Here is a 60948-nt window from a genome sequence, read left to right on the forward strand (position 1 = left end):
ACTGATCTGATCATATTTCATAACTATTATTGCTACACTCACAGTGTCTCAGGCGTTTTAGAGAATAAATCTATTAAAGAGGTAAAAACATAAAAACTAGAAGCATGAATTGGTTTACATATAACATATATGAAGTCTATTATAAAACTAGCTTCAGTGTCCTTGAATGCAAATCCTTTTCTGAGTATTTGTTAAACATTACACTCTTTTTAAAAAGCATAGTAGACATTAAAATATTTAAGCAGATTCTAGAACATGTTAAAATTAAAGCAGTATAAAATGGTATCCCAAGCTCAATAAGTTTTATGTATTCTAATCTTAATATTTCTCTAGCTGACTGTGTAAGAAGCAATCTATCATCTTGTATGCAATTAGCTCATTGTGTAGATAAAAGGTAAAACCATCCTGAAACAGGAAACCAATATTCTTCCTGTTTAATCAACAAATCTAAAAGTTTATTCATCTATTTACTCTTGCTCTTGTCCACCACAACATACTGCTCACATGTTCAGCAGTTTTATGACAAAGAGAAAATTTTCATGACTTACTTTTGTATCCCCACCCCCTTAAAGAAAAGAGGAGGAAAAATTGTTTCATACAGAAGGTGTTGCATGAATTAAAACTTTACCTAAGTGTGGGCTAATGTAACCAAGAGGGATTTCACCTACATCCAGTCAGTCAGTTTATGGGGGTTTAAAGAAATTCCAAAGAGTCATCAAAAGAGGAAAAATAAAGGTAATGTTTTTTCAGACAGGTAGAGTCTTTGAAAATATGTGTAATATGTAAAACATTTTTACACCCCCATAATATTTTTCCAGAATTAACAGTATAAATTGCTTCTCTGTTCAAGAGCTTCCTATCACTCTCTCTAATCACTACTCACAGTAACCTCAACTTCTGCCACAATGTACAAGATGCTACTCTTGTCTTGCATTGCACTAACTCTAGCCCTTGTCACGAACAGTGCACCTACTTCAAGCTCTACAAAGGAAACACGGCAACAACTGGAGCAATTACTGCTGGATTTACAGATGGCTTTGAATGGAGTTAATGTAAGTATATTGCCTTTCTTACTAAAATTACATTTAATTTTCTAGCTGTGTTTTGTTTTTTAAATAGTAATGTGTTATGTTTTCTCAGAATTACAAGAATCCCAAACTCTCCAGGATGCTTACGTTGAAACTTTACGTGCCCAAGAAGGTAAGTACAATTTTCTATCTTCAATTTATGTTTTAGTAAAATTCAAAGTAATATGAAAATTTGAACACTGATTGGATTAATGGCACCTCATCTGAGGAAAATAATGAGTAACTTTAATATATATATATTTTAAAAACCAAAGTTTGATAATGAGGCTTCTGTTCAAATCGTTTTGTCTATTTTTTTTTATATGTACTTGTATATTAGGAAAGAGGGAGGGGGAAAACACAAGAGTAATATTCTCACTGTATTGCTGGAACATTTTAAAAGAAAATGCTGATTTAAAAAATGTAAAACTCTAGAGACATTTGATATCATTTTAGCACATAAAATATCAAAATTGATTTCATAGGAGGCCACTTAAAAACTCTTCTATTGTTTTAGAAAGAAAGATTCCTAAGAAGCAACGTAGCACAGTAATTAATAGCATAGACTCTGGGGCCGGATTATTTGAAGAGAAATCCCAGCTCCAACATGTCCTAGCTTTTGTGACCTTGGAGAAATTACCTAATCTTTGGGACTCAGTTTCTTGCCTACTGACATGAATAATAATTGTATATATTTAATATAGTTTTATGAGGATTAATGAACAAATGTAAGGCATTCAGAATAGTGTCTGGCATATGGTAAACACCACGTAAACATTAGCTATCATTAGTGATATTAAAGACAAAATTCTCTCTGGGAAATATAAAATTTTGGACTTACATGCCTTCTTACCAATAGAACTAGAGTTATTTTCCAAGATTAAAAGTTTTGTTTGGTTGTTTTGGGATTCAGATAGAGCATAAGCACAGACCATCCAAGGTTCTAGGCTACAACAGGGGTATAAAGTTTCCTAGTAGTTGTGCCAGTCAGCAGAGCATGGGCAAAACTTGGGTGCCAGAATCTGTTTTCTGAAGGAAATAGCTCTAATTTGCTCATGCCTAAAATTTAAGCCCTAAACGTGTAGAACTTGTAGTAAATTGAAAGGGCAGTAGATGGATATATGAGACATGCATTGTCTAGTCCTACCTTTCCCTCTAATGATTGTTAGAAAGATAATATGAGATTATCTGCACAATTTAGGAGTGGTTGAGTTCCTTGAAATCTAAGTTTCTAAATGACAACTCAAACTCTATTTGAAACCAAAAGTAATGTGATAAACTCCATTCATTTGTTCATTTAACCACCATTCTGTTTACAAAAGATTTTTAGAAATTAATAAAAACATGTAATTCAAAGGATGCTGTGCTAATGCTATAATGAAAAAAAATTGAAATTTAATCCTGGCTGTACTTATGTGGCATTGGGGAAAACACAGATTCTGAGATTGTTTCCTTCTTTGTAAAATGGAGATAACGATACTGCACTTCTTTACCTCAAAAAGTGGCTGTGAGACTTAAATGGGCTTATTTAGGAGAAAACACTTTGAAATTATAATGTATCATAAAAATATTATATAGATACACATATATATACATACACACACACATATATATGTTAGTTAGGTCTGTCCAAAATTCCTTCAAATAGGGACTTTTTATATGGTTGGGACAAATAATTTTTTTTTTTTTTTTTGAGACACAGTCTCACTCTGTTGCCCAGCCTAGCTCACGGCAACCTCAAACTCGTGGGCTCAAGCAATCCCTCTGCCTCATCCTCCTGAATAGGTGGGACTATAGGCATGCACCACCATGCCCGGCTAATTTTTTCTATATCTTTTTAGTTTTCCAATAAATTTCTTTCTATTTTTAGTAGAGATGGGGTCTCCCTCTTGCTCAGGCTGGTTTTGAACTCCTGACCTCAAGCAATCCTCCTGCCTCGGCCTCCCAGAGTGCTAGGATTACAGGCGTGAGCCACCGCACCAGGCCAGGGACAAATGATTTTTTAAAAATGCATCTTAATGTAGCTACTGTAAAGAAGTAAACATCTAAGATACAGTTAAATGTGTCTTGTTCCAGGCTATGTTGAGAGTAGTCGTAGCATGATCACAATTACCTAATCTGTAAAATGTTGGGATTGTGATAGATGGCATCCAGCTCCTTCTGTCTTTTAACATTCTGTGATTCTCAACTCTTAGATCATCAAATATTAGAAACATAGTATGTGATTCTTACATTTCCACATTCTAAATGCTTTGGTTCTAATGATTTCTATGCAGACTGGAAAAGTAATCAGTCTGCATCTGTAATTTGCATTTAGATGCAGATATGTTGACTTTTTGCAAAACCAAATTAAGCTGAACCTAATGACTCATTTGCTGTTAATAGTTAATGCTAGCCATAGGTACTTTGGCCCTAGTTTTTTCCAGTTTTATAATGTAAACTATATTGATCCACCTTTACCGCAATACTGAGAAGAGGGAGAACGGTAAAAACTATATACTGCTACTCTTAATAAATTCGAGATTAATTTCTGATTCTGACCTTTACTATGGAGTAAACTGATCTGATAATTATTCTAGGCCACAGAATTGAAACATCTTCAGTGTCTAGAAGAAGAACTCGAAGCTCTGGAGAAAGTGCTAAATTTAGACCAAAGTGAAAACTTTCACTTGAGAGATACCAGGGAATTAATTGGCAACATCAATGTAACAGTTCTGGAACTAAAGGTAAGGCATTACTTTATTTGCTGTCCTGGAAATAAAATAAAAAGAAGGGGGAAAGCACTGTGTTTTAAAGTGGTATAATATTTTTTTGTGTTGTGAAGTACCCATGCATTTAATTAGCCAACATTTTAAGCACACTGCAAACATTAATCATTTCTATTGTTAGATGATACATTGTGGAGTTGGGAAGTATAAGCTAGACCATCCACTCAGGGACAAGGCACTGAACTGAATTTAATAGGAAACAGATTTCATTATGTATCTTTCAATTTCTTCAGATCATTTACTATAATAGCCAATACTGATTATCTGGAGAGCTTTTCAAATGGTGTTTCCCTATCATTTGATAGAGGGATTAACCATAAGAGATTTTTCTCAGCAAATGGCAGCCATTAAAATGGCCAGATGACTAGACAATCAACTCCTTTAAGGCAATAACCACTTTCAGGACCTTAAGTATTTTTAAATGCACAGGAGCATAACATATACAAGGGACTCAGGTGATAACAAAAGAGCTTCACAGCTCTTTTTTCTCATCCCATCTGCCAAAGACAAAATTCATGAGTTAATAGGTATCCTAAATATTAAGCATCATAATTTTAATTACAATAGTAGAACTAAGTTTCTAAAAGTATGTAACTCTAGTTGTTTCCAAATAAGAGTAATTTTATTAGTGGATTGTTTTTATTTTTATTTAAAAAATACATCAAGATCACTGTCATCTAGACATTGATAGATTTAGTTCCTTAACTATGTCAAGAGGTTTGCTCTGAAATCATTAACAGAAAACTCACTATAAATGATACAAATTTCAGAGAAAATTATGTGAAAATTATAAAACGGTGTTTCAAAATCCAGATACTTAAAAAATTTAATCCCAAGAGATTACAACATTTAAGCAATTATGTTTAAGAGGGTATATAATACTACAATAGTTTATTTAAAGGGAATGTTCTATCTCGCTTGTTTTTGTTCCCAGGATAGGAATTACTTCAAATTTGAAAAAGCCCTCCCTTGTATCTCACTATTTATTAAAATATTTCCTTCTTAGCTTGTCAGCTAGAAGCAGAGCTAAAAGAGCTCCTTTAGGAAGAGGTGGCTAATTTCCAAAAAGTCAGTCTGCAAAACTTTCTAATGTTTAGACTTTTAAAGGTTAGCAAACTCACCTGCATTGATACTAGGGTGGAGTAGGGGTAAGTATAAATATTTATGAAGATGTTCTTAACATCAAATTTTCCCCAAACAGAAGCTTGTCCTAACTTACTCTAAGCTGGTTCTATCTTGCTTTGAGGAAAATATGAGATTCATTTAAGTAGAGTAATAAGAGACTCTTAATCAAGACTTAGAAAAGAAGAAAGCATGATGTGCATATATCACTTCATACAGTTAATCTATATATAGATACATACCCAGAGGAAAAGAGGTCAATTTTATTTCAAATAAAATATTTGTCTAGAACTGTTTTTATGTTTATTTGCATCCAATTCAGGGAAAAAATTTGTATTCATTGACAGAATTAACAAATGAGGAATATTTCAGCTTATGTTACTATCACTTGGTATCCTAACAAAATATATAATTTTGGCACATCATCATTTCAAGAAAACATGAATAATGTTTAACAATCTTGAAAATAAAGGCCATAAGCCTATAAGACTTCAATTGAGAATAATTATATGTGGTAAACTACTCTGAACTAAACTTAAAATTTTTCTTTTATAGGGATCTGAAACATTCATGTGTGAAGATGTTGATGAGACAACCATTGTAGAATTTCTGAACAGATGGATTACCTTTTGTCAAAGCATCATCTCAACATTGACTCGATAATTAAGAGCTTTCCATTTAAAACATCTTAGGCTTCCTATTTATTTAATTTAAAAAATTTATTTATTTTTGAATGAATGGTTTGCTACCTTTTATAACTATTATTCTTTGTCTTAAGATTATAAATATGGATCTTTGAAGATTCTTTTTGTAAGCCCTAGGGGCTCTAAAATGGTTTCACTTATTTATCCTAAAGTATTTATTATATTGAATTGTTAAATATAATGTATATGCAGATTGGTTATAAAATTATTTAATAAAGTTTATAAATATAAACAAGCCCATGTATTTTTTTGTGAACAGCACAGAGCACTAAAATATTTCTGAATTACTCAAGTTGAGTTCATATGAACTCCATAATGAACAGAATCGTGGGCATCTCAAAGCCCTTGTTCTCACCATTCAAGAGCTGATTAGATCTTTAGTTCTGGTCTCTTAGCAAATTATACAACTTTTTTCCTCAAATTTAAGGAGATTTAATATTTTCCTTCTCCTTAAGTAAAATGCCAAATATTATTATGCCAGATATTCTTGAAACTCCTCATAGAATTGTTGTGCTTCTCTACCTATTCTCCAACATCTTACACCTTGCTCTCTGCCCTCAGGAACCTTACCTTTATGGGTTATATTCAAATCCTTTCCTCCTTTCTGGCCTTCCATCAGGCTTTGCCACTGGGGAGCCCTTGTAGGAGCTCTGAAGGATAGAAGAGATTCCCCTGACTCTCTCCTTGTGGTGCAGCTACTGGATGGTTGTACCTCTCAACCAAAGAATAGATTCTCCAGCTCTATCCAGGAAAATACAAGAGGTACTATATCACCATTGTTTCTTAAAGCTGAATAGTACTCCATGGTATACATATACCACATTTTATAAGAGCTGGAACCCATTCTACTAAGTGATGTATCTCAAGAATGGAAAAACAAGCACTACATGTACTCACCAGCAAATTGGTATTAATGGATCGACACTTAAGTGGACATACAGGAATAACATTTATCGGGTGTCAGGTGGGTGGGAGGGGGGGTATGGGCAATATAGGTAACCTGAACATTTGTACCCCCATAATATGCTGAAATAAAAAGAATAAAGGAACAAATAATAAAAAAAGAACAGATTCTCAAGGTGGCACTCTGGGTACTTTTTCCTTCTGAGTTCTGGTAATCTTTCCTTCCATTTCTCCCTTCATGCCTAGGGATGACGACATTTCTGCTGCTACCGACTCCAGGGTACTTGTACCGTCCCTTGCAGTTTCCCTATTCCCTCAGGCCAGATTCGACTGTCCAGGGCTCCAGCTATCCCAGGCCCCACACAGACCTCTCAAAGGGTGAAGGGATTTAACATTACCAATCTCCACTCTTAAGCCATCATTTTTGCCTGTTTTAACTATTGCTCTACTTTTGCTAATAACTGAGTGAGACTGGGGATGAGAGGAAGGGAGCATGACAAAATATAGACCAGGGTTAAATCTCTAAAAACTCAAACTTTGAAAATACCCTGAACACAATCTGCCCCTTACTCAATGAAACTGCTTTACTTCTACTCAATTCTTCTCTTTACTCTTGGTATATTTCCATTTTGGCTTCAGCCATTTCAGTTATGCATCACACCACCTGAGAGTCTCTATAACAACCCAAATGTCCATTCATATGTATGTTTGTGTGTATATATTTGTATATGTACTTAAAAACAAATTAATGAAAAGTAAAAAACTTAATTTTATATACATCTATGTAGATATATGTGTGTAAATACATATATATATATATATGGGGAGAGAGAGAGGGAGAGAGGAGAGTAAGCATGCACAACTCTTAGGATCGAAGAAATAGCGATAAAGGCTAGACTTCTCTGCATATACCAAGCATTAGAGATTTGTCATATTTTTATGTAGCAATTTTAAAACCTCAAAATTTTAAATACTGAAAATCAAATTATATAAACAATCTGAACTGTGTCTTGAGTTGGAGGTGTAACCGCACAGAAAAACACATTATTTTGATTGTATATATCTGGTAGAAGTAGAAAATATCCCAAAGACAAAAACAATTTTCAATTAATTTTAATAATCATATTATTGATGGTACTGAAGGTATCGTTATTCTGAGAATGCTGTGTATGCTGTGGAAAAAAGTAAATGAGAAATTATATTCATATCAATAGGAATTGGGATTTTGGTGTGAGAGATAGGAGACATAGATGTAAGATTGAAAAGGTTAACTAAAAACCTTGTGGACCTGAATTAGAAATGAAAGCATCAATATGAATAAAATATACTAATTTATCTTAATATGCATATTTCTAAGCTCTATTCTCTGAAAGAAAGACCTTAGGACAAAAGAACAAACCCAGTATTGATAGGTACTCTTAGCTTCCAAATTATGTTTTTTAAACACCATTCTCCATGAAAAGGAAGCTCCTTAGACAAATAGGTGACTCCAAGTCTGGGGCAAAAAATGCTTAAAATGAGGCAGAAACATTCTGTTGTAACAGAAATTAAAGAAGTTAAGACTATTTCAGATCATGTTCAAAAGACCTAGACAAAAACACGAGAAGGGTTCCACATAAGGCAAGGACACCACTTACTACCTTCTATTCACATAGTACTGGGAAGCTACAGCCAGTACAAAAAAGAAAAAAAAAATTAAAAATTGGGACAGAAGAAATCTGTCATTCACATATAATTGTGTATGAAGAATATCTAAAAGGCTATTCAAATTGATTTAGCAAGGTCACTGGCTAGAGGACCAACATAAAAAGTCAGCAATAAATAAATATAAAATATTTATAAACTTATATTACTTAAAATAGCATAAGAAACATCAATTATGAGAAAAATACTGAAAGATTTTTACAAAAGGTTCCTACTAACCAAAGGTAGAAGAATTTGAACATCAATATGAATACTGATTGTAACAGACTGAACTGTATTCAAATCCATGAATTCATGATACGGGGGAAAAAGTTTAAAGTATGACAAAGAACCAACTAAATTACTTCAAAATGTACAAAAAGGAAAACACTTTAGCCTTTTGTGTATCAATTATACTCCAAGTAATTAAATAATTTATGAGGGGATATTTCTTCATAGAAGCATTCCAGCTAAAGAGAAAATTTAAGTATTTCCTCCAACCTCTAATAAAATAATTAATGTAGGCAAAGATCATCAATGGCAACTAACATCACAAAAAGACAACCCAGACATTGTGTATTCTGGTGAAAGAATACAATACTGCCTATGAAGTATTCTTGCATAAAAACTGAACCTGAATTTGAAAGCCTTTTAGATTTAACTATTGGTTTCAGGAAATACAGAGAACAGAGGAACCTGTTAAATGACACCATGGTGACAAAAATTGAAATTATGGGAAACTCTAAAGAAGACTTTTTTCATGTAAGTAAATCAAAAGAAAAAAAGAGGACATATATAAATAGACACTTAAATTCCAATATATAGAGATAATTTTGATCCTGATTCCAACAATCTATAACATTTATGAAATGGAGAAGTTACTATTAGTCTTTAAAGTGAACTGAATTGTGATTGTACACAAATATGTGGCTAGGCATGGTGGTGCACACCTGTGATCCCAGCTACATGGGAGGCTGAGGCAGGAGGACTACTTGGGCCTAGGAGAGTTCAGGGCTGTAGCACTGTTTCATGGTGAGTGGGTCTATGCAAACACCATAGGGGTAGGTTTCCTGAGGAAGCTGAGAAGCTGAAGAAAGAGGCTGACAAATCCAGTTTCTCAGAAAAAATACGTTTAATAGGGACTTAGGAACAGAAGCCATGTCTCAGGCGTGACAGGAGATAATGGATCCCTGCACCATTACCCCTGAGACCCAGAGTTTCTATATTATAGGGAAAGAATGAGAAGAACAATTGAAGTTGACCTCCCCTGGGACAGACAAATCTAAGGGCAGGATTTATGGTTACAGTTGTTTTGATCTAAGGGCAGGATTTATAGTAATAGTAAAGTAGCGATCTTAACGGCACTTCTAGAACAGAGGTTAATCAGAAATTAACATGGCAGAGTAGCATACTAGATGGAGTTATTTCACCTTCCACAGTGCAGTATGCTGAATAGGTGTCCACACTAAGTTCACCATTAATATAGTGACTTTCCAGAGCGGGGACCACCAGGTTGCCAAAGGAGGGGTGAACCCGCCCAGGTGGGAAATAGAGGTCACATGTATGTATGTGTGTATGTGTATTAAAGAGTCTTTATCTTTTACAGATACATAAACCAAAGTATTTTTAAATGAAATAACATGTCTGATATTTGCTTTAACATAATTTAACATTTAACATAAAGCAAATATAAGCTTGGGGAGGTATACATGAAATAAGATTACTCACATTTTAATAGTTACTGAAGTTAGGTCGATACCTGGTTACATTTACTATTTCTCTCTACGTTTGTTTGTTCAAGATTTCCATAGTAATAAGTAAACAAAGAAGGTCTTCCAGAATGGTATTTTAATGTATGTCAATTCCCTACAAAATCCTTCAAGGGCTTCCCTCTGTCTACCAAATTGAAAACATGCTAGACTGAACCCTCAGTTTTTCCATCTACTGTCCTATACTTCTACCTCCAACACTATTAATATTTTCTCTCTAGTCTTTATTAGTTTCAACTGGAATGCATTCTCCATTTCAATCTACCAAATTTTACCCATCCTTCAATATTTGCCTCAGATAACAGAACCTGAGAGCTAAAAGAGGACTTAAACTTAGATACAACTAATTTAGCGGTTTTGGATAGTAGGACAAACTTCTACTATTTAGAAGTAGAAGTTTAGAAGTCTTAGTTTGCTTTTCTTTAAGCAAACTATTTTGTAGAACCTCAATACATAAGAGATAAAAAGTACAGCTGCTTTTGGTGAAAGGCAGTCAGGAGCCCTTTCCATCAAGCCTTCATCCCTGAACAAAGAATGAAAACCTTTGTATTAATGTCATCCTTGCAAAAATAAAACTGAGCTAATAGAGATTAAATAATTTAAACAGTCACAATTATAAAGGCCAATGTTAGGCTTCCATTTCCTGACCCTTAATGCCATCTCCTTTATCTTTTATAAAGTCTCTCTTGATACCCTATCTAATCTTTTCTTTTTCTAAACCAAACTACAACATATAATTGAGTGCACACAGTACATAGAGGCATTCAGTGACCACATGTTGAATAAATGTGATACTTACCAGATTCTGTCTGGAAAACAGCTGGGTATATTTGTTTGATCTTTCCCTTAAGACTGTAAATTTCTTGAGAAAGAAATAGTCTTTTACTGATTCTCATGACAGTGCCTAACTCAAGGCCTTCTATTAATTAAGCAGAACTTTCAGAAGAAAATAAAAAGCACTTGGTACTTTACCATATTTTGTAAGGTCAACTAATACCTATGAACGTGAAAAGCCAAGAGAGGGTAGAAGATCTTGTATTTTCAAAGGCAAATTTGATTTTTGCAGGGAGAAGTAAAATAATAGATATAAAGGCTAGAAATTTGCTATCAAAGGAAACAGCCTTGTAAAAGAGTAACAAATATTTAACAAGGAAATACCAGTTGCAGAAATAAGCAATACATATTATGTACTTGATTGAGATGAAACTTACTTGTATTTATGTTGATCCATATGAAACTGCCCATATTTGATCTTTTTTAATCTACAAAAAATGGCAACTTCACATGATTCGATCTAATATTAATAAGGAAAGTTTAGACTACCAAAAGACATGTAAGTATGACTTTTCAGAATGACTTCACTGTTCAACTAAATTTTACCATACTTTCAGAACAGACATACACACACAAAAACACCTTACATCAATCTCATCAGAGACTGTAATAGTTCCTATTATAAGTTTAGTAAAGATCCAAGCTAAGAGGGACAAATTCTGAGAACTAATATTTAACACAACATCTGTGACTAAAAACCAACGAACAGGGTGAAGGAGCTAAAATATGGGACAAACTCACAATTTCACTAAATTTATATATCCTAACTCAAGAGTATCTAAAACTTCCCTTGTCATTTAATCACTGTATAAACAAATATAGACATAAATCTAAAGTCTTTTACTGACCTATAAATTAGAAATCCCTTCTACTCTAAATTATAAGGGATTAAATCACATTTGGTAAAGTAGATGCTTTAAATAAGTTTGCTTGTTAAAAACAGGCAAACTTATTTAAAGCATATATGATAATCCTCTATTAATCAGAATAATCACACACTAATGCAGACTATTCCTTAACATGGCTAATATTTTTCTGCATTAATATGTGCGGTTCGCATTCATGAACTCCTTTGACATGAGATATGATGTTTTAATTACTCTTTTTTTATTATCACCTAGAATGGTGACTGGCAAATATTATGCAATCAAATACCTGTTGAATTAGTCAACGAATAAGAATTATTGTTTTTATTCTTGGCTTACAATTATTAATAAAAAAAATGAGTGAGATACCAGGACACAATGTTGAATATTGTAGCTGTATGGCTAGCTTTAAAGCAAAAACTTAAAATGTAATCTTTTAAACTATATAAAGGGTAATGGTAAAAAACCCTAATGTTTCAATGTAAATTGACAGGAATATTTACAAATTGTCAGCAATCCCTGGATCTTGTTTCAAGACTCTGATTTTGAAAGTTGAAAACAATCAGTATTTTAAAAACATTTTTACTAGTCAAAACACACCAAAAAATAAAAAGTTTTTAATATGACAATGGATTGCCTAATTCACATACAAAATTGCTCTATTGAGGGAGATTTCACAATCCAGGATCCATAGCCGTGCTGCTTTAAGTAGGATTTCAACAAAGTTTTAGCTTCTTGATAGGAGCCAGACATACACTAGAGAGGGAAAAAAATTAATTATAGGAATAAGCAGAATTTGATTTGTGAAAAGCAGCTCTAATATTGTTTTAGTTTGAATTAAGTAAAAATAATTTAATTAAATATTCATGAAAATCTTTTTGAATTCTAATTTTTTCAAAATTATTTTTGAAGCTAAAAATTTCCTTCCCAATACTCCTAAAAAACAATATTTCTTTTTAACATTTTCAATTAAGAGTAATAATTACAGAAAATTTGAAAACAGAAAATATATAGAAGGAAATAAAAATTACCTGTAAGCCCCAAATAACAGATAATTACCATTGCTGTTTTGATATATTTTCATTTTTTATAAGGCAACATATAGATGAACTTTTAAAAAGCCAGCTTTATTGAGGTATAATTTACATACCATAAAACTCATCTACTGTTAAGTATACAGTTTGATGTTTTTTTAGTACATTTATAGAGGTAGGCAAATATCACCATGGTCCAGATGTAAAACAAATCCATTGCCTCTAAAAAGTTCCACAGTGCCCCACCTGCAGTCAGTTTTCTTGGCCCTTGCCCTATCCCCAGGCAACCAAGAGTCTACTTTCTTCTGACTCATAAGAATTTTGCTTTTTCTAAAAATTTCATATAAACTAACACAATAGGTATTCTTGTTGTGTCAGGCTTTCAGTTAACATATTTTCCAGTTCATCCATGTTGTTTCATGTATCAGTAGTTTGCTATTTTTAATTGCTGATTAATAATCCATTGCAGGGACATAACACATATTATGCATTCATCAGGTGATGAACATTTAAATTATTTCCATTTTTTGGCTATTATGAATTATGTGCTATAAACATGCACATATGAGTCTTTATGTGGACATCAGTTTTTTTCTCTCTTCAATAGGTACCAGTGGAATTTCTAGATCACATGGTACCTTAAAAAAACACAAAACTGTTTTCTAAAGTGGTTGTACCATTTTACATTCCTGTCAGTAATGCATGAGGGTTCCATGCATTATCACACGCTCAACAACACCTGGCATGGTCAGTCTTTTGGATTTTAGTGCATGTGCAGTGGTTTGATTTTCATCTTCCTTATGACTAATGAGGTCGAGCACCTTTTATGTATTTATTAGTCACTTTATATATTACTTGCCACTTTTAAAATTTGCATAGGCTGCTGCTCTAAAAAAAAAAAAAAAGAAAAAACAGAAAAAAAAAATGAAAAAAAAAATTTGCATTGTTTGTCCTGTTTTTGAGTTATAAGGATTCTTAACATATTCTGGACCCAAGTCTTTTGTCAAATATGATTTATAAGTCTTTACTCCCAGCTTGTGGTTTATATTTTTATTTTTTTCATAATGAATTTTGAAGTTTTTAATTTTGATTCAAATGATCAATTTTTTTCTTTTATGGGTTATGCTTTTGGGTGTCATATCTACTGAATCTTTCCCTAAGAATGTAAGTATTTTAAAAGTTTTAGCTCTCACAGATCTAAGATCCATTTTGGTTTAATTTTTGTGTACAACTGACAAAGTTCTAAGTTAATAGTTTTACCCATGGATATCACACCATTTATTGAAAAGATTATTCTTTCTCCCATTGAATGACGTTGGCACCTTTGTAGAAAATCAATTGACCATATGTGTGTGGGTTTGTGCTCCATTGATCTATACATCTATATCAATATATTATCTTAATTACTATGTTTTACAGTAAGTTTTTAAATTAAGTAGGCTAAGTTTTCCAACTTTGTTCTTTTTCAGAATTGTTTTGACTCTTCTATGTCCTCTGAATTTCCATATCAATTTCACAATCAGCTTGCCAACTTCTACCCAAAAGCCTGCTGGATTTTAATTTTTCACTGAAACTATAATTTGGAAAGATGTTACATCCTAATAATATTGAATTTTTCAAACTATTAAGATAGTATTTGGATCTCCAATTTCTCTCAGCAATGTTTCATCATTTCCAACATATAGGTATTGTGCTTCTTTTGTTAAATTTGTGAGTGTATGTGAGATAAACACATTTGGTGCCATTGTGCGATGAAAGGGTTTTCTCAATTTAATTTTCGAGTGTTCATTCCTAGTACATAGATATCGAATTGCTTTTTCTATATTGTTCTTACATCTCGTGACCTTGCTAAATTCACATATGATCTAGTTTGGTTTTTGGTAGATCCCAAAGAATACTTTCCCTACAACATTGTATCATTTAGGAATAAAGAGAATTTTCCTTCTTTTTTTCTGATATAAGTACCTTTTACTTCTTTTTCTTGCCTTGCTGCACTGACTAGTGTTGAATACAAATGGTGAGAACATTCTTGCTTTCTTCCCTAATCTGGGGTGAGGGAAGGAGTATTCAGTCTTTCACCACTGAGTATAATGTCAGTGGTAGGTTTTTCATGACACTCTTTATGAAGTTGAGGAAGTTCACTTCTATTCCTTACTTGTTCAGTGTTTTTATTGTGAATGGGCACTGGACTCTGTCAAATGCATTTTATACATCTTTTGAGATAATTATGGTTTTAAATGTGAATTTATTCATATAGTATATTGCATCTAGTTTTCTGATGTCAAATCAACCTTGCATCCCTGGTATAAATCTCTTTGGTCATGAAGTATAATCCTTTTTTTATGTTGCTGGATTTGGCTGTTAGTATCTTGCTAAGAATTTTTACATTTACAAGAGATACTGGTTTGTAGTTTTCATTTTTTATAATTTTTTTGTCCAGTTTTGGTATCAGGGTAACACCGGCTTTGTAAAATGAGTTGGGAAGTGTTTCTCATTTCCATTTCTCAAAAGAACTTTTGTAGGATTTGCATTATATTCTCTTTATATATTTGATAGAATTTACCAATGAAGCCATATATGTACGTGGGAGTTTCTATAGGGAAAAATTATTATTAATTCAATTTCTTACTTAAGAAATATTTTGATATCTTATATCCTATTTTTCAGTCAATTTTTATATCTTTCTAGAGATGTGTCCATTTCATCTAACTTGTCTAATTTGTTGACAAAGGTTGCTCATAATCCCTTATTATTTTAAGCTTCTTGAGGTCTATAGTGATGAGCATTCTTTCATTCCAGATTTTGATAACTTTTGTGTTCTTTTCTTGGTTAGTCTAGCTAAAGGATTATCAAGGTTAATTTTTTAATAAACCAACTTTTATTATAATTTCATTAATTTTTTTGACTGAATTTTTTTTCAATTACATTGATTTCATTCTGATTAATTTCATTTCATTATTTCCTCCCTCATACTTTTGTTCCGATTTGCTTTCCCTTTTCTAGATTCTTGAGGTAAAAGTTCAAATAACAGATTTTAAAGTTCTTTTTAAATATAAGCATTGAAATTATAAATTTCTAAGTATCTTCAGTTTTTAATTTTTAAAAGATTTTTTATAGATATGGGATTTCTGTATGTTGAGGCTGGTCTCAAACTCCTGGCCTCAAATGATCCTCCTTCCTCAGCCTCCCAAAGTGCTGGGATTACAGGTGTGATCTTCCACACACAGACCAAATACTTCTTTATACAGTCATCCCTCAGTAGCCATGGGAAATTGGTTCCAGGACTCCCCACATATACCAAAATCTAGAGATGCTCAAGTCCCTTATTTAAATCATCTCTAGATTACTTATAATACTTAATACAATATAAGTGCTATGTAGTTGCTATACTGTATTATTTATTTGTATTTATTATATTTTTCATTGCTTTTTCCCCCCACATATATTTGATCCATGGATGCAGAACCCACTGATACAAAGGGCCAAATGCATTCCATAAATTTTAATATACTGTATTTCATTTCACTCAGAAAAGATTTTGTTTTGAGAAAAAGTCTCACTTTGTCACCCCAAGTAGAGTACAGTGGCATCATCATAGCTCACTGCAACCCCAAACTCCTGTGCTCAAGCAATCCTCTTGCCTCAGCCTCCCGAGTAGCTTGGACTACAGGTGCACACCACCATGATGCCTGGCTAATTTTTCTATTTTTAGTAGAGATAGGGTCTCGCTCTTACTCATGTTGGTCTCGAACTCCTGAGCTCAAGCAATCCTTCTGTTTCAGCTGCCCAGAGTGCTAGGATTACAGGTGGGAGCCACCACACCTGGCCAAGATATTTCTTAGTTTTCCTAATAATTTATTCTTTAAATGGGTCAAATGGGTTTAATTTGCAAATATAAGTTGATTTTCCAGATTTCATTCTGTTGTTGGTTTCTAATTTAATTGCACAGAATATATTTGGTATGATTTTAATCATTTTAGATTTATTGAGACTTGCTTTATGGCCTATACTGAAGAATGTTCTGTACGTGTGGACAGAATGTATTGTGTAGTGTTTTATCTATGTCAGGTTTGGTTGGTTGGTAGTGTTATTTAAGTCTTTTGTATTCTTACTGATTTTCTATTCAAACTATCTACTACTGACAAAGGAGTATTAAAACCTCCAGCCATAATTGCTAAATTGTCTATTTTACCTTTCAATTGCCAGTTTTTGCTTATGTATTTGGGGGGGGGGTCTATTGTTACACTCACGTACATATAATCTCCTGATGTACTGACCTTTTTATCACTATGTTGGCTCTTTGTCTCTGGTAACATTCCTCATCTTAAAGTATATTTACTTGATATTTATATCAAACAACTCTCTCATTACTATTTCAATATTTTTCTTCATCCTTTACTTTCAATCTACTTTTGTCTTCAAATTAAAATGTGTCTCTTATAGATAGCACACAGTTGGATCATACCTTTTTACCCAATCTGACAGTATGCATTTTGACTGGAGTAGTTTGTCTACTCAAACTGAATATAATCATCAATATGGTGGATTTATGTCTGCCAGTTTAGTATTTTCCATATTTTATTTCTCTGCTTCTTTATTTCCTTTTAGTTTAAAAAATGCTTTATAACACCATTTTAATTCCTGTTAATATTTTATTCATAGTTTTTCATTTATTTTCTTCATGGTTACATTAGGAATTACAATGTATCTCTTTACCTTACATATCCAACTTCTGATTCACACTGACTTAATTCTGGTAAAATATGGCAACTTTGTTCTGATATAGATCCGTTTCTTACACGGTCCCTTTGTCATATATATATTGCATCTATGTATGTTATAAACTCAGAGCATTAAACTGTTTTAGCCAACTTTTTAAAAGAAAATATATAAACTCGCACGTGCTTACCCATATATTCACAGGTATCATGTTTATCTGCATAATTAACATTTTCAGTATTTATTATTCCTTCTTGTGGGTCTGCTGTCTTTTGATATAATTTATTCCAAGTCTCAAGGACTTTGACATTGATTTTAGGGAAGTACTGCTAACTACAACAATAAATTTTTCTTAATTATTAACCTGAGAATATTTTTATTTTGCTTTTATTTCTGAAAGATTATTTGGCTGGATATAGAATCCTAGGTTGCCAGGATTGCTCTTTTAGCACTTTGGACCTGTCATTCCATTGCCTTCTGGCCTCCATTGTTTTTCTTTTATAACAGCTTTGTTAAGATATAATTCACGTATCATAAAATTTACCCTCTTAAAGTGTGTAAATCAGTTTTTGGTATATTCATGAAGTTGTACAACCATCACCCCCAAATGGAACTCTTTATTAGAAGTCACTCCTGATTTTCTCTTCTCCTAGCACCTGAAAACCACTAATCTTTCTTGAATTAGCCTATTATGGACTTTACACTTAAATGAAACCATACAATATGGGGTGTTGTGTGTCTGGCTTCTTTCGCTTTTAATATTCCACTGTATAAACATACCACATTTCATATAAATGAAATCATACAATATTTAGTCTTTTGTGACTAGCTTCTTTCAGTTAGCATATTTTGAAGGTTCATCCATATTGCAGAATACATTACTACTTAAGTCTTTTTATTACCAAATAATATTCCATTGTATGGATGTACATTTTATCTATTCACCACATGACAAACATTGTTTGCATTTTTTGTGTATTATATGCACTGCTGCTCTTAATATTCATGTAGAAGTTTTTGTGTGGACATGTTTTCAAGATGGTAATTATATGTTCAATTTTTTGAGGAACCATCACATTACTTCCCCAAGCAGCTGTACATTTACATTCCCACCAGCAATACAAGAGGATTCCAATTTCATCACATCCTTACTAATGAGGATTCCAATTTCATCATATCCTTACTAACACATCATTGTCAGTCTTTTTGATTATAGCCACCTCCTATATAAGTGATATATCATTGTAGTTTTGATTTGCATTTTTCTAATTAATGATGTTAAGTATCTTTTCACATGTTTATTGGCCATTATATATTTTCTTTGGGGAAATCTCTTTTCACATCCTCGGCCTATTTAAAAAATTGGGTTATTTATCTTTTTATTGAGCTGCAAGAGTTCTTTGCATATTCTGGATAAAAATCTCTTTTATGTAGGATTTGCACATATTTTCCTCCAATTGTAGCTTGTCTTTTTACTTTCTTAATGACTTTTGAAAAGGAAAAGTTTCAGTTTTAATAGCCTAATTATTTTTTTCCTCTTATGGATTGTGCTTTTGGTATCAGATCTAAGAATGCCAAGGTTTACTTCTGTACTCTCAATTATATTCCATTAATCTCTATGTCTGTCCTTATGCCACTACCACATTGTCTTTCTTTTTTTTAATTTCAGGAAATTATGGGGGTACAAACATTTTGGTTACAGTTACTACTGTGCCACATCCCAACCATGATTTGAAATGTGCCCTTTCCCCCTCTACAATCCTCACCGTGTCCATTAGTTGTGAGTTTACCCACCCCCACACCCCCTACCATCAAAGAATATTACTACTGTGTGAGCACCCTAGTGCTGATCAGTCAGCTGGTTTGATGGTGAGTACATGTGGTGCCTATTCTTCCATTCTTGTGACACCTCACTTTGGAGGATGGGCTCAAGCTCTATCCAGGAAAATATCAGAGGTGCTAGATAACCATTTTTTATAATTGAGTAGCATTCCATTGTATACGTATATCATATTTTATTAATCCACTCATGGATTGACAGGCACTTGGTTTGTTTCCACATCTTTGCAATTGTGAATTGTGCTGCCATAAACATTTGAGTGCAGATGTCTTTATTACAAAATGACTTTTGTTCCTTTGGGTAAATGCCTAATAGTGATATTGCTGTATCAAATGGTAGTTCTAACTTGTAGGTCTTTGAGGTATCTCCAAATTCCTTTCCACAATGGTTACACTAATTTGCAGACCCACCAGCAGTGTAAGAGTGTTCCTATCTCTCAACATCCTCGCCAGCATTTGTTGCTTTGGGATTTTTTGATATAGGCCAATCTTACTGGAGTTAGGTGGTATCTCCCTGTGGTTTTGCTTTGCATTTCCCTAATGATTAGAGATATTGAGCATTTTTTAAATATGTTTGCTGGTCATTATTATCTTCTTTTGAAAAGTTTCTGTTCATGTCCTTTGCCCATTTATTCATGGGGTTGATTTTTTTTTGAATTCTAGATAGATTCTTGTCGGGAGGGAGGGGGAGGCAAAACATAATAGATTCTTGTTATCAGCCCTTTATTGGATGTGTGGAGAGCAAATACTTTCTCCCATTCTGTAGGTTGTCTATTCACTTTAATGATAGTTTCCTTGGCTGTACAAAAGCTGTAATTTGATGAGTCCCATTTATTTATTTTGCTAGCTGCTGTGATTGCTTTGGGGGTCTTCATAAATTATTTACCTAGGCCAATGTCTGAAAGAGTCTTCCCTACATTTTCTTCTAGGATTCTTAAGGTTTCATGCCCTAGGTTTAAGTCTGTTATCCATCTAGAATTGATTTTTATAAGAGGTAAGAGGTGGGGATCCAGTTTCAATCTTCTGCATGTAGCTATCCAGTTTTCCCAGCACCATTTATTGAAAAGGGATTCTTTTTTTTTTTTTTTTGAGACAGAGTCTCACTTTGTTGCCCAGGCTAGAGTGAGTGCCGTGGCATCAGCTTGGCTCACAGCAACCTCAATCTCCGGGGCTCAGCGATCCTACTGCCTCAGCCTCCCGAGTAGTTGGGACTACAGGCATGCACCACCATGCCCGGCTAATTTTTTGTATATATATTTTTAGTTGGTCAATTAATTTATTTCTATTTTTGGTAGAGACGGGGTCTCGCTCAGGCTGGTTTTGAACTCCTGACCTTGAGCAATCCGCCCGCCTCAGCCTCCCAAAGTGCTAGGATTACAGGCGTGAGCCACCACGCCCGGCCTGAAAAGGGATTCTTTCCCCCAGTGTATATTTTTGTCTGCTTTGTTAAAGAGTAGATGACATCCACACGAGTAGAGTTTATAAAAAAGAAATAAAAAAGAAAAAAAAAGTAAGAAAGTAAAATTAATATATTAAAAAAAAAAAAGAAAAAAAAGAGTAGATGACAATACGTGGATGGTTTCACCTCTGGATTCTCCATCCTGTTCCAAAGGTCTATGTCTCTATTCTTGTGCCAATATCATGCTGTTTTAAGTTACTATATACCCTTGTAGTACAGCTTGAAGTCTGGTAGACTGATACCTCCCACTTTTTTTTTTTTTGCTTAAGATTGCTTTGGCTATATGAGGTCTTCTCTGGTTCCATACAAAGCACAGAATTATTTTTTCTAAATCTGTAAAGAATGATGCTGGTATTTTGATGGCGATTGCATTAATTCTGTAGATCACACTGTCTTGATTACTGTAGCTTTGCAGTAAGCTTTGAAATTAGGAAGCATTAATTTTTCAACTTAGTTTTTCTGTCTTAGGATTGTTTTGCTTATTTTAGGTTGGCCTCCATTTTTACTAATGAGAAATCATACTTTATATGTATTGTTCTCCTATAGTTGATAAATATTTTTCTCTTGCTGCGTTTAAGATTTTTCTCTGTCTTTGGTCTTAAGCAGTTTGACTATGATGTGGCTAAGTGTGGATCTTTTTTCATTTTTTACTTTCTTGGGGCTCACTAAGCTTTTTGGACCTGTTAATATTTTTCATCAAATTTGGGAATTTTTCAGTCATTTCTTCAAATATTTTTCCTGCCACTTTTTTTCTTTCCTCTCTCACTACAATCCCTATTACACATTACTGAGTTTTCTATTGTTCCACAAATATCAGGCTCTGTTCATTTTTCTTCAATCTATTTTCATTCTGTTGACAGAATTTTCATTCTGTTGACAGAACCAACAAGTTCAGTGACTCTTCTGTCAACTCAAATGTACTGTTGAGCCCACCAGAGAATTTTTTATTTTAGTTATTATATATTATTTCAACCCTAGAATATCTATTTGGTTCTTTTTTGAAGTTTCTATTTCTTCACTGAGATTGCCTATTTATTGAGACAAGGTCATATTTTGATACTTTGAACATATTTAGAATAGTTGCTCTGAATTCTTTGCTATAGTCAACATTTGGACTCATTCAGAATCAGTTTTTATTGATTGCTATTTTTGCTGAGTATGGGTTATAATTTCCTGTTTTTTTCATATCCTATAATTTTTTTGGAAACATGGACTTTTTAGATAATATAGCAACTCTGGATTCTATTTTATTTTTCTAAGGTCTTATTTTTTAACATTAGCTTGCTTAAATTGAGATGTCTTTACTATGGTGTGCAGTTTCCTAGCTTTTCAATTCTTAAGTTTATGTTTCAGTCTGGCTTCTCAGAAGTTATCTTTTATCTGTATAGCTTAGAGATAAGCAAATGACTTCAGCCGAACTTGTGCTCAAGCACAGTGAGCCTATAAGGCTAATACCTTCATTTACTCCCATTTGTGTGTGGAATGGAGTAGACTGAATGTTGTAGCCAGTTCTCATGTATTCCCTGGCCTTCACTTTTTGCTGGGCTGTCTTGGGTATCCCCTGCACATGAGTGTAGTTTTTAGTCAGCTAGGGAAACATGGAGAATTTAGCTCAGCCCTTTCATGGCTCTCTCCTTTTCAAAATCTCCTTGTTAAGTTGATGGTTGGCTTATCACTTGCCTCCAACCAGGACTGCAAACTTGGGCCAGCAAGGTTACCAGTTTTCCCCATTCATTTCCTACCAGGTTTGGCATTTAAGTTGACAAAACTGCAAATTTTCATCCCCTCACCCAAATCAAGTCCACGCCCTCTGACAGCAAAGCTACAGCTTTTGCTGACAGCCTCATGAGGCTAAAATTACAGTTCTTGTCATTCAAACTAGCAGAAAGGAACAGAGAATGAGAACAGCTCTGGGCAAGAAGTTCATAAACTCTCATCATTCTTACTTACCCAAAGTAATAACAGTTTATGAAGAACATACACTTGTCAGTATTTGTTCTGCTTTTTGTCAACTTTCAGAGTTGTGGAAGATTATTTCTGACAATTTTGTTGAGTTTATTTTTATAGAGAAGATCTGTAACCTCTTTATGCCACCAAAACCAGAAATTGTCTAGATAAGCCTTTACACTTAAAAACATGGGACCTATAATTAATATAACTGCTTTACAGGTTATAATTACGTAAGATGAGCATTAAAGTGTTGGTAAAATTAAAGGATTTTTATGTAACACTATATTATTAAAATTCTGTTATCAAAACCAATTTATATATAATATTTAATGGCAACAAGGAAGAGTATTCATGTCATGCTATGCTAAATGAAAAAAGTAGATTAAAAACCTATCTAGTATGATGTTAATATTTTTAAATATTAAATACATAAATATAAAAGAAACTAAAATAACATGCTTATATTAAAAGATCAAGAGCATTAATTTTGCATAGTAGGTGGGATTACAAGTAATATTTTTCCTATTTTAAAAAACTTTCCAAATTTTCTATTTAAACATACATTATATTTACATGAAAAAACAAGTATTTCTAAAGAGAAAAAAAGTCTATCTATATCACCTATTAAAACAAGTCCAAATCAGATGCTGAAATGAAAGCTTTTTCACAACTTGATAGAAAAATTTATATGGATATATTAAATACTGTATTATTTTAGAATACTTAACATTCCATAGTTATCATGATTAGTGCCATATAGAGAAGATATCACTGTTTTGTTTTTCTACATATGACATGCCAGGTTTTGAGCAATACTGTCAAAGCAAGTACTTATCAAACTGAAGTGGCTACCTTAAGTGACAATATTTGTTTACATACCCAGTTTCTAGCATATTCATTTAAAAATTAATTTTACCATTACATGGTAGTATCTTATAATCAAGAACTATTTAATAAACTTTTGCTATGTATAATCACCATAAAATTACATTATTGTCTTAAATTTTATTTCTATGATCAACTTCACTCCTTTAAGGACTTACCTTAGCTGCATGATATGTACTAGCTTCAAGTAAATCTTTTTTAGCTTCTTTGGCAAGCAAGTTAAATCGACTTAACATTGCAGCCTTACAAAGTCGACTTGCCATTGACACACCACTTTTAAATGGGGAACTAAAGTAGAAAGGAATGAAACATATACTAATCATTATTCAATGATTTCCACTGGCAATTGTAAGGATTAAAAACCAACAGAGTCTACAAAATATTTATTGACCCCATTATGTACAACGCATGAAATTATTTTTACATAATTTACATTTTTGATATTTAATCCCTGAAGCCAATTTCTTTAGTTTAAATTATTACAGTAGAATATCAAAAATTAATGCAGAAGATTGATATTTGGAATATTTCTTTTGTTTGAAGAATATTTTATCTGTGGTGACACAAATAAATTAAACAGTGCTTCTACCAGGGATTAACTGGAAGGGGGCATGGAAATACTTTCTGGGATAATGAAATTATCTCACATCTTGACTGGGCTGATGGTTACACAGGTATATATCAAAACTCGTGAGCTTGTTTAGTATGTTTTACTTCAGGTAAATTTTAACTCAATAAAAAGTAACATATAAAAACCTACTTCATGACCCTGATACATGTGGGTATGTATGTGCATGCAGATATGTAATTTATCTGGGTTTCTAATAAAAGTGAGTTCACAGATCACAAATCTTTTCACTATTGTAACTTTTCTCCTTCATTATGTCCTCTCAGTTGTTCTGATAGATTACAAAAATTGCCAAAATCCTTCACTTCTCCTGGTCTCCATGCTCTTTATAATGTGACTTTTCAGATCCTCCATCAACAGGTGTGGTTGGTTTTCCCTTCCCTCGAATTTATACTAGCCTTGAAATTTGTTTTGGTGAACTGAATAGTGAGACAGTTCTGAGTTTAGGCCTTGTGTTCTTACTTTTGTGGGATCCTTTCATCTGCCTGCTTCCACTAGCTGATTAGAGAGTAAGAGAACACATGGGTGAAGATAAGCTAACCTGACCTTTAGTTGACCCACAGCTGATCCCAGATGCATAGGAAAGCCCCAAAATATGCAGAAAACCACTCAGCTTATGTAAGAACTTTTAATAGTAATAATAGTTTTTTTTTTTAAGCCACTAAGTTTTGAGGTAGTTTATATGTAGCAACAATAAACATACGCTCATATGTATAAAATCTACTAAACTCTCTATATTAATTTTCTATGATAATACTATTGTTGCAGTGATTTTTCAGAAAATTTTATTGGGCTTTTCAGTTATAAATGATACCATCTTCAAAGAGTGATAATTTTACCTCCTGTCCAATATTTTACATATCTCTTGTACAAATATATTAATGTCTCCAATAAAATGTTAATAGCAATAACAGTAAATAATAATGTCTTCCTCTGAAAGTAGGAACACCTTTGACATTTCATCATCAATCATATTTTTGGACTAAAATATATATTTTTTTATCCTGTAACAAAAATATCTAACTATTCCTTTTTATTGAATATCTTCATGTAGAATAGTTGTAGAACTATATCATACGCCTTCTTAGAATTTACAAGATAAATATATAGTATTTTCCCCTAGATTAATTTGGCATATTACTAAGAATTTCTAACCTGTTATTTCTATTATGTTACTATCTTAGTATTCCTAGAAAAAAAATCCCAATTGGTATTGTGTAAAATATATTAATGTGCAGCTAGATTCTGCTTCCTAATATTTTATTTAACAATTTGCTTGGATATAAGTGACTTTGGTCTGCGGCTTTTGTGTGTGTCAGAGAGAGGAGCAGTAATGTTTTAAAATCAGGTTTTTTTTAAGTATCACTTGCTACATAAAAGTAATTATTGTCCATCTTTTTAGACAGCATTGGAAGCATCTGTTATTTAAAGGTTTATAAAACACCTCTGAACTACATCAGAATGGGTGCTTTCATTGAAGAAGAGTTAGGTTATCTTCTTGATACCTTTCTCATGAAAATAATGTTCGGATTTTTCCCTCTTCTGCAGCAGTTTTGGAAAAATAATCTTCTCTTAAAAATGTATTCATTTCATTCAGGTTTTAAATGATATTTGAATGAGTACACAAAGTAGCTTATGATTCTTTTAATTTTCTCTATTTCTGAGTAATTTCTTCCTTATCTAATATTTTATATTAGCTAGTGATTTTTCATAGACTCAGCTTTTTGTAAGTTATTCTGCCTTTTCTTTTTTTAAGCTTTTTTTTTACATTCCTAGTTTATTTATTCCCTCATTCAGCTTAGTATATTTTCATTATTTATTGATATAAACATTTAAGGCTCTAACTTTTCTATTCAGCTTTAACTTTATATCCTATAAATTCTGATTCGTAATGTTTTCAATATCACTGTAATCTAAATATTATGAAATTTCAGTTTGTATTTCCCCTCTGAGCTAGGAGTTGGGGAATTTTTTTCCCCAGTAAAAGCAGCTTCTAGTATTGAGCTTATTTATATTTTTATCTCATCATTATTACAGAATATTGTCTACATTGCTTCTAGTTTTTGGAATTTGAAATCTCTTATTTTATTTTATTTTTTTTGAGACAGAGTCTCACTCTGTTGCCCTGGTTAGAGTGCTGTGGTGTCAGCCTTGCTCACAGCAACTTCAAACTCCAGGGCTCAAGGAATCCTTCTGCCTCAGCCTCCTGAGTAGCTAGGACTACAGGCATGCACCACCATGCCTGGATAATTTATATATATATACATATATATATTTTTTTTAGTTGGCCAATTAATTTCTTTCTATTTTTAGTAGAGACAGGGTCTCGCTCTTGCTCAGGCTGGTTTCGAACTCCTGACCTTGAGCGATCCTCCCACCTTGGCCTCCCAGAGTGCAAGGATTACAGGCCTGAGTCACCGTGCCCTGCCTGGAATTTGAAATTTTCTTTGTGGCCCAATATATGGTCAATTTTTTGTCATCATTCAGTAGGTTCTTGAAAAGTAGCTGTATTTTATATTTTTATGGTGCTGAGTTTTAAATAAATTAGTCATATCTACCTTTATTATCTAAAATGGCTAAATCCTCACTTACCGTTTTGTCCACTTGATCTATGAACTGAAAGAGGAAATTATTGTCTCTACTAGTAGTGTCTCTATTTTTCCTCATCTTCTACAATTCCTGATTTATAAATGTTGATACTATGTCACTTGCTGCAAAAGTATTCATAACTGTTCTGTCTTCACTCTTTATAATGCCAAAGTGTCCTCCCTTTGACTTATCGTAAAACTTTTGGGACTGAATTACACTTTGTCTAACACTTAGATTACATCTTCCGCTTTTTGTTTGTAACCACTTGGCAAGTAATTTGGCCATAATAAATGAGTTAAGCTCATTTTACATTAATTTCATATTTGTTATGCCATTATTTTATATGTTTTCAGTGAATAGTTTTTCAATGTCTTTCACAGAAGACCAGTTTTGTTTATATATGTGTAGTTGAGTTAACAATAAACCACTAATTTATACTGATTGAAAGCCTAACTACAATTTGTTCTAGTTAAAATAATCAGTTATGCTTGACTGAGTTCGTAGCAAGAAACAAACATTTGTATGTGGCCTTAATTTAAATCCATCCTTCACAAATAAAGCAATTTTAAGCATTTAAACTTTTACCATTATTCACTGCCTCATTATAAATATATATTAACACTAATAGAAGGGTTTTAGTTTTACTTAATAATCAATGACAGGGATATTACAAAGAAATGTCTAGAAGTCATAGAACATCATGGTTAAGAAGGACTCTGCAAATAAAATGCCTGGATCAGAATCCCAGTTGTGTCACTAACTATTTGGGTAACTTTAGGCAAGATATTTAACCTAGCTTGAATCTCAGTTTTTTTTCTGTTAAAAAGAAAAAAAAAAAAAAAGAATACCACCACCCAACCTACAGTATTATTGTATTATACCATGGTACCATAGTTCTCACACTTCAGTATATAAAGGTACTATTTGAAAGAGCATATAAAAAAATACAGATTCCTGAGTCCCAGATCCAGAAATTCAGATTCAGCAGGAGAAATTGAATTTTTTTTTAAATTATATTATTCTAATGCTAATGGTCATTAAATGACACTTTGACAAACAGGTTAGGGAGCTAGATTCCTTAGGATTTTTTTAAATTAGTAAGATGCCTGCAACGTAGTCATACTCAACCAATGATAATATTGTCCAGAATTCAACAAATGGTATGCAAAAAATAAAAAATTACAAAAATGCAATTAAAAGTGTCTTTTCTGCTTAAGTAATATATGATTTTTAAAGAAATTAATAATTCTAACCTTTCAGTGATCTTCCCACTTAGGCCATCCACAATCTCCAAAGAAATATCCCCTTGTGCCCAATTCAGACTCAGGGATTTATATTCCAAGTTTATTTGAAGTGGACATGCACAGGGTACTAAACTAATATGAGGTCTATTGACCAAGTAAAACATTGGAAGTTTCGAAGTGAGTGCATCATCAACACGTTGTTTTATAGCGATTTCTAAGCCTCTAGTATCACTGCAATTCCCATCACCTAGAAAGCAAAAACAAAATACTCAGAAGTTCAGTATCAAAAGACTATACCAAAATAAAGAAAAAATAAATAACTGAATATAGTGTAAGTCTATTTCTCTATCCTTAATCTTTCAACCTTATTTTTCCTACTTCTCTTTTATTAACAACGTCCATATTCTTTACCAGGAACCAGGAGAAGGTGGTAAGTAAGAATTTCCATTTTAAAAAAAGACTCTTAAACAGAAAATAAGGAAAATCCATTCTACTAAATAAAAGTAAAGACCCAGGGCTGACCCAGAAAGAAATTTGTACTTTTTACAGGGTTCTGCCAGAGAGAATTAGCTCATTCTGTCTGGATCCCTTCTGATTACTGCAAGAAATCAGCACATTATGCAGCAGATAAACCTGGATGAGAAATAGATGGTAAAAGTTATTTTACCACATCTAAGAGCCACAAATTACAAATGTTTCAATAACATGATGGTCAATTTCACAAAGTAATTTAAAGAATGACCATTTCTGGTTAAAACTATGGCCAAAACTAAAAGCTTTAAATTCTTAGTCATAATAATTGAAGAAGAGATCTCAAAAAGATGCATTGTCACTACTATAAAATAGTGAGCTGCATCAAACTTAAAACAGAAGTTAGGAAGCAGTCACTCCAATTTAAAAACTAATTCTAAAGCAGATTTCTTTCCTCTTTAGGAGGTCAGAGGTTCTTACAAACAATAGAATCTTTGTGTACCACTAGACATATTTCATGAATGAAGTTTTGTTTGCTTATCAGTTACTACGACTTCATTATGACTAAGCACTAATAAAATGATCTAAAAAGGACATGAGTTGCTTCTTACATCCTTTTTCTGAATGTAATACTTGAGTATTAAAAATCAACAGTGACAAATGAAGGCTGGTCAAATTAAAAATATATTTGGGCACAGAAAAAAGCCAGAAAAATTAAGGTCTGAAAAATAGTTATTGTACCTATATAATGAATAGTAGATATGGATTCAAATCTAATGTATTTATTACACACTGCAATGGAATGATACTGGTTGTGCCTAAAAAAGCAAGACATATTTGGAAAAAGAAAAAAAGAAACCCTACAAGTCAAACTTCTTATAAGATTCTTAAACATCAAATTATTTCACCTAGCTATTATAATGGGAAGTATAAAAATTAATGTAATAGGAAAATAAGTTTATTATACAGTTTACTCTTCGCCTTTATATATGTATACATTAATGATTTACTGTATGTGAGATATGATTTTGATTATATCTTGAGGGTAAATCTTGTTCTGGAAAAAGATCTCTCTAAAATTCTATCATATAATTGAAAATTTTTATTTGATTCACTCAAAATCATCTGAAATAAATTCCAACATTAAAGTCAAAGGTTAAATCTAATCAAAGAGTGTAGGAGACCTGACCTGACAGCAATTCATACATAAAAGATCTACCATAAGCAGACCATATGGTAGATCTTTCAGCATGAGAAATTATGAAAACTGGGTTTGCGCCCAGGTTCTGCCAATAAGCAAATTGAATTCTTTTGGGCAAGTATTTTATAAACATTATGAACCTCATTCCTGATTTGAAAAAGGAAAAGAGAAAAAAAGGATTGAATAACAGAATCTCTAAGGTTATCAATCGCTTCTTAAAAATCCACGAACTATATTTATAATGGATTCCTTCACTAGGAGGAAATTAGCATTTAGTATTCTCTACACTTCAATTCTACAATTCAGATCAGTATATGAAAAGAACTTCTAGTTGAAAATACCCCTGGACATTTTTGAAGTAGTAATATTTAGACAGATGTACTTATTTTAGTATATATTACCACATTTGCAAAATATAGAGTAAAAAGCTTGAAAATAAATATAAATTTAGCTATCTCTCAATATCCAAGCAAACTGAAATTTTTTTCCAGATTACTCAGGATAATTTTCTATTCAAATAATGGTAAACTACTTTTTAATACAAGCCTAGATCCCATGTTTTAAATTTAAAAAGACGGTAGTACCATAAAATGATAAAAGGAAAATCTATAGAGGATCTCTGATCCTCTTTCCCAAAGCACCAGAAAGGACTCATTCTGTAATTTCCGTATTCACTTGGCTGGTCACTATAACTTAGAACATCTTTACCCACAAGTGAGTAGTTGTTTTCATGCAAAATTGTGGCTCTTTTTAATAGAGTCCATCTGCAATATCATCTTCTGAAATGAGACACAACCATTTAACTGGACTGGCCTATTTTTGCAGGAGACTGGTTTAATGGAATCCTTTGTGATTCAGTTATTAACTTGATTTTTCTCTCCATAGCCAGAAACTCAACTTTCAGTGTACAAAACTTCTAGGGAAGTTTCAGACAGGGAAATGTTGAGGTACAGAAAATGAGCCCCCAAAATATTCTGCTTAAGCATGCTGAGTGTTTTGAAAACAGAAAAGTCTTAGGAGTAAGCTTCAGAACCAAGGTCTCTCCTAATCTTTCCCAAAGCATACAATTTTACAAATTCTCTCTGGAATTGTTTTACTAAGAAAGCTTAAATGCAATTGTCTTGAGATGAGATTCTCCCTAAGAATCTCATCAAATAACCAGCTAAGATCACAGAGTTTTCATCTATTTTTTCTAAGGGCACCTCCCAGAAGGAATTTGGGGATTTTATCTACATAACGGCAACCTTTGTTCTCTGAGCTCACTTTCCCATAATCTCTGTCTCCTGCTTCCTGGGTTCATTCATTCTAATGATTTGTTGTCCCCAAAAGAATTATCTACATTCCCTATCTCCCCTCTCACCTATGAAAAAGAGTATATGAGCTTCTCTACTGTACTGAGCAATTGGGTAATCTCTCTGTGATTCCCCTCCCTACCCTCCATGCACATTAATAAATTTGCATGCTTTTTCTATTAATTTGCCTTTGTCAGCTGATTTTTCAGTGAACCTTCGGTGGACAAAGTAGAAGTTTTCCTTTTGTCCCTACAATACTCTTTTCATTCATAAATGATCTATGAAATTAACACAGGTTTTTTTTTTTTTTTTTTTTTTTTTTTGAGACAGAATCTCACTTTGTTGCCCAGGCTAGAGTGAGTGCCGTGGCGTCAGCCTGGCTCACAGCAACCTCAATCTCCTGGGCTCCGCGATCCTACTGCCTCAGCCTCCCGAGTAGCTGGGACTAGAGGCATGCGCCACCATGCCCGGCTAATTTTTTGTATATATATTTTTAGTTGGTCAATTAATTTCTTTCTATTTTTGGTAGAGACGGGGTCTCGCTCAGGCTGGTTTCGAACTCCTGACCTTGAGCGATCCGCCCGCCTCGGCCTCCCAAAGTGCTAGGATTACAGGCGTGAGCCACCGCGCCCGGCCTTAACACAGGTTTTAAAGAATCAAAATAAAGAATTGTATACGTTTTTATAAGGCTTAGAAGGGGACAAGATCATTATCTTTAAAGAATTAGAGTTAATCTTTATTGTCACTTAGTACAGAATTAAAAGGGAGCAAATTTCAATTCTATATAAGGAAAACTTTTAAAAAGAATTGGAGCTGTTCAATTAACGTAATAGGTTGTCTATAACTTTCACACTTCACATTACCCAATGCTTTTAAATCAGGCTTAGATGATTCTCCACCTAGAATGGCATAAAAAGAATCTCTATATTAAGAAGTTGTACCAGAGGACTATTATTAAGTTCAATTAATTCTTTAGAATTTTTTTTAGCTATCCAAATCATACTCTTAGTGTACAAACACTTTAAACAAGTATTTTTCAGTGTGAGGCATTTAACTATCTATATCAGAGTTACCTGGTAGTGCTCTTTTAAAATGTATATTCCTGGGCCTTGTAACTCCCAATCCCCAAAGAGTAAAGATTTTAAGATGTCCAGAAATCTGTATTTTTCACACACAACTTAAACACACTAAACTTTGTTTAGGTTATACTAGATAGATGACCAACTAATTAGCTTCAGATGTCTCCCACAAAAATGCCAAGAAGAGAGCAGAAGCAATTTTACAAAGTCATTTTGTTTTTATTGCTACCTGGAGTTTCTTTCCCATTGCCAGGTACAAGATGACAATCAAATGATGAGATCTAATTTTTAAGCCCCTGTCCCAAACTACTAACTATGTAAAGGAATATATGCCTATCCTTTTAAGAAACTAAGTATGTATGGAGTTACATGATACAAATGACACATTTTATTTTATTTTATTTTTTTGAGACAGAGTCTCACTTTATTGCCCAGGGTAGAGTGAGTGCCGTGGCGTCAGTCTAGCTCACAGCAACCTCAAACTCCTGGCTCAAGCAATCCTCCTGCCTCAGCCTCCCAAGTAGCTGGGACTACAGGCATGTGCCACCATGCCCGGCTAATTTTTTGTATATATATATTAGTTGGCCAATTAATTTCTTTCTATTTATAGTAGAGATGGGGTCTCGCTCTTGCTCAGGCTGGTTTCGAACTCCTGACCTTGAGCAATCCGCCCGCCTCGGCCTCCCAGAGAGCTAGGATTACAGGTGTGAGCCACCGCGCCCGGCCACAAATGACACATTTTAAAATGTCTTTTTTCACAAGTCAAAGAAAACCTTGCTTACCAAAGTCATGATTATAAAAGGAAGCAGAGACATTTATTAGATACTTCACAGATATTTATGAAGACCAAAAAGAGGTGTTTCTAAAGAAAATTCAGAAAAGTGTGAATCTTCTTTTCTGGGATTCTGGGAGAGTGTCTGAAAGGTCTGGGAGAGTACCTGAACTGACTAAAAGAAAACATGGTAAAGAAGAATTTTAATAACCAAATTAAATCTAAGAAATTGTGTCAAACAGTGGTTCCTACGTATAAGAATATGCATTTGGAAAAAAACAGTGAGGAATAACCACTTTTGTGTGTGTGGGTAAACAAGAACTCTCATCTATTGGTAGTGACAATGTGAGCTGGAGGGTAAATGGCAATATTTTTCAAAATTACAAATACACACAACTTTGACTTCCAATTCTACTTTCAGGAATTCATCTTAAGATATGTTTTTAAATGTGTGAAAAGCAAATGTAAAAACGTCATTCACTATAACATTTTGGTAGCTGCAAAAGATTAGAAACAATGTAAAATTCCATCAACCTGTGCTGGTTAAAAAATATGATCTATTTATACAAAGAAATAACATGCAGCCATGAGGAATGATGAAGAAATTTTTTATGTACTCACATGGAAAACTTTTTGGATACACCGTTAAATAAAAAAAAACCAAAATGTAGAAAAATATGAATTGTATGTTCCCACTGGCATAAAAAGAAAAAGAAAAGAGAATGTACGTATATACTTCTATAAACATTAACTACCTCTGGAAAGAAAAACAAGAAACTATTAATAGCAATGTTTGATTCCACAGAGGTAAAATGGGTGCCTGGATGGAAATTTTTCACTAAATACCACTTTTAATCTTTTAAACTGTGAACCAAATAATGTAGTTCATATACAAATAAAATAAATAACCATTTCTCTTTTTACAATACCTTGTATGCATATGGAACCGAAATAAAAACCACAATAAGAGAAATTCCTAAATAGGTATAAAATATATTAAAAAAACCAAGAAAAAAAATCCAGAATTAGCACCACCTAAAAACAAAAATATTAATGTTATGTGAGGATCTAAAACCTGCACATGCATTCATTTCCAAAAATTAACAATAAGCAAAGAACAGCTAAGTGATAGTAATAAATTGTTTCACAAGGATAATTAAACTTTGAAACAAGACCTTGTGAAAACTGCAGAAATGAGCCCCAAAATTGTTTTGTTAATGAGATATCTGGAAAGCCATTCAAATATAAATCCAGCATTCTTAAATATCTCCTACAAATGAAAGAATTACTAATTGATATTATCTGTGTTCTAGTTACTTTGTACTCATTTGACCAATCAAAGGGGTCTATGTCATAACCAAATATTAAAAAAAAGTATAATGAAAGAGCCAAAATGGGTGTTTAACATTTCTCTTACTTCAGGGAGAAGACGATATAAGGTTTTAGATTTGAGAAGTTTAAGGCATCTTCTCCCCAAATAAAGGGGGGGGGGAATTAAATATTATGCAAACAAAAGCATAAGTTTGAGACAGAATATATCTAATTGGATAATTTGAAATATTAATTCTTGGTCTCCTGATGACAAAAGTCATATTGTATTAAGTGTGATTATAAGTTGCCATGAAACAAACAGCTCAACAAAATAGTGGATCTCTCTTTTGACCTTAAAGTTTCACGTACACAAAAGCTGACTTTATACTGATAAGTAAAATACAGAGATTTTTCTTAAAGAGGCTAGGAAGAACCAAAATTCCACTTACCAACAAGTATACTGCTGATATAAACCGGCTGTATAAAATGACTCAGCAATGCTCCCTGTACTCCAAGCACTTCCCATCTTGTCAATTTGTCACTTGAGGACATACTGCTTACTCTATTAACAACATCTGCAGGACAGTAAACAGTGAGATAAATTTTTCCTTCAACAGCCACGTGGAGACTCAGTTCTTCATTGGCTTCAAATGCAGATATAGAATGTGGATTAAGACGTCTAGAGAAAGAAAAGAAAGTTTCTTCTTAAAAAAAAGTTGACATAGTAAAATCCATACGTACATAAAAATATTTTCTAAAATGTTTAACTTGCAAGCACACACTTAATTTTAGTAACAGAAACAGATGCGAGCACAAAGTGAGGTAGGAATGGAGTGACTTTATTCTATAAGATTAACACAAAATAGATAGTAACCACATTTAGAGATTCCAGCACAGATATTTTTTCATACCATCACCTTCTTGTGTCCCTTAAAAAATCAGAAGAAAAACTAATTTTCATTCCCCTAATAGTGAGTTATTTCTTCCCTCTGTATAAAAATTTTTAAAAACTATGAAATGAGAGAAAGAAAACTGATAATTCTTTAATTTTCATTTCTAATAAAATATAACATTAAAATCTAAAATTATTTTCCCTGAAGTTTCTCTTTAGTGAACATTGATCTTATTTTTAAAAGTGTTACTGGAGGAATTTTTATCAAAATATTACCCATGATTATCTCTAGAAGGTCAGACTTGAGATGAATTTTACTTTTTTCTTTATACTTCTCTCTGTACTATTTAAATTTTATGCTACCTGATGCTATCCATTCAACAAAGCAATGACGTTTTGGCCATAGACTACTGTATTTCTATGTGAATAGCACATTAAGTCCACATGTTCCTAAGTTTATGAAGTTTTAAAAATAGAAAGGAGATGTTAAATGGTATGGAAAAAAAGTGGTGAAATACATAGAATTTTTATGTATGGGTTGGACATCCTTTATCTGAAATGCCTGGGATCGGAAGTGTATCATCAAAATATGATGGATGGATTTTTGTGAAAAATCCATCCTTGTGAAACAATTTATTAACTATCACTTGGATTTTTTTTAGATTGTGGAATATTTGTTTTATACTTACTGGTTGAGTAACCCAAATTCAAAATCCAAAGTGCTCTGATGAGCATTTCCTTTGAGCATCATGTTGGTGCTCAAAAAGTTTTTAATTTTGGAATATTTCTGATTTCAGATTTCTAGATTTGGGATGCTCAACCTGTAGTAGTAATAGATCAGGTTGAGTGGAAGGAAGCAGGAAAGGATTTGTGGCCACAAATGAGCAACTCAATGCTGGAGGGAGAATATGGATAATTAGAATTTATTCATTCTATTTGCTGTAGGGATTCAGAATATATAGCATGATCATCCTACTTGCTTTTAAAAACAACTTCCATAATACTTACAACTGTGACTTAATCTGGGCTGATCCTTTTGGCAGTTGGTTCATATAGAGGTAAATGTTGATATTCTGTTTAAGAGTGAGTAGATCAGAAGCTGGTTCTGTACAAAATATTGATTTTTCCATCATAGCAGGATTTTTACTATAGAAGAGTAGAAGCTGTCTATAAAAGTACCTAAAATAAATGTTATAACGTTAACAAGTAATAAAATTTATAAAAGATGTATCTTGATCATATCCCATCCCATATATGCCATGAGCAATGTCCCTGGATGTCAAAAGTTTTGATAAGAACTACTAAAATAATCTTAGCTTTATTTAACGAAACATTAAGTCCCTTAAGAAGTCCTCAATTGGAGCCTAGTCTGCTCTGTAACCTGCCTTACAACACCATTCCCTGACTACCACTACAATTTCATTTCACAGTTGAGTGTTCAACTATCATATCCTGCAAAAGACCCATTTCTCTACCGATTCCTCCCCTCTTCCTCAGACAATTCTGTTACCAACCTCCCAGGTGAAGAGCCAACCTTTTGCCTTACTTCTATTTTTCCTTCCCTACCCAAAGAAACTATTACTACTACTACAAAACTATAGTTCCTGCTCCCTAATGGTTTTAAAGAAAAAACATAGTAACAATACAGTGAAAACCATATGTCTAAATGGGTTTTAAACTACCACAGCAAAGAAAACACCAACAAAAAGAAAGAATGCAGAGATTAAACAAGAACAGCAGGACACTAATAGCTGTTGAAGCTGAATTTACTGATGGAATTATCCCATTCTCCCTTGTGTATGTTTGCAAATTTCCATAACAAAAAATTTGATAAAAATTAAGTTCAATGCTTAAAAGAACTAAAGCTGGTGGATAGTATGGAAGGTAACACTCATTTCCTACTTTTTGTGTTTTCATATAAAAGGACTTCAAATTCCTGCCTCTTTTCTCCACTTGCTATTCACTCTTCTTAAATAAAGATTAAAGTGACTGATGAATTTGGAAAGAGAAACTAGGCATGCTCACCTCAGCCCCTTCCTCTGAGATCTGCCAGAATATTTAATCTACACTCAGGTATATGGTAAAGTTTGCATGAACCAGTTGGTTTCTGGCGCTGGATAAGTAAGACTAATTTAGGGGTGAAACAAGCTTACTTGGTGTAGATCTAAAGCTATACTTTCCAATAACTTAAGTAAAAAAATGTCATTTTTATCTTTTTAAAAAAAGATTGTAGGGCTCCAAAAGCCTAAGTTCACAGCTTCTTAATAATGAAAGCCTCTAAAATCCACAGACTAGATAGTGGAGTTACTATGATAGGGTTTCCAAAGGTGACATGGAAATAATCAGATAACTTAGATAGGAGAATGTCACATCCTTGGCTCAATGATTAGTAAAATTCCATTTGTAAATAAAGACTTTTTATATGAAATTACTTTGGGCTGAAAGTATTAATATTTGATGACATTGAATATATGTTACCTTACCTAAGGAGAGACCTTCTTGCTGTAACAACAGCATGAGTGTCATGCAACACTCTTCCATTTGGCTTAATGCACTGGCTATAATTATATTCACCTGTGCCTATAGCTACAACTTCATGATGTCCAGCTGAAAGAAAAAGGTGAATAGTAGAAGGTTAATTTAACCTTTCTTCCCTGTGTTCATACCTTACCTCTATCCTATCATTTTTTTTTATTCGGCATATTATGGGGGTACAGATTTTAAGGTTTCAATAAATGCCCTCTCCCCCCTCCCCCAACAAGTCTGAGTTTCCAGCATGACCATCCCCCAGATGGTACACATCTTACTCATTATGTATGTATATACCTGCCCCCTCCCCCCTCCCACCTGCCCAATACCCTATTACTGTAGTACCTATGTGTCCACTTAGGTGCTGCTCAGTTAATACTAGTTTGCTGGTGAGTATATGTTATCCCATCATTTTTAATTAAATAGAATATATTGACTAAAACATGGAAAAATAATTGTACAATTTCAAATTAAGAGTCTTAGAGTCTTATAAGAAGCAAAATTTAAGAAGTAGTATCCCTCACACCTATAATCCTAGCACTCTGGGAGGCCAAGGCAGGAGCATGACTTGAGGTAAGGCGTTCAGGACCAGCGTGAGCAAAAGCAAGACCCCTATCTCTACTAAAAATAGAAAAAATTAGCCGGGCATGGTGGTGCATGCCTATAGTCCTAGCTACTCAGGAGGCTGAGGCAGGAGAATCGCTTGAGCCCCGGAGTTTGAGGTTGCAGTGAGCTAGGATGATGCCATTGCACTCTATCTGGGGTGACAGAGAGAGACTCTGTCTCAAAAAAAAAAAAAAAAAAAAAAAAAAAAGGAATATTCCAATTAAAAAGGCAGCAGTCTTATGATACATAATTTAAACTTTTAGCATAATCAACAGAATAACCAAATATCCTTGACTTTCAAATATGCATCCATTTCTTCTACATCTAGATTTATCTTTCTGAAAGACTTCACTTGCCATTCTACTTGTCTTAAACTGTCTATGTATAATACCTCTAATTTTTCTTAATCCACTCACTCTCTATAAACCAAATTATTTTTCTCTGTTCTACTGACATTGTTTCTTGAAGAAAACAAGAGCCTTATGCTTTTTCTGGTAGCTTTACTCCATTTACATTTTGCTACGTTCCACTTGAATCTCCTTGAAATTCTGGGCTCCAAAAATACACAATTCAAATTGGTGGTCTTTTCCCCTCTCATATCCTAATGATGAGGACTTTTTATTGCCTAGTGACTAGGTCCCTTTTTAAAAATATTCCCCTCTGAATATCATCCTCATTCTACCTTTTACTTCTATGTTGATGAGATCAGAAAATCTCAAGTCTAGCCCTTCAAACAAAATTCAGTTTTATATCTGCAACTACCTAAAGGAATTTCACTAATTCTATGAGAATTGTTGAGGTTCTACTGAGTACCAGGCACCTGAGTAGACGCCACGAATAAAATGTTGAGCAAGACATGCCCTCACGAAGCTTCTAGTAGGGGAGACAAAAAAGACTAAACAAGCAGAGCATGGTGGCATGCTACTGTAGTCTCAGCTATTCAAGAGGCTGAGGTGGGAGGATCACTTGAGCCCAGGAGTTTGAGAAAAAGACTAAACAAACCTCAAATTGTGATAAGTGCTTTGAAAGAAACAAACACGGGGCTGATGTGAAGAATAATGAGAGCAAAGATCACCTAATGCAGACTAGCTCCAGAATCCCCTCCCCAAGAAGCTGAAATTTCTCAGCATTAGTGAAAGGGTATTCTAGTCAAAAGAAATAATATGTACATACCACCCTGGGCAGAGAGAGAAGATCAGTGTAGCTGCTCCAGCAAGTAGGGTGAAGGAAATGGTATAAAATGAAGTTAGAGAAAAACACATTATTTACCTTGCTAAAGAGTTTGTGGATTTTACCTAAGAGATATGGGGAAGCTGCTAAAGCAAAAACCATCCAAATTACAACTCAAGATCACTACTTTATGCATAGCAAAGGAAACAACAAAATGAAAAGGCAACCTACAAAATGGAAGAAAATATTTGCAAACCATATATCCAGTGGGGTTAATATCTAAAATATGTAACTCCCCAACAGTTAAAAAAAATTTGATTAAAAAATGAGCGAAGGAACTGAACCTTAATAGACATATTTTCCAAGGAAGACTCACAAACAGGTGCTCAACATTACTAATTGTCAGAAAAATGCAAATCAAAACCACAATGAGATATTGTTAGGATGGCTCCTATCAAAAAGTCAGAATGCTTACCTGCTGATTTTCTTCAGGAAAAAAAAAAAAAAAAAAAAAAAAAAAAAAGTCAGAATGCAGTAAATTTTGGTGAGAATGTAGATAAAAAGGTATTTTGTGTTGTTGGTAGGAATGTAAATTTGTACAGACACTATGGAAAATAATATGAAGACTTCTTTAAAAATAAAAATATAACTGCCACATGATCTAGCAATCCCACTTCTGGGTATACATCCAAAGGAAATGAAATTAAGATCAAAAGAGATATCTGAACTCCCATGTTCACTGCAGCATTATTCACAATAGCCAAGGTATGGAAACCACCCTAAGTGTCTCAACAGATAAATGGATAAATAAAAGTATGTAACAAAATTCACTGGATTCTGCAACATGCAGTCAGTGGGTAGCCTTGACAAGAACTTTTCCAAGAAGCTGTAGAGGAAAAAAGCTAAATTGGAGTGAAGAGTAGACATAGTGGCTATAAACAGGTTCTTGATGAAGTAAGGTCAAGTAAATAATGACTTTGGATTTAAGGAGTAAGGTGCAATGAGTTTAAAAGGAGGTTTGTTTTTTTTTTTTAATTTATTTTTAGGATGGAGGTTTGGGAAGCCAGGCTTTCCAGGACACTGAAGAGATGAAAGCAAAGATATATTAATCAGGGACACCTGAGCATGGACTCTATTTTCATTCCTAGGGTACAGATGTGATCCCGTTAATGCTAAATTGACTCAATAACCAGGTCTGTGAACCTTCCTTTGAATAGAATTATATACTGTAAGTTCTGGAATGGTGATGAAGCTCTGAGTTACAAAGAGCACCAGCACAGCCAAGAACTCAGCTTCTTTCTGGACTCTATATCTTGACTTGCAATGCTGCAGGGAGATATTTGTTTGATAATGCAAGAAAAAAGAGGAGATAACCAAAAGATGTGAACAGGAATGGAATCAGAACTTAAGTGAAAGAATTAGCCTGTAAGAGGTGGCTCATTCTTCCTCTACTGTCACAATGGAGAAGATATGGCAGGAGAGAAAAGGACTTTTGGATTTGACAGCTTCTTAAAGACCCACTGAAAAATAATGACAAAAGGTTTCTAATACATTTTAAGTATGTATTGACTGTGTGAGTTAGTCCAGGAATGTTCAATATTTCACTATAATTTCTCATCCCGTATTCATACTCATAATTTCTAAAATTACATTATTTTCATCTATGCTTTTCTCCACCAAACTTCACACCAGCTTCTAGATTCCTTGTGTATATGGAAACACTACTCTGTGTAAATGTGAAACGATGCTCTTATTTTTTATTCATCTCATTTCACTTATTTATTGTCAACTGCATCTTATATCAATTTTTTCCCTTCCTGTTCATGTCCACCTTGACTCTAATTTAGGTATTCCATCTCAATAACTTATATTGTCATTCCATAATTCAGGTTCAACCCCTATAATATCTTAGAAAAATTTTTGTCAATTATTGCTTCATTTATCTTAATCATCACAAATGAAATTTATTAAGTTAAATGCCAAGTACCATGCTAAATACTTTATTTACATTATCATATCTAATCCTAACAACTCGATTAAGTAGGGATTGTTATTTCTATTATCTCTATTAACAAATAAAATGAAAATTAAGGCATAGAGATGTCAAGGACATAACTTGCCGAAAGTAATTTAAGGAGCAGGGCTGAGTCTGATGTTAATTCTCCTAACAACTACAGCACAATGTTTAACCCTGTTTAAAAATCTTTCACAGATTATCGGTCTTATTGTTATGTAAATCTAACCTTTGACTTTAACCTTTTAAGCCACTTCATAATCTGGCACTATTTTATCAATCTAACTATATTTTGCATTACTCTTGTACACAGACTACTCTGTATGAGCAATAAATTTACCTCATTGTCCCATAAATAGTTTTCCCACTGCTGCTCTCGTCCATCATGCCTTTCTCTCCCCCAAAATGTCTTCCTTTCCTCTATTTATACAAACTTTAGCAAGCCTTAAAGTTTCAGTTTAAGTCTCACTTTTTCCTAAACATTTTAACCCTATCATTTCTCTCCTATCTATGAATTCTCACACATTTTTGCATTATACAAAACAATTTTTAATTTTTATCTTATACTTTCAACCAGTGTATCTTTTCTTCCCATCTAGATCACAATAACTCCTTAAAGACAAGAATCAAATCTCAAATTGTTTTGTATCATATACAATATGTAATTCAGAGATGAATACAAGGCTCAAACATTTAACTAAGGATCAAACCCAGAACATTAAAGAGTACACAAAAGGGCCAGGCATGGTGGCTCACGCCTGTAATCCTAGCACTCTGGGAGGCCGAGGCGGGAGTCTCGTTTGAGCTCAGGAGTTCAAGACCAGCCTGAGCAAGAGCAAGACCCCATCTCTACCAAAAATAGAAAAAAATAGCCGGGCATGGTAGTGCATGCCTGTAGTTCCAGATACTCGGGAAGGTGAGGCAGAAGGATTGCTTGAGCCCAGGAGTTTGAGGTTGCTATGAGCTAGGGCTGACGCCATGGCACTCTAGGCCAAGGCAACAGAGTGACATTCTGTCTCAAAAAAAAAAGTTCACAAAAGGTAAAAATGTAGTTAGAATCATTATAATGTCTACAAGAATATGATTTTCCATATTTTAATATATTCTTACTTAAAAATGAAGAAAAGATACTAATTTTTACACCCCCCCTCTCAATGTTTGTTATAATGAGGATTAGATTTCAGGAGGATAGTAGTATTACCACGGTTAAGGTTTAAAATGTTAGGCCTTTTACCATTCTGCAAGTTCTCTATTGGTTTCTGCTCAGTGTACCTTTGAAAACCTTTGTGTTTAATGACCCACGCCTACTAGAAAAGGCCACTTCAAATCAATGAAAGATCACTGTGAATAGAGCAAAGATAGTTAACTAAAATATTAATATAGTATAATTCAGACCATTAGTATATTAGTTTTTCTACAAAATAACACATTCCAAATATTGGGACTTACCTCTTTCAATTATAAAAGCAGCCAATGAATTGCTACATTTCAGATATTCTGAATGATTAGAAATTAGTTGATTAAATGTTTCTTTTACAATCTGTGAAATCTTTGCATACTGAATATGTCTCCCTTCTAGAAAAAAAATCAAAATATTAATTTGAAGAACACTGTGCTTTCTCCCAGAGGTATCTTATTCTTATTACAAACTTATAATCAAATTAGTTAATAATTTATAGTCATATGTAAACAAATTTATATTTTATGTCATGATCGAGTTTTTGTTAAAGTATTCAATTCTAAAAGAACACACAAGTTATTGAGCCTTTTTGGATAACTTCTTATAAATAGATGTGCCAGTATTACATACTAGAGGGCTACTGATTTGTATTTGTAAAGTTTAATCTGATAAGATATTCAAAAGTCATATAGGACACAAGAAAATTCTTTGTTCCATAATAGGTTTGTCCCACACATTGCAAGATGATCAACATCCTACGGAATGCCAGTAATCCTCCTCAATCATTGTGACAATCAAAATGCACTCCCTTATTACTTGCCCCACAGAACCACTACAAACCACTAAGCATTTAGACTCTTCATATAGTATCTTGGTCCCACTAAAAAAAGTTCCAAATTTTGAAAGAGAATGAAGATCATTCTAAGTAACTGGGATAACCATAGAACAGTTTATTACCAAGAATATACATCAAAAGTTATAATGGATTCTTTTTCTTTACGACAGAGCTTGAGATTCTAAAGTAGGGCCCTGGCAATCTGTTGCTTTGTTTATAAACGATTATGTATCCCTCATGAAGAATCACTGTTCTGGAAAATGAGGTTAATACACTTAAATATAGTGTTTCTCAAAGTTTGGTTGAAAACCACTGATGGTTCCTGATCTTTCATGGTGATTGCTGGTAGTCTATCAAGAGGTTTGCGATCCATTTAATATTTTCAGAGGGAAAAAAAAAATGAAACAATTTTGCTCTCATAGTGTACATTTTAAATGTATAACTAATTATAATTTTTACAGAAATTCTTTTTATCTGCTTAATAATTACTTTCTAAAAGGTACATAAATGCTAAAAGTATGACATTAGTCTCAGCCAACATACAACTCATTTCAGCTCATTTACATGTTCTTGTAACCCCATTAAACTTGTACTTTTCTGTAATTACAAAATGAAGCTCTCAGAGAAAGTAGAATGAACTACTGGCTTTGTTTATCATCAAAAACTCATGGATACAGGAGAAAAATTTTCTACTTAATGATTTCTTTATATTTAATTTTGAAACAAATTATACGTTCAGAAGTTTCCCTCTCCAGATGCAATCCCTATTATCAATTTCTTATGGATATTTTGAGAAACAATTTATAAACATACATTACTTTAAAAAATAAAAAGTGGAGCATGCTAAACACTGCTTTCTATATTTACTTGGTCTTGGATATCAAAGATGGACATTAGTACTAGTTCATTCTTCCTAATGGTTTCATAGAATGAATGTACTATAATTTAATCATCTGCTCTAGAGTTAAGCAATTATTTTGTGTTATGCTTCAAAATAAAAAAGTACTGCAATTAGTGCTGACAGAACTAATCTTGACATGTATGTGGCAAGAAAATGTTCTGCTGTGGAATATCATAAAAAACATTTGGGAATAACCCTCATACAGATAATACCTTTGATCTTAGTTTAGTATTTAAAAGAAATAATATTGTGAATATAATCAAATCTTATTGTGTTTTTTCTTGTGTGTAAAGGAATGAGGAACAAGTACAATATTGTTTTCCCTGCACATGTGTGCTGGCTGTTAAGGGAATAGTCTCACAAATTATTGGAAATGAAGGACGAAATAAAAACGTGACACATATAATGTCAGTTAACCATTTCTTCATTGATTTCAGGTTGCTAATTTCAAGTGCTATTTGGTATTATGACCAACCCGAATTCTTCAGAGACAAACAGCACTATTTTTAGTGAAGATATGGTCCAATTAGAAACATGTGGCAAAGTAGACAGGCTGTGAAATAGTGACTACCTCTACAACTAGTCCAACAGGACGCATTCGGAAGATTTTTATGGTCTCAAATCTTTTTCATGGAAAAGTTATAACATCCAACTTTTTTTTACTTGTGAGTTTAAAGAATGAAGTTTGTTTTCCCCCTTGTCTGACACATAAAACTGAGCCTACCAAATATGATTCTACTCTTATTTTTTTTTAACTACATAATCTTTCTTTACCACAGATTATCAACTGTTTTCCTGCATAATGGCAATTTATATTATTTGTCAGCCCTTGGGCTGGGATTCTACCCCATTATTCATGAAAAACGTCCACTGAGGCTGAAAGGACAATAGCCTCCTCTCATATTAGGAGATCACTGCTGCAGCACTGATCCCTCTTGGCCCTTCTGTTCATCAATTCTTACAATTATCAGGCTAGAGACTACAACTAACTATTGGTGGATTTTTATCTTCTGAATATGCCTATTTTCCCCAGTTTGGTCCTTTTATACTTCATGCAAGCACATAGATGTGCAAACCTTAGAGAGACAATGGGAAACCAAGGTTGAATAGATATAAAAGTTTTCAAGTCCTAATCTCCAGGCCTGGAAAATGAAAAGTAAGAAAGGCACCTTTTCTTCTTCATTTTAATTTTACAAATACTCTAAACTTGAAATGTGCCTACAATGTAGTCAATGTAGAAATTAAGAATATTCCCTACCTTTCATAATCTAAAAGGAAAAGTACATAATATCTACCATACAATGTTGAATGTGATGAAGTGTCACAATAAAATAATCGTAGTTACTATTTAGTGAGCATCTATTGTGTGCCAGGCACTGATATAAGTACTTTATACGTATGAATTCATTTAATCCTCACAAGAACCCTATAAGGTAATCATTTTTATAAATGAGGGAAAAAGGTACACAGAAGTAACTGGTCCTAGGTCACAAAACTAGTACCTTCAATTGAAGTTGCAGCTTTCTTGGGGTTGAGTGACAAATAACTGCCATTAAAAGAAAGTGAATAGATTATCTGAAATGAATGCATGAAATGACTACCAAGCATCAGAATGCCATTAGTTTTCACTAATGACAAGCCCACCAAAGCAAAGAATTCTTAAAGAAGCATATGTATGAAATTGATGAACCGTCTCCTTATAGGGAAAAAAAAAAATCTTTCAAGCTTTCTTCTTTATTTCTTATTTCTCTAATTTTTAGCATCGTATAGAAGGAAATTCTCCTCTTTGTAGACATGTGAAAGGTTCAAATGATAAAATGTTAATGTATATTTTCATATGTATGCATATTTTAATTATGTTACAATTCGTAATTGGGTTATTCTTCTAAAACAGATCATCATAAAGGACTTTCCCTACCATAATGTACTTTTGAAACATATGCTGGTTCAGGTGGAACAACAGGTTCTGAAGGGATAGGAGGAGGACCTGTAAATAAAACAAAAATCATAAGGAAACATGAGTAAAATAGCAATCCAAAAATGATTTTTTCTGTATATGTCAATTGTAAGCCATCAAATTTCTGTGTTTCCTAATCTTACACTACCATATAGCTTGCATTATAATAGATATAACGTGCTGAAAAGCAACCAAACTGAAGTCCTATCTTACATTCTTATGAACAATTTTATAGTTACAATACTGTATAAAACATTTAAAACATTAAAAATTAGTAAGTAAAAAATCAGTTTAACACTATTTTACTATTTTATTTTTCTAGAAGAATGCTACATCCAAAGTTTTTGATGCTTTTAGTCCCATTCTTTGTAACTGCTTTCCAATTTGGTCCCCAAAGTTAGGGAACATAGAACAAACAAGAACAGAAAATCATACTAAACCAGAGGACAAAAGAGATCAGGAAAGCTTAAATGAGGAGGCTTTAGAAGCTAAGGTATCAACTAGTCAGTCTCTCTTAAGAAGCATTCATAAAGACAAAGAAAGCAAACAGAACTGCTTCTCTGGACTTAAATTTTGAGTAAGATGGAAAACTGGTTGAATATACAGAAATGAACAAATAAAGTGATAATATCAGCTTAGGGCTCATATTAGTAAAGTAAAATTAGAAATATTAACTCAAATTATATATCTAACACCCTGGACTTTAGATAAGCAGAACTTTTAAAACTCAAATATTTAATTCCGTTTACTCAAGTAACTATGGCTCAAGTGGAAAGTTAAAGATACTAAATCCTGTTTATTATGCAAAAATAATTTCAATAAGCAAAACAAAACTGTAAGATGGTCTGCATTTTAAAATACCATGTACAAAAACAGCCAAAATAATCTTGAAAAAGGAGAACAGATTTGGAGGACTCATACTTCCTGATTACAAAACTTATTCTAAAGCTTTAGTAATCAAAGCAGTGTGGTACTGGCTTAATGACAGACATAGATCAATGGAACAGAGTGCAGAAAGAAAACTGCACGTATGATCAAATGATTTCTTGGCAAAGGTTACAAAACCATTCAACAGGAAAAGGGAAATCTTTTCAACAAATGATGCTGGAAAAAATGGCTATCTGCATGCAAAAGAATGAAGTTGAACCCTTACCTAACACTACATACAAAAATTAACTCAAAATGGATCAAGGACCTAAATATAAGAGCTAAAGGTATAAAACCCTTGGAAGAAAACAGAGGAAAAGCTTCACAACATTGGATTTGGCAATGATTTCTTGGATATGACATCAACAGCATATGCAACAAAAGAAAAAATAGACAAATTAGATTTCATCAAATTTAAAAACTTTTATGCATCTAAGGACTTTACCAACAGAGTAAAATGGCAGCCCCACAGAATGGGAAAAAGTATTTGAAAATCAAATATCTGATAATGGTTTGACATCCAGTATATATAGAGGACTTCTAAAACTCAACAAAAAATTAAACTGATTAAAAAATGAGCAAGGGACTTAGACATTTACCTAAAGAAGATACACTAATGGCTAATAAGCATGTGAAAAGATGCTCAACATCACTCATTGTTATGGAAATATAAACAAAACCCACAATGAGATACTACCTCACATCCATTACGATGTCTACTATCAAAAAAATAGGCTGGGCACAGTGGCTCACGCCTTTAATCCTAGCACTTTAGGAAGCCCAGGCAGGAGGATCACTTGAGGCCACGAGTTTGAGATCAGCCTGAGCAATAACAGCAAGGCCCCATCTCTACAAAAAAAATAGAAAAAATTAGCAGGACATGGTGGCATACTCCTGTAGTCTCAGCTATTTGTGAGGCTTAAGCAGGAAGATTACTTGAGCCCGAGTTTGAGGTTGCAGTGAACTATGATGATGCCACTGCACTCTAGCCCGGGCAACAGAGTGAAACCCTGTCTCAAAAACAAACAAACAAAAAAATCCCTCTCTTTGATAAGAGAGAAGGCACATCCTGGGTATGGTGGCTGATTCCTATAAACCTAGCACTTTGGGAGGCCAAGGTGAGAGGATGGCTTGAGGCCAGAAGACAAAAACAAACAAAACAAAACAAAACAAAACAACACCAACCAACCAATCAAACAAAACCCAAAAGGTAATTGTTGGCAGGGTGTGGAGAAATTGAAACTCTTGTGTTGTACAGTGAATGGGAATGTAAAATGGTGCATGCAGCCATCATGGAAAACAGTATAGCAGTGATTCAAATTTAAATATTACCATATGATCCAGCAATTCTACTTCTTGGTAACACCAAGAATGAAAAGCAGGGTGTTAAAGAGATACATACTTGTATACCTATGTTCACAGCAGCATTATCCATAATAGCCAAAAAGTGGAAACAACCCAAGTGTCCATTGACAGGTAAATGGATAAAGACAATATGGAATATACACATAATGGAATATCATTTATCCTTTAAAAGGAAGGAATTCTGACACATGCTACAACATGGATGAACCTTGAGGGTATTATCTTAAGTAAGCAAGCCAATCACAAAAAAACAAAAACTGTATGATTCCACTTTTATGAGGTACCTAGAATACTCAAATTTACAGAGACAATAAGTAGAATGGTGGTTAACATGGGCTTGGGTGAAAGGGGAAGAATGGGGATTGATACTTAATAGGTATAGAATTTCAGTTTTGCAAAATAAAAGAGTTCTAGGTATTGGTTGCACAACAAAGTCTACGTACTTAACACTATTGAATTGTACACTTAAAATGGTTAAGATGGTAAATTTTATGTGTATTTTACAATTAAAATTTTTAAATGATTAAAGTTATTCAAATAAACTTAGAAACCAGATTCTTAATCATTGTGTCAAGTGTTAAAGATTTTCAAAACTTACCACAGTATCATTAATCACACTGCACTTTAAAAAAAATTAGAGCAAAAAGGTTTTTAAACAGTTATGAATAAAGAGCTATACTTAAAAACCATGGATAAAATTTGAAAGATACACATGAAAAATAATTTTGAAATAGTGGTGAGTTCAGGATTTTGAAAAAAAAAAAACAACCTAAAATTTAAGTTTCATGATGTAAATAAGGAAAAGACTAGAAAAACTATTGTAAGGTTAACAGCCAAGAGAAGAAATGAATACTCAGTGCTTATCTTTCTTCTATATCCTTTCGTGAGAAAAATAATCTTTAAACCCAGCTGTATAGAACAAATTAAAGAAGAAAGTATAGCTCACTACAGGAGAAAAGATGACCTTATTTCCAGGATCTGGACCAAGAGAAAATATATCACTAAAGAACTTTTAGTTGTAATTAAGGCACTGTTGGCAGTTTTGGAGAAAATAATAAAAGTGGAAACAGTATAGAGATGGGTAAATGCTACCTTTTCACAAAAGAGAAAACATAAATGTTTAGAAACTGATGATTGTAGACCACTGGGAAAAACATTTGCTAGCCCTAAACATTTTGAAAAGCCTTAAAGAAAAAGCATTTATCATGAGAAACCAATCACCAGTATATTTTTCTGATAATTAAATTAGATGCTCAAGAAATTCTGTAGATACACTTTAACTTGATTTCAACAAAGTATTTTAGCTCTTAGAAGGTAAAGGACAGGTAGGTCTTATTTAATTCTAGAGTCCCAGTACCTACCATAATCCCTGAAACTTGGAACATCTTCAAACACATAGATTTATTGATTCTACTACAGGCTATGATTGGAAGGAAACTGGGGAAAAATAATCAGTGGAGCTATAGTATACTGAGATGGGGTGAATAGCTGATACAATAATTGCACATAAAGGATTTCTCTTAGCTGAAGGAATGTCTTAAGAATATTATTTATCATAGGTTCTGTGTTTCACATTAATTTGTTAAACATCTGGAAAGGCAAAGATGTATTCATTAAAAAAATCTGAATAAACTACTAGTCACTAAGCTCCAGGTGGATAGTATTTGTTTACCCAGACTATAATATAGTACACAACACTGAATAAGTGATAGACAAACACAAAATTTAATATGGTTTGCAAAATTATTAAATGATAAAATCAGTACTAAAAATTGTCAAAACTGACTTTATATTAAAAGGGTGTTTCTACATTAAACCCATTACTTTCCAATTTTTTAAAAAAGTCAAAGAAAATATTGTCCATATGACAAAAAAGAGGAAAAAAGGAAACAAAAAACATACATATTTATCAGATTATGACAATGCAAATATTAAACTATTATTAAAATATTCTTTATGTCAAAAAATACCTAATTTTATGCCTAATAAAATACTTTAAAAATCAAAACAGGATAGTCAAAAACAATGAACAAAAATTAACTAGAAGTAGCACCAGGAATATTAGAAAAAAGATTAAGACCAAATATATATACACATATATATAACAGCACAACAGGAGTAATTCTGTATTGAATTAAAAAGGTACACGTTAGAGCAAAGTAAAATAATTACATCATTGCTTTTTGTAGGTCAAATATGTAAACAACAAATCAAAGGATTATAATAAAGTAAGGATAAAACAGCATTTATGATGCCAACACTTAACATTTACCAAAATCATACCTCGCCCTAAACTATTAATGAATCTTAAAAGTTAATAGTGAGCAGAATATAATATGAAAATAAACAAAATACTCTTCCCTAAGTACCTACTAAATCCAAAGTATGACATACTATTTGAAAAATAATAAGACTATACATCAAAACTTACAAGATGTGGCAAAATAAATCATTTTAAATTATTAAATGGTTTTAATTAAACATCAAAAATATATGAAATAAGAATTCAACTTAAAGAACATAAAGACTCTTTAAAGAAAGCATTAAGGAAAAAAATGAAAGAAAAGCTAAAATTAAAAGACTAAAAAGAAAAAAACCCAGTAATAGAATAGAGCATTTAAAAAGTATTTAAAAATACTTTTAATACATTTAAAATACATTTGCATTTAAAAAGTATTTATAGTCACTGCTTAAATCAAATTTAAATGTTTTTCTTTTTAAAAGTTGCCTCATTTATGGTAAAACAAAATATAATTTAACATAAAATGAAAAACTGCTAACATATAATAATGCTAACATTTTTCAAATTGATTAATATCTAATAAGAACTATTATTTGATTGTATATTATTCACCAGGCACTGGTTAAGGTCCTTGCAATTATTATTTAATCCTAAAGACAAACATAGGAAGTAGTTACTATCATTTTCTCCACTTTTTAAATGAAACAGGTTTAATGGGCAAATAGCTTGTCCACACAGGGTCAATATTTCAACCTGAGCAATCTAATTCTAGAGTTTGTCCTCTTAACCTATTTTGTTATGCTACCTTAGGCTATTTTCTCAAGTCAGTCTACCATGTACTGAATTTAAACACAGGCAAATTTTGCAAAAATTGCATTAAAAACCTCTATTAAATGTAGAGTGTTAAGTGCATAATAAGAATCTAATAAATTACAGAGAAAACCAAATTTTAGGACTCAAACCCATTAACGATCTGACAAGTCATTAGACAGTTTAGCAACATGATTATATCTTACAGTGCTAAAATATGCAAGAGCATTTTAACTATTAATCAGCAGACACCAGCTGAAAGAAATGAAAGTTTGAATAAACTCTGCAACTTCTATCTTGCAGTTACCAAGTAACTCATTAGATCTCTCAGATTCCTTCTGGAAAATGATATATTTTATAAATACCATATAATGAAGAGTATTTACCTGATGTTTCTAAAACTCTTGGTTCAGGTTCTTCCAATTGTAGAAGCTCATCAAGAGCTAATTTTGCTGCATTGGATCTAGACTCCTTTTTATTTTGTCCCAGTCCAGTTTTGTATTGAATACCATCTACCACAGCACAGAAAGCGAAATATGGTCCCATAATATTACCTTGAAAAAGAATTCAAAATGAATGCTATAATAATTTACAATATATTCTTGCAAATGATGTCCGTATATAGGAAAATATTTCAGTACAAAAATTCTGGGAAACTACTTACTTTAGAAATACTAAGTCTTTTTATAGGGCCAATAAGGGTTAATACTAAAGCCAGATGGGCCCCTGAACTAATTCTGAGGATTCCAGTAGGTAGACTGGCTCTAGATTCAGTGTGAACAATAGGGACAGTGTTACAATACAGGGGATACATGGGGTGACAGTGAGTGTCTAGTACAATGCCTGGTGATTGTAAACACTCAAATATGTATCAAATAACCAATGAAAGGTAAAATGTGGAGACTGTATGTAGTATCTCAGTTCTTTACAATTGCAGTACAAATAAAATTAAATTCTTCCCATCCTTGGATTGCTCTAATACTTTTATAATATCCAGAACATAAGGAATTCCTTTGAAGAAATCTTGTGTGCCCATCAGGGCATTATGTTAAGCAAATCAACAAACCATTACAGTTTAGGGAAGTCTAGGGTGTGGGGGTTGGTGGCTAGCACAGAAGGAAAACCAAAACAAACAATTAAAAAAGATTAATACTAAAGAATTAAACTGAATGTCTGTCTCATCATTCAAGATTCCTACAAGGATTAATTTTACATAATTATTTTTGCTTAGCTTTCATATTTGTCTGGTGAAAAATGAAATGGATTCATCTCCTAAATTTACAGGTCAAAGATTTTTCTGTTTCAAGTTTTATTTGTTGGTATTAGGACTTTAGGAGGCCTTTAAGAGCCTAAGTCTCACTCTGGTTACAGATGGCTAGGTACAATGTCATTAACACATAAAACCCACTATTTCCACACATATTCACAATAAGATTAACTGTTTTTCTTAAGACATACGATCAAGGTTTTACAAGTTAAGTCCTGACTGCATCTGGGTAAACTGCTTTCCCACCAACATCCCACCTTAGCTTCCCAATTTTCTTCCTTCATGATCACCTGGTTTCCAATCCAGATTTAATACTAAACCAGAGAGCATTTTGTATATTTAACAAGTGGCCCAGATGATTCTTGTGTATAAGATGCATCAAATTTGTTAATAAGTCTTCTGTGTCAGAATGCTGAGCCTTTAAGCTTCAGCCTGTTTATAAACCAGATTTTCAAACTTTAGCATGGATCTAAATCACATGTAGGTAGTTTAAAAATACCGACACTCTAGTCTTACTACCAAATTTACTGAATCAGATTATTCAACTATACTCTGAACATAAACCAATGATCAATGGGTTATGTTTTTGAATAGTTTTTGCTCAGAACAGTGAAGATTTGCCTTGTTTTTTTCCCCCAGTGACCAATTGTTTACATTTTCTGATGGCAGTCCAAGAATAATGGAGAAAAGCTAATTAGTTACACAGATTAAACCCACCTTCTACATTAAGAAAACATCACCTTCTACATTAAGACCCTCTTTTTTTCACCTGTTAGTCTACTGGTATTTCACCTTAAGCAACAGACTGAAACTCAATGATGTTGGGATAACCTTTACTAAAATTGATAGCTTTAAATTCTTTTGCAAAGATGTTAGCTTTGAAATCCCTACTGGCAAAAATGAGTATCAGGAAAATCAATGAAACCAAACTACTTCTGTGTATGGGTGTACACACACACACACACGCACATAACCACATAAAGATTTTTTAAAAAGATTGCTTTTGACTCATACTCTTTAAGCTTGTCAATGCCTCCTAAGAGGACTTACTCTCTTATTCCTCCATTTTCCTAAAGTTCTTCTTAATCACTGGCTACTGTGAAGATTTCACAGAAATTGTTTCCTGCATTTTACTGATACGTACTCCTGTAGCCATCTTGAAGGCACAACATAATAACAGATTTTTCTGTTTAGGGGGCTTAATGGAGAATGGAGAAAATTCTAACAAGTCCATACTATACCAATCATGTAATGATCTTTTCACATCTAATCCCTGAATTTCAGAAGCCAAATTTGACCCTAATTTTTCTTAGGCATCAGCATACCAGAATCCTTCTCATAAGATAATCATAGCCTGAATATTTAACATCTCTAAAAAAGCATGTTTATTGTACAATAAATATTTACGTCCCAAAATAATCTGTGAGGCAGATTTCGGTTTAGCCAAAAAAAATTATGATTCAATGATTATAAAATTTCTATATGTGAGAGTTATTTGCAATGACTCAAAAGGTTAAAGTGTGAATATAAAAATTTCTTAAGTATACTTGTAAAAACATACAAGTAGCTAGCTAACCCTAATGTTAAGTGAAAGAACCAAATGTAGCACCACTGTTATGGTCTGCTTTTAATGGAAAATGTTTTCTAGTAATGTAATAACCAAATGACTTTGCACTTGCCTGTTGTTACGGTTTCCTTAAGGTCAAGCTGAACCCGCTGCATTTGTGCAAACTGGTGCAAGGCTGACACAGGGTTTATCTCTCCACGTTTGTATTTCATTATAAATTCCTTAGGTATTTTTTTTGGAGGAAGGACAGGATTTGAAATAGATGAAAGACCTTTGGAAAGCAATGGTTCTGGAAAATTACCTAAAAATAAATGTTTGTCACTTTGGTTAAAAAAACAAAAACAAAAAAGAGCAAAAGCACTAAATCCTCTCTGAAAATAGAAGATTGTCCCACATACATTTAGTCACCCCACATACTTAGTCTCATGTTTTTTTTAAGTTTCTACTAAACAATTTTGGCACACATGACAAGCACAACCTGTTATTGCATATATCTCTTGGAGTACTAAAAATATTTTGAACAAAAGGTTATATCATTATTCAGTGATTGAGGAATCATGGAATTTTAGTGATGTCAAGGTCCTCAGAGGCCCTCTAAGCCATTTTACAGATGACATCACTAAAGCCTAGAAAGGAGAAAGACACAGACCTGGGACTAGAACCCAGTTTCTGGCTCCCATGCACTGTTTTACACTGCCTTTCACACTGAATTCAACCTAATTTTTGCCCTTGCTTTATACTTAACACTACACTAAGTAACGGGTGGAATAGAAGCCAGTATAAATCCAGTTGCTGCCCTGAAGCCTCACCTCAAAAAAAAAAAAAAAAAAAAAAAAAAAAAGACAAATTTGAAGGGATTGAACAATAAAGGTGGTAAGGTATGGTTAAGTCAGCAGCACGGGGAAGGAGTTCCATGGGCCTCCTCAGTGTTGGGAGTCAGATCCCAGCTCCAGGTGGGACATGGCCACAGGTAAATGTATATATATGCAGGAAACATTTAAACCAGCGGCGCAACAGAACCTACCGGCCACCCTAGAATCTTAAGGAACTGAGTCATTATTACAAATGAAAGAGAAGTCGTACCCGTCACTTGCGTAACCTTGGATGCCATATTCGACAGGCTGTAACTTTCCGAGGAATATCCTGCGGGTGTGGTTACCGTCTGGGCTGATGATTGAACTGGCAAGTTCTTTTTCAGCATCTGGGCAAAACTAGGGACCCGGGAACTCTGAAACCAGTCATTGTTGCCAGACATTTTCTCACCTACAAACATGATAAAATTATCGAAAAACGAAAAACAAAATACTAAGTAAACTAAAAATACTTTATCTGGAACAAACCCCCTATGTCCATAAATGGCTTTTTACACACACATTCACATGACTTGAGCCAAATCCCTCTTTAAAATGACCTCGGCACTGCTCTGTGAGCTTTAACAGACACACAACTCTTACCACCTGAATTCCCTCCCTAAATTCCGCTACCAAGAGGGCAATAAGGCACAGCGGTCCGTGGAAAAGCCCTTAAATCTACCGGGGGGGTCAGAAGAGACATCAGTAAGGTCAGGAAAAAAGAGAAAAAGAAAAAAAAATATTATCTCGGAGGTGGCCTCAGGAGTCCTGGCCCAACTCGCACCCACCGAGGCTGTCCTTCCTGCCCTCTCCGACGGACCCCGTGGTCAGGCAGGCGGGCAGCCGCAGGCAAGAAGCTTGCCGGCCGCCGCCGCCGCCGTTGCTTCCTCCTGCCGGCCTCAACCTCTCTCTTCAGGCCGCTCTGCGCGACGGCCACGAGCTCAAAGGCGCATCCTTCAAAAGCCGCCTCGCGCTGCTCTTGTACGTGCCGGCCAGACGCCCCCGCGCCCGCTTCGTCCAATCACCAACCGTCTCGGTGGCCGTCGCGCCCGCCTCCGCGCCTGCGCCTGCGCCCGCGCTCAGCCCGCCGCGCTCTGCGGCCCGCGTTTCTGAGGGAAGAGATGTCGAATGTCGCGCGCGTTCCAGGCCGCGTTCGAGGCCTCGGTGACGCCGACCCGCTTCTCAGAGCACGGGGACCTGGGCCGACTGGCCGCCTTCCCTGCTGAACTACGGTGAAGTCGCGCAGTTCAGACTCGTCGCTTACTGCCGGGTGCCCAATCCCGCTCTCACGGAGGGCCCTGTTCGTTATCTCCACTACAGCAGTTGTCTGTTCCTGAGGCCTCCTTACACAGGGTGCTTGGAGGCTGCCCCGAGCGTAGTTTCAAGAAAATCCTTCTCTTTATCCCCATTTTGAGAAGGCGCCCGTGGAGAAGGCTTGTCCTTCACGGTGTCCTTCCTGTTCATAGAAAAAAACACCTCAGACTTGCTGAAACTTGACCAGTGGAGCCAAATAGCAATCATGAAAACAGGGCATCGGTGTTTTCAATTCATTGCTTTCCTAAAAGTTGAAAGAGGCCCTAATTGAGGTGTTAGCAGATAGATTGTTGGAAATATTTTTAATGGTAAATAATTCAAGTTTTGGCATGTAACCAAGAAGGAATCCAAAGAATTGAATGGCATCATTATAAACAAAATCTCATTGTCCGTCTACTTTTTTGTATGGATAAGGTTTCTCAAGGATTAATTTTTTATTTAGTATTCTTTTAAGGAACCTGGGAGCGTTGGTTCACACCTGTAGTCCCAGCTACTTGGGAGGCTGAGACAGGAAGATCAATTGTGCCCAGGAGTTTGAGGTTGCTGGGAGCTATGATGACGCCACTGCGCTCTAACCAGGATGACAGAGACTCTGTCTTAAAACAAAAAATATTTCAGCTTTGGCCATTGGGAGCTCTTTTAGGTTGGCTCCTGTGTCCTTTTGACATGTCCCCATTTTTTTTAAACGGTTATCTTTACTTTCTGGCACTGTAAGATGCTTGCATTTTCCCTGCCTCAGACCTAAAATTGGCCACGAGAGCTTGGTTTCTTTTAATAGAGAATTAGATTTGGGCAGTAGGCGTGTTTGTTGCTATTATGGGTATTCATTGCTTATATGCCTGTGCAGAGAGAGCTATGAAATATATTTGTATATACTAACCATGTATACAGAGATATCAACATTTCTGTATCTACCTATGTATAAAAATTAGTTCATATATGTACCTTTGACTGTACTCCAACAACATAGTATTCATTATAGCTTTCCCCCTTTTTTGTGATTTCTTTGACTACGAGTAATCTGGCAATATCCCAGATTTGTTGCAGATTGGTTAATCTGTACATTTGTGGAAAACAAATTATGAATAAGTATATAGTGTTTATTTCTTTTTTCTTTCATCTTACATAATCTAGTCAAATTCTGTTCTCCAAAGTTACTTAGGTCAGTTATTTATAGCTAGTAAGATACAGATGATGAAAAAAATAAGTGAAATTATATAGTGTGTTAGAGGTGCTAAAAAGATAAAGCAGCGAAGGAGGGATATGTAATATCTATAGGGAAGTGAGTTGACATTTCAGATAGGATACTTAAGGAATGCCTCACTGAGGTACTGCTAATGACCTGAAAAAAATTAATCAAGTTACCTGGCTCTCTCAGCTTCAATTTCTTCATCTATAAAATGAGCACAATATTATCCACTCCAGTCAGTCATTGGGAGGAATGTATTAACTGTTAGTTACAAATAGCTTAGTAGTGTCTATTACCCAGTAAATACTTTGTATTATTATTTTATTTCATGTATGAATTACTACTAAAGTTTTAAGAAAACTTGTAAATATTTGTTACAGAATTTAACACACAAAACTCACAGATGTTGAAAATTTGGATAGGTGGTAGAACCCTCATTTATGTGGCTGATCATAAGGCTCTTGTTAGAATTTATGATTTGACACCCTACTGCATCCATTCCATGTTAGTTTGCCCTTAGTCATTGCCTCAGATGATTGAAACTTCTTATTCAGTGGAGTAACCTGTGAAGAATCGTGAAGGGTTTGAGATTTTACTCCTTTAGAAAGCTTTCAAGTTAGCCTGCCCCAGTTTCATGGATTCTGGCAGAAGACATGAGAGTCCTGTGTTAGAGACTAGGGAAGCTAACTATTCACAGCATGGTCATCAGCATGTTTGTATGGTTCTTTCTCCTTGTTCCCAAATCCTGTGGAGGCAGCACATATGGTACCAGGTGATTGTTGTACACAGGAGACAGGAGAACTCTGTTCTCAGGGAACCCTAATCTTTTATAATAGATAGAGACACTGTCTTCCAAAGATGTAGGGAAAGGTTCCCTTTGCTCTAGGGGGAAATACTATCTCTAATATTGTTCACTATACAAATATCCTTGAAAATACATTGCTGAATGAAGGGCTATTAGTGTCTTGCTTGTAAGAAATGTGAGAGTCCCATGGAGAATATCTTCCAACATAATCTTTGTTTCTGAGAGATGAATGTTAAGGGCATGCATGTGGTTGCTATACATATTCTGCCACTAATTTAGAAGCACTAAGAGATTGCTTCAGGGACCACTGTGGAGCCAGCCACACTCCTGCCTGCCTCCTTTGTTTAGCAACAACCCTATTTCCCCCTGATGATTAGAACCTGTCATTGTAGCCAACACCTTTTTTAACAGTTTGACATCTGTAAACCCAAATGACTAGGTGGCAACCTCAGATTCTAATTTAATGGTACAACTGTTGTGTCCCCAGTGGAAACATACCTTGAATATACTAAGAGCTCTGGCCAGTAGAATTGGACAGAAAGCGTATGTTTGAAGGAGCTTATTAGGTATAACAGTGAGAGGTGGCATTTCCTCTTTCAAGCCTCAGTTACTGGACCCATGTATTCTGTATATCTTTCCCAGTTCAAGGAACCACTGAATATTTAGTAGGCTATTCCACTGTTCTGTAAGTCCTTTTGTATCTGGGTAATGATAAAACTAGTAAAACCCCAGAGCATCAGCTTGGTTTTACTGTAAGGTAGGTAAATTTTCATTCTGTTAAAAAACAAACAACCAGTAATGGTAAAGTGTTTAAACAGAAAATTACTATTTATGTTTGATGCTAAGGGGTCAATAAATATCATCTGCTTCCTCCTTTCCATAGGTTGAAACTGAGAGGCCCAGATATCAGAAATATGGAGGCTATAAAAAAAGTTTCATTACTTATTCTAAAATGGAAGCCATGGCTCAGATGTGCAGTCAAATGGAATGCTTTCTAAACAGATACTCTTACCAGTGCAAGCTAGAGAAATCCTGTTGCTCCTTACAGCATGCATAAGAAAGGAAATCAGAATTGCATCCTTCTTATGGGAAGGCTTGCTTGAAAGGGTGAAAAGTGGGAAAGGCTGAGCTCATTTTCTTCTCTGAAATTACCAAAGAGATTAAGTCACTTCGAGGGAGGAGTAAATAAGGTACCGGGAGAAAAACCGGGTTATTATTTTGGTGGAAGTTCCTCCAAGTGGAAACACAAGGTCAGGGAAAAGGAGCTTATCAAGGAGAATTAATTTAGCAACTTTTTTTTGTTTATCTTGTACGATTTCACTTGGTGGGTGACCTGATCAGTCAACCTATATTCATTCTGAGAACCCAAGCATTGTTACTACCTCCTGATGTCACTCCCCAACATGTAGACATCTGAGTGTACACCTAACAACCCTCCTGACAGCATTTGCTGTTAGGTGCTTTTTCACAGCACCTTACTCCAAAAATGCCTCCCAATATCTGATAGCTCTGTGAGAGCTTTCCTAAAGGGCTATCTCATATCATCTGAACAAGCTGTTTGAACCTGAGTGCAAAGCCTCTCTGGCCTAACAGGTGAAGCAAATGAAGCTTACAAAATCAGAATTTAATTATTGAGTATTGCTCAATTAAAGCTTGTATAGCCATCCATCAGATATTTTTAGCTAAAGATACTCTATGCCTGAGGTCTCAAAAGAAAAAATTATAGAGGTTCTGCTTAAGTGATTTTAGAATATGTGCTAGTGACACAGGGAGGTGAGTAGGCATCTAGTTCTGTATGCAGGAGGCACAAGCATATGGCACTATCAGTTTTCATAAAAAATGACCAGTTCAATACAGGTAATCAGGTTTCTTCAGTTAAACTGTAGAAGACACCACTATGGTGAAAATGGAGAACATTCTAAAGAAATTCTATTTAAAGTGTGGTTCAGGGAATGAGGATACTCCATGAATTGTTACTCTTCAACAGGTACAGAAATTGAGAGTGTTTAGAAATTCTTATAGCAATTGATAGAACACTTAGCTCTAATAATAAAATTGAATCTAATAATTAAAAATTTGAGCTTATATTTTATATATCCCTGGGTATTTTTTTTTCATTTTTCATTTTGGATAGTTCTTACTGTATTTTACAAGATTATTGCTTTGTGCTAGATGGGGATTTTAAAAAAATGGTTCTTCACTACAAATAGTTTCCAAATCACAGATCTCTAGTGAGCCTAGAAGTATAGTCTTTACATACAGGAGAACAAAATTCTTTAATTTTGTTGTGTTATTAAAATTTAGAGATTATTTGGATGTATCATGTGATTTACTAGAA

General features: G+C 33.9%; 2 protein-coding genes across 4 annotated transcripts; one reads left to right on the forward strand and one right to left on the reverse strand.

The window, feature by feature from the left end:
* Positions 1–626: 626 nt before the first annotated feature.
* Positions 627–5893, forward strand: IL2 (interleukin 2). The gene is made up of 4 exons (XM_012784161.1): positions 627–1052; positions 1141–1200; positions 3647–3793; positions 5513–5893. Exons 1-4 carry the CDS (start codon positions 906–908, stop codon positions 5618–5620), a joined length of 462 nt encoding a protein of 153 aa, XP_012639615.1. The 5' UTR covers positions 627–905; the 3' UTR covers positions 5621–5893.
* A 1768-nt stretch (positions 5894–7661) lies between these two features.
* Positions 7662–56417, reverse strand: ADAD1 (adenosine deaminase domain containing 1). 3 transcript variants are annotated; one of them, XM_012784196.3, is made up of 14 exons: positions 56091–56417; positions 55535–55714; positions 54564–54752; positions 52004–52171; positions 46235–46303; positions 42850–42975; positions 37565–37688; positions 36090–36260; positions 34639–34868; positions 28073–28310; positions 23761–23890; positions 12367–12472; positions 11228–11278; positions 7689–7736 (listed from the first exon to the last, which is right to left on the reverse strand). In XM_012784196.3, the coding sequence occupies exons 2-13, from the start codon at positions 55704–55706 to the stop codon at positions 11274–11276; spliced, it is 1728 nt and encodes a 575-aa protein (XP_012639650.1). In that variant the 5' UTR covers positions 55707–55714; positions 56091–56417; the 3' UTR covers positions 7689–7736; positions 11228–11273. The 3 variants fall into 3 exon arrangements, with proteins under 3 accessions (XP_012639651.1, XP_012639650.1, XP_012639649.1); XM_012784197.3 differs by lacking the exon at positions 12367–12472 and having other exon boundaries at positions 7662–7736; XM_012784195.3 differs by lacking the exons at positions 7689–7736; positions 11228–11278 and having other exon boundaries at positions 12285–12472.
* Between the last annotated feature and the right edge of the window lie 4531 nt (positions 56418–60948).

Source organism: Microcebus murinus, chromosome 15, assembly GCF_040939455.1.
Source record: "Microcebus murinus isolate Inina chromosome 15, M.murinus_Inina_mat1.0, whole genome shotgun sequence".
Classification (NCBI taxonomy): Eukaryota; Metazoa; Chordata; class Mammalia; order Primates; family Cheirogaleidae; genus Microcebus; species Microcebus murinus.

Coding starts and splice junctions, on each gene's coding strand:
- ADAD1 (XM_012784195.3), bottom strand. CDS start 55,706: ATGTCTGGCAACAATGACTGGTTTCAGAGTTCCCGGGTCCCTAGTTTT. Junction 28,311..34,638: donor TATCAGCAGTATACTTGTTG/GTAAGTGGAATT, acceptor TTTGCTTTCTAG/GTGATGGGAATTGCAGTGAT. Junction 23,891..28,072: donor AGTGGGAAGATCACTGAAAG/GTTAGAATTATT, acceptor TTTCTACTTTAG/TTCCCCATTTAAAAGTGGTG.
- IL2 (XM_012784161.1), top strand. CDS start 906: ATGTACAAGATGCTACTCTTGTCTTGCATTGCACTAACTCTAGCCCTT. Junction 1,201..3,646: donor AACTTTACGTGCCCAAGAAG/GTAAGTACAATT, acceptor TAATTATTCTAG/GCCACAGAATTGAAACATCT. Junction 3,794..5,512: donor TAACAGTTCTGGAACTAAAG/GTAAGGCATTAC, acceptor TTTCTTTTATAG/GGATCTGAAACATTCATGTG.